This window comes from Eurosta solidaginis, chromosome 1 (assembly GCF_040869045.1).
Source record: "Eurosta solidaginis isolate ZX-2024a chromosome 1, ASM4086904v1, whole genome shotgun sequence".
Lineage (NCBI taxonomy): Eukaryota > Metazoa > Arthropoda > Insecta > Diptera > Tephritidae > Eurosta > Eurosta solidaginis.
In genome coordinates, this window is record NC_090319.1 from 210687882 (window position 1) to 210759970 (window position 72089).

The 72089-nt window shown below is 37.3% G+C and overlaps 1 pseudogene; it reads left to right on the forward strand.

Annotated features, from left to right (window-relative positions):
• Positions 1 to 39684: 39684 nt before the first annotated feature.
• LOC137239679 (piggyBac transposable element-derived protein 3-like) lies at positions 39685 to 50795 on the forward strand (annotated as a pseudogene).
• Positions 50796 to 72089: the final 21294 nt, after the last annotated feature.

Genomic DNA, 72089 nt, shown 5'->3' on the forward strand with positions numbered 1-72089 from the left:
TAGAAGAATGTGATATGTATATATCATATAATACAAATCCTAATTTTTGCCGCAATTAATTTTTTATACTAATATATATATATATTGTTTTTGTTAAGCAATCCTGCTTCGAGCTCTTTTTTGAAAGGCGAAGGGGTATTGCGGGATAATATTGGCAAGTATATACTTGCAATTATCGCGGTCTTTTAGATTTGCTATTGTGCTAGCACAAGAAAATAAGCATTAGCCTGTAGATTATATTATTTCGTTTTGAGAATTTTTCTTTTTCTTTTCTTTTTTCCACTAAGGCAATTCTATAACTGTTTAGATACAACTTACCGCAATATATTAGGGGGTTAGAGTGTTGTTGGTATTAGGTTTTAAGTAAGTTTTAGTGTAATTTTTTTTTTTAATTTTTGTTTGTGTTATAAATACACGCCCGGAATTATATTTAACTCTCAATTAAATTTTTTAAACGTTTAATAACAATTTTTTAAATATTCTGTTTTGCGGATTTTTAATAAAAATTTTTTGGTTTTTTTTTCACCCTAATGTGTATCCAGTTTCACTGTAGTTATATATATATGTATATATTTTATATGTTTTTGAGGTTTTCGCGCCAGTTCTGTTTGTTTTATTTTATGTGACTTTTTGTGTTTTAAGACCCGTATATGTCTTGTTGTTTTTGTAAATATTTATCGCGCCTGTATTATTTTTGATATATAAGTTTCTAGTTATATTGTATGTTGTATTTTTTGTTGTTTATGAATTTTAAAATGTTTTTCTTCACTTGGGCTTTTTATTTCTTTAATATCCTTTGTTTTGAAATATTTTTTGTTTGTGGACTGTATTGTCTCTTTTTGATAAATGGTTTTTTATTTATTTTTTTTTTGTTCACTGTACATAGGTGCCTTTCTATCCGGCTCGAAGGACCATAGATATTTTTAGCCCTTTTATTTGCACTATTCACTCCAATGCACTCACCTCGAACAATCGTAGCGAAAATAAAATCAAGAGAAAAAGGATTTCCAACTTTAATGAAGGTATAGAAATTAGGTTTTTAGATTAGAAATTATTTATTCAACAAATCGTAGCTGCGATGGCGCGAATCGACCGAGTCGTATAAAAGTTATACAAATTGTGATTTATATGTGAATGGGTTTGTGTGTTTTGACAATTTATGTGTGTATGTGTTAGTGTGGTGTGTGAAGTAGGTGGCAGGGTTGCACCTGCCAGTGTGCCGGTGTGGCCACGCTCGTTTAGCCACCTGTCATTGAGAAAATATTGGAGGAGGTTGTTGTCAAGAAATTGACAGCCTTCATTGAAAAGTATAAAATAATTGAGAAAAATCAATATGGATTTCAGAAACACAAAAATATAAACCAGCTTCTCGGTAATTTTGCTAATACAAAAACGAAAAACTTGGAAAAAGTATGCATAGTCTCGCGCTATTCATTGACTTTATCAAAGCATTCAATACTCTGACACATTCTAAACTCCTGGAAGCTTTGGAAAATACAGGAGGTAGAGGAAATTGTCTAAAATGGTTCAGAAGCTATCTGAATCTAAGGTTCTACAGGGTGTAGATCTGTAACGAATTCAGTGATGAGGTCTTTGTCTCTTACGGAGTTCCCCAAGGCTCTAAATTAGGACCACTGCTATACCTGATCTGTGCAAATAATATGATCAAACATCTGAAAGAGTGGGAGGTCTTTGCATATGCGGACGATACTACTATCGTCGTGTCACATAAAGATATAAATGAGGCAACAACTATTATGCAGCAAAAACTTGACATCGTCTCCAAATGGTCTCATGACAATGGGCTATCAATAAACGAAATAAAAACTAAAGTATTGCATATCAGACCACCGCACTTGCAAACTATTAACATACCTCTAAAATATGACTGCTTACACAAGTCCCAAGCACATTGTCCATGCGACACAACTATTGAAACCGTCCACACGTATAAATACCTAGGAGTCGTGGTTGATGAGCATTTCAAATGGAATGGACATGTTTTGTATTTAATTAATAAGCTGAGGAAAACTTCGTATTTCCTGAAGCATCTGAGCTATTGCAGCGACTACGCAGTTTTGCGATAGGCATACATGGCTTTGTCTGAATCGTGTATCACATACGGCATCACGGCATGGAGTACGCCTACGAGCTGCAATAAAATACAATCGAGTCAGAATTATACCCTGAAAATGTTAGCTAAGAAGAAAAACATATAAACGCGCAATATACAGCTAAACAGGGAGCTAGGTATACTCGATGTCAGATCTATTTTTAAAATTGCGATACTTAATGAGTTCTACGACGAGAAGAAGTTCCAAACGCCTATAAATCATAACCTGGGGACAAGAATGCAAAAACAGAATAGGCTGAGGATACCCAAGTTTCTAAATAGTTTCTCGAAAAATACATTGTATGTTAGAGTACCAACCTTTCTCAATGAACTACCAATGAATCTGCTAAGCCTGCCGAACGGATCGCATAGGAAAAATTTAATTAAAGAGCATATACAAAGTTTATTGTGAGAATTTTCATGTATTTTATTTTATTTATTTTATCTAATTTATTTATTTTACTTATTCAAAAGTTAAAGCGTATATAATCACTGTTTCCAACATAATGATTAATTCAATTTTTGAGTCTTAATTGATCTCAAAAACTGCTTCTTCTAAAAAAGAGTAGATTTCTTCTATCAAATAATGTATTCTCAAAAAACTTGTTATTTAGTACATATTTATTTTACCCGCAGACAAGCTCCTAGCTTCGCGGGTTAAGTGTAATCCTGTTGTAAATCATGTGAATAATAATAAATAAATAAATGAATGAATGAATGAATGATACTCCTCACCTCACTCGCCATTTGTACAACCAAGTCGTGTTGTTGCGCCATCATTGCCATCATTCGGCTCAGCTGTTCGACATTGGTTGTGGCTTCAGTGGGAAGGGTATTTGGACGCGCCTTTGGTGGCGCGTGTATCGCCTGAACCCCGCCCCCTGGGCACCCACGTCCTCGCTGTCAGACATTTGGCACACCAAATCAATCTTTTGGGAAAAGTTTAAACTATCCCCTTTCTCGTTGAAAGATATCCCGCTCGAAAAGGAGACCCTAATCGGACGCTCAGGCCCAAAAGATCCGAAGATCCCCGAAACTCACCTATTAAAATTGTCCGTGGGTACAAAGTCAACGGACCTCGGTATACCTGTGTCAATTTGATTGAAAACAGAACTAGCGATCTGGTTCTCTAGTGCGCGAGTACGGCTCCTGGTTAAGCGTCTATTGGAATCTAGGATTCCTAATCCAACAGGTTCGCGATTCTTAACCTGCTTGTCCTTATCAGACATTCACTGTCCGAGAAGAGGAATAAATACCCCCAAAAACTAAAATTGATCTGATAACCCGTCCAGCTATTTGCTGCGGTACACCCTAATGTGCCCACCTTATGAATTACTGAAAGAAAAAACTCGACCAAGGTAAAACCCAAACGCCACGAAAATAAAAAGTATTAATATAAATATCGATGCAAAAGTAGTAAGTATATTCAATCCACGATCAGTTAGTTTTATACCGTGCGGCATATATCTTAACGATACCAGAAAATACAATTATTAAACAGTTTTCCAAAACCAAATAGAAAAATTAATGAAATCTTGAATACTATATGAAAAATCAATTAAAAGATAAATGTATGTATATCAAAATAATTCCGATAATATGTTTGTATATAGGTGTGTATGTGGGTAACTTCTATGTGTATGTAGGAGTATGACAAAAAAAAATTTTTTAGGACCAAAATAAAAATAAAAAAATAAATATGCTAATATATATAACCTAAAAAAATTAAAAATCAATACTAAAAATTCTTAAAACTAGAATAAAATTAAAATACGTAGCTTGTGCGGATGCGTGTGTGTGTGAAACAAAACTTCAAAAATTCAATTCCGGTTGTATGTGCTTACAACTAAAATTAGATGTCAATCTTAGTTTTGTGGTAGTGTTATCCTAAGTATGGATGGTTATCAAAAGAAAGAGAAAGAAAATATGAAACAAAGAAACTATTGACTGCGAATGAAAAAAAATCCAAAACTTTAAAAAGCAAAAAATGCTTGGAAACTATTCTAATAAGAAAACTATCAACAATCGAAATTGTTACTGAGAGCTAAAATTTAAAAAAATTAAATTTGAAATTTGCACACGAAAAGAAATCACTACTGAAGCTGAGTGCGGTTAGGTTTATCTTGGTGTGTGTGGTGCTGCCTTGGCGAAGGTTCGGCAGAGGTGATTATTCCGTTTTTAAGCACCTAGTGTTAAGTCCGTCGTCATGCTGTCCATGGAAGTGTGGCACTTCACGTTCAAGAACTTATTCCTAAGTGTGGATGCCACACCTCCTACTCCTAAATATCGTGGCGACGACTGTAAACCTCACTTACCGGCAGTGCTGGACGTCCGGTAAGGTAGCTTAAACACCTTGCCACGACCTCCTACCAACGTCCACCTTCTAGCTGAGTATCATACCAAGAACCACTTAATCAAGTTGCAGGAACACGAGGAAGGAACCCTGGCATAAATACTCAGCCACTCCCCATACCTTTGTCATGATGACACTTGTCGAACAGACGAGCCCAATCGGCGTTGCCATCATGACGGCCCATGTCCTGTCAAAAGACGGAAATACGGATTGGGTTTGGATGGAACATGGGATACAAAAAAAGAAGGAAATCTAGAAGAAACGTGGGAAGATTAAAGAATAGTGAAAAAGAGAGGTTACTTGAAAAATGTGGAAAATAAAAGAGGATCGGGCTATTAAACATTGTTACGTGGCTGACTGTTTGGGTGGTGAGGAGCGGCGGCAAGCAGGTATGCTTGCGGGCCCAGGCTATCTCGTTGTCTTGGGCGGGGTATTGCACCACCGACCTCACCCACAGCCACATAAACAAAAAGGGTATATAAAAGAGAGAAAAGCTGAAACAAAAGAAATAAACGTGAGGGGTATAGTTAGAAGGGAAAGCATAAGGGGAGAAAAAGGTGAAGGCCTGTCCTGTCAGGTGGAGTCTAATCTCCCTCTTCAGCACAACTTGCGCTGAACCATGGGCGCTGTGCTGACTCCTATTTCCTTACAGCGCCCCCAATACTGGCACTGGTCGGTCCCCTGTTACTCGGTCATTTTCCCTAAACACTCAATTTCACCTTACCTTGCCACGCATAAGCGCGGCACCAACACAAAACCTAAAACTTTAGCCATACATTATTCATTTATTAAAACAAACTCAAAAAGGGAAGGTAAACTAAAAACTACGATTTCAATAAAATCCCAAGTTTTAAATTAAACTACGCCGTAATACTAATTACACGTTTTCAATTCAAACGAAATTATTATTCGCAAAAAAATTTAACAAAAGTAAAATTAAATGTTGCCCTAAAAATATACCAAATTAATCAATTCACAACAATTTTTTTCTTCAACTTACGGCCTACCCTAATGTCTTACTAGGTAATCGAAAAACTTATGGATACAATTTAAACGTAATAAAATAAATTCCTTGCGCTACAAAAAAAAAACAATAAAGTTAAAGCCCTAATCCTTGACCAATCTCAATAACTGATGCAATTAAGAACGATGAAAAAGAAAGAACGATAAAAAAACCAGTTTGGTATAAGACAAAAATATGCTTGCATGTAGATACGTATGCGCATAAAATTGTGTATGCAAATATATTATTGCTCTTTGTCAATTCCTATTCTTTTCAAATTTTTTAGTATAATTTAGGAAGTGCAAGTTAATATATGTGCATACTAGCATATACACTCAAATAAAATAATATAAGTTTTACTCACTCACCATGTCACTCAATGTGTTGGAGGCGCCTTCAAGCTGTAGAGCAGAGCCGGCCACACAAATACTAAAACAATTGCATAAGTGTGTGTAAAAATTGAGTGACAACTCCCACAGTGTGCTAAAAGAAAATGTGGACTGTGAAGTTCGAAATTAAAAAGGACTCTGTTTATTTGATTTCTAGCTAATCCTAGCAATATTTACTTCTATTCATAGGGAGGTCGAGCTAGCCAGATAAAACTTTTTTATAAAAGAAGGTATGGTGTTTCTTCAATGCAAAATTTACTTAAAAAAATCACCTTTTCATTAAGAAAGAACTATAAGACAAAGTAAATGTAAAGATAAAAATATATATTTTCAAAACATAAAGTTATTCAATAAAAAAAAATGTATAAAAATTAATAAAACTAAGCAGAACGTATAAAAATTTACTTATATCAAACTGTCAATATTTATTAATAATTAATTAATTATTATAAATTATTAATATTTAAATCGTCAATATTAATATATATGTTCAAAGGAACTTAATAATACTAACTAAAACGTAATAAAAGTCACTTTAACCTTGCAGCATATTGTTTTTATTATGTGCCCAAAAAGTAGCATGGACTTTTCCTTGTGCATTCACTGTTGATTTTAGTGAGTGACAAGCGAAAGCAAACGATCGTGATCGCACATCGTTAGTGTCTGTGTGAAAACACGAACTCAAATTGCACAATGTGCAACTTTTGGCCGGCTCTGCTGTAGAGTAGCTATGCTGGAAAGGGGAAAAGCTCAGAGCATACATGCTAGATACATACTTCTATTCAGCTCTTGATAGCTCACTCGGTTTTGAAGTTCTGCAACAAGTGGGTTTGTAGTAACGAATCTACCACCGTGGTGTTCATATGACAAAAAAATTTTATGTTTTAAAAAAAATAAACTATCCAAAAAAATGCCGGTATCTAACCAAGTGAACCGCGATATGTAGCGGCGTTATTCCAAAGGACGATCCTGCAAGGAATATTGCCGCCAATCCTTAGGTCAACCAAAAAACCAAAACAAAAAACTATAATTCTAAATTTTTACAATTTTGAGTTAGTCCCTCGTCGACTAACAAAAAAAGGGAAATAAAAAAAATGCCAAAAGGTAAAAATCCGAATAGTGAGATACGATGGAAGCGCGGTTAAATAGGGGATAAAGTAGACAACTGAAAGCCGAAGCGAAATGAAATAAAGTGAATTAAAAGCAAAAAGGAAATAAAAATTTAATGTAAGAAAAAAATTTGAAAAAAGTAATAGAAAATATTATTTCACCAAAAAAGGAGGGGCAAACTCCCCGCTGTCCCCTCTTACAGCTTTCTACCAAAAAAGTTCACCTAATTCAAAGTATACTACAAGGGTCTTAACTTCAAACAATCTAAAATAAAACTTATAAATAGAATAACAATAAAATTTTTAAATCCGCTCCTTCCGCTAATGTTGTTGTTGTAGCCTTTAGTTGATGCCATCGTTCTTTCAGACTTGAATGCTGTGAAGTTCTGTTGTTGTTGTTCTGTGCGCAATTTATATTACCAGACTTTCCTTTGCTTATGAACAGGTTCATTCGCTGTTGCGAGCGATACCAAATAAATATGTTGAGCGTTGTATATGTTGTGTGGTGTTGCTCATAGGTTTAGATATAAGTTGAATTGTGCTTGTTGTTCTTGCCGTGTGTTGCCCGAGAATATGCGTGAGTGCGTTGCCAGCCAAAATGAGGTTGTGTTTGTTGTAAACGTTGTGTGCCGTATGTCGCCTATATAAAAGTGGCGTAATGGTTGTTGTTATGATGTGCGCCACCAAATTAAAAATATAGTGTATTGCTTGTAGATGCGTGGTAGTTGTTGCCGAGCGGTATGTCGGCAAGTTAGCCTTTAGGCCGGAAACCGAGACTTTCAATTCTCTGTGCCCAGTGGTTCTTTCCAGCAGGGTGTGTCCTGTTAATATACAAAAAACGTTAGTTTTGAAAAATTTATAGGCTTAAAAGACTGGTGAGGGTGATAATGTTTATTGTCTGCATGATTGTGTACTCAGCGACATCCATATGTCTGTATGTAGGCGTGCATACATGCATGCAAGTTTGCTATTGGCTTACTTGGAAGATTGGCTATATAGAAGCCAGCTTCCCAGTGGGCATGCCAAGTTTGAGAAAGATAAAAAAAATTACGGGCAAAGAAAAATATTAAACTCACCTGGAACTTCTGCTGCTTTCGTGCGTCGGAAACCGCTTTGTGGTTGGCCGGAGATCTCTGGCCTTTATTATTTTCCGCCTTTCACGTTTTGCGAAAACTGTTCGGCGCGCACCGTACTTAATATCACTTTGAAGGGATTTTGTTTTATTTTTTTCTCACTCGATTAAAAGCGCGCACAACAAACTTATAATTTTGGATAGTTCTCGGGGAGCAAGCCTTTTATTAAACCGCACTCACTCACACTGGGCACTGATAAAGTAACACTTTGTCCGTTGCCTAACGTTGTCATTCAAGCCAGTATGGAGACAGGCTGTCGTTATAATGCATAAGTCTGGTAACTTGTCTTTGTTCTCGGTCACCATATGTTTTAAATCCGTATACTCCTCCGACTCCAAGCACGGTGACTCGAGACACACGTCTATGGCTCTATCGTTCGTCAGTATTTCGTCCATTTGCATTCGTGATAGTGTGTCGGGAACCACGGTTTGAGCACCTTTTCGATGTTGGATATCGAAATCATAACCCTGGAGCTTCAAACTCCACCTTACGGACCTCCCGAAAGATCTTTCTGATTCATGAGCCATTTGAGGATGGCGTGATCAGTTATGATGGTGAACGGGGTTCCCTCCACGTAAGGTCGGAATCTCTTGACACTCACGATGGCGGCTTATCATTCAAGTTCTGTGATGCTATAGTGTTTCTGCGCCTTGTTAAGTTTTGCCGAAACGTAGGCAATCGGTCTTTCGTTCTGGTCATCGTCCAACTGAAACAAAACTCCTCCCACTCCGTCAGTTGATGCATCACATTGAATATAAAAACGAAGATTAAAGTCAGGATGTGTGAGCACCGGTGCAGAAACCAAACTCTGCTTTAAAATTTCAAATGATTTGATTACTTCGTCCGTCATAGTAAATTTCTTTATTTTGTCTTTCTAGAGGCAGTCGTGCAGCAGAGCTGCAATAGTGGCGTAATCCTGTATGAAACGTCGGTACCAGCCCGACATGCCCAGGAACCGTCGTAGTTGCTTCGGTGTTTTCGGAACTGGAAAGTCGCTCACAGACACAACTTTATTGGCGTCTGTTCTAATACAACCATCCCCGACTACGTACCCTAAGTAGCGAATCTCTTTCAAACAAAACTTGTTTTTTCGACATTAGTCGTTAATTTGGTCTCGCGAAGACACCGAGCGACCTTTTCTAATAAACACGTATGAGACGAGAAATCTTCAGAACACACTAATAAATCATCTAAGTAAACAAATACACATTCACGTAAAGCGGACGGAATGACCTTGCCTATGAGACGACACATTCGTTGTGCTGCATTGCACAACCTGAAAGGCATAATACTAATTTAGTATAGGGGTCGGCCAGGGACAGTAAAAGCAGTATTTTCTCTTTACTTCTTCTTCAGAGGAATCTGCAAGAAAGCGTCCTTCAAATCGATCGCGGAAGTAAATCTTGTATTTTGTAGCCGGCTGTGGATTCCATCAATGTGGGGTAAGGAGTAGGCATCCTTAATTGTTCGTTCGTTGAGTTTGCGAGCGTCAAGGCACATGCGGTTTTTCTTCCCTTTTATTATCAGTGATACCGGCGAATTCCAGCTGCTGTTGGATTCCTCGATCACTCCCAAGCTTATCATACGATCCAACTCGGCATAAATTAGTTTTTGAATAGCTGGTGAAATCGGGTAATGGCGCTGCTTTACTAGAAGATTCTCGTCGACCACCTCGATGACGTGTTCCTCCTTATCTGTTTGGCCTAACCCTAATACGGCGAAGGACGAGAATTGGGCTTTTACATGCTCCAACCTATCATTTTGCTCAGGCGTTAAAACGTGCTGCACAGCGCTGAAAGACAAGTACTCTCGGCGGGTACGATCTCCGCCACACTGGCAACATTCACACTATCATTCACTCCCTTACTGATCACACTCATACCAAATTCCTGCCAAAAATCTATGCCGAGGAAACCTGTTGCTGCAAGCCTGGTACTATCAAAATTCCAAATCTTTTGTGGCATTATCCCAAACCACAGGTAACTTTAATACCCCTACCACTGCGGTTTTCTCCCTGTTCGCGGTCCGGATATTTTGGCCCTTGATTGGCATAATCAAGGCTTCCTTTCCCCGAAGGAGTGCAGCTGAGTCCTTTATTAAGCAGTTGGCGCTCGCCCCTGAGTCCAAGAGAGCCAGGACCTCAAGACTTCCTATAGTAGTTTTCGCAAAAAATCTATTATCACTTTTCACGGTGACAATGGTGGCAATTATTTAATTTTTCAGCCGCTTAAAATATCTCCTCTTCTCACGCATTTTTTATATTTTCTTAAAATTTCATTTCTTCATATTACTACTTATTGTTTCACAAAAAATCCTTCTCCTATCTTCTTCATATTCTACCTTTCTCTGATGTAAGCTTTTTACCTCGCGGTTTTTCAACTTTCCCCCTATCTTTTAAACTCTCCTATCTACCTCTTCCCTACTCAAGACCTTTACAGTTGTGCTGCCGGGTTGCCTGTCTTCTGGTTGGAGTCCCCGGTCAACTCCTCTAGCCTGGGGTTTCCCTGTTTCGGTTTAAAAACACAAAAGGACGAATCACTACCACAAGCAAAACAGACCTTATTGTGGAACGAGGACGAACATTTATTTGGTTTTTGTGCTTCTTCCGGGTTTTTCACAAAGTGATCCACCGGCATACCGCACGAAAAACACAACACTAAGTGGAAGGGAGAAGAACAAAAGGAGTTGACAGTGGACTTGGACGCGGACGTATTGACAGACGGACGAACACTATTGCGGTTGGCTGTGGGTTGGTGTTGGGGTGAGGATTGGCATTGTGCTTTTTGTTGGGACTGGGATTGGGGTTGATATTGGGATTGAGGTTGGGGTTGAGGTTGGGGTTTCCTACTGAAAGCTTCAATCATCTGAGCTCCTAATTCCTCTGGCTGTTTAAAATCAATTTCATTAAAGACCCTCGACATACTTTTATTTTCTTTAATAAGCTTTTCGGCTCTCTTGCATTCCGACTTGAGCTCCGCCAACGAGTCCATTTTTATGGCGAAGCTCAAGTTAGCCAGGTACGGTTTAAGGTTGCCCCTGATTATGCCAACCAACTCCTCTTAAGGGATCCTCTTCCGCAAACGGAATGTCATATTGTGGACTTTGGAATAAAAGTCGTCGAAAGCTTCCGCGGGCAGCTGTTTCCTCTCCATGATTTCACGGATGATTTCATAGTCGGACTCAGCGGATTTGAAGTGACTTTGCATTTCGGCTTTCAGCTCGATGTATCCGCAGTCGGGTTCGTCTGCGTGGTCCTCAAGGACCTGCCAATACCACTTCAAAGCACCGCCGGAAACCAGACTATGAAAGTCTGTGAAAAGCTGGAAGTAGGAATTATTATGCTGCTCGCGCATCCTTTCCACCCGAAAGAAGAAGCTTTCGATGCTTATAACTTTACTGGTCGCATCGAATTTGATGTGCCACTTTTCAAGATCGAGCTTCTTCCACCTGGGAGGATCGCTGGCATCTCGCCCGGTACAGTAACTGACCGTTGGCTCATTGACGCGCTCTGGGTTTCCCCCTCCGACTCTGAGGCTCGGGCGTGGATGCCAAGGTGGACCGAAGTACAGGCGCTTGCGCAGACGTTTCTATGTCTACTACGCGGCCACCAAGGTTATCGACACTGGTCTTAATGCTCATCACCTCATTCGCCATTTGCGCCACCAAGTCGTTTTGTTGCGCCATCATCGCCACCATTCGGCTCAGCTGTTCGATATTGCTTTCATTTTGGACGATGTGGTTTTGGGGAGCATTAAGGCTGGTGCCGACATTCGTGGATGGCGCTTTCTGCGCCGGAACATTACCGCCCTGGGCACCTACGTTTTCTCTATCGACCATTTGGCACACCAAATCGAGTTTTTGGGAGAAATTCAAGCTACTCTCTAGCTCGTTAATGACACCCCGTTCGCGACAGAGACCCTCAGCGGGCGATCAGGGCCAAAAGATGCAAAGATCCGCGACGCGCACCTATTAAAGTACTCCGTAGGGACAAATTCAACAGGTCTCGGTATACCCGTGTCAATTTGGTTAAAAACCGAATCAACTATTTGGTTTTGTAGGGCTCGCGCACGGCTCATAGTTAGACCCCTATGGGAGTCGAGGATACTTAATCCCCCAACGACTCTATTTTCGACTTCCTTCTCTTTCTCCGACATTCATTGTCGGAACTCAGAAAAATTTTACCGAACAAAAACATCTATTTTTCGCACACCCTAATGTACCCCGGGTTACTATCTCAGAAAAAGGGATATCCACCGAAACACAACCCCGCAAAGTAAAAAAAATTATAAAGGCCGCAAATCAAACAAAAGGAAAGTTCTCTAAGAAAATATGAATGTGAATATGGATGCAAAAAATAAAAAAATCAAGCAAACAAGGATATGACGAATGTAGGGCAAACTGAAAATCTCAATAAGCAAAAGAATAAATAAAATATCATATGCTAGTCTATATACAAAAAAAAATTTAAGTATTGAACTTAATTAAAACTAACATTAATTTCAACCCCTATATTTGCGTGTAAAAATTGCAGAAAAAAAAAAATAAAAGTAATATGCGGTACTGTATGGATGTAAAGACAAAAAAAAACCAAAGAAAAGGTAGAAAATCAAAAAAAAATGCAACTAAAAAACAAAAAAGCAAATAGAATATTAAAAAATTTAAAAATTCCAAACTTTCAAAAAAGGAAAGAAAAATTTTTTTTTTAATTATCTTAATGAGTAAGAAATAACCAACAGCAGAAAAAATATAACTAAAAATAAAAAACCAAAAATTTTAAAATTTCTAACTTAAGGTTTGAAAATAAGTTAACTGAACTTGAAAATATATATAGGATAGGATAGGTTAGGTGGTAGCTGCCCTGATAAGGATAGCTCACTTGGACAACACGAAGGGCCGTTGTGATACCACATACACCAAAAATAACGGTGACCTAGATCCAGCTACTTAGAGAATCGTTGGGTAGCAACGATAAAGCTCCGAATGATACCGATCTCAACTTTGGATATATCCTCGGGAGATCCAAGTGAGTCGCGACCGAAGTACTTTCGCCTAATTCTGGCAAAAGCTGGACAATCAAGCATAAAGTGATTTGGTGATTCCACCTCATCATCCCCCATACAGCTGCAGCAGGATGGAGTTTCCAGTATATTGAGACGTACCGCATAGATACCCATGGGACAGTGCCCTGTCAAAACCCCAATGACCATTGATAGGTGAGCCTTAGTGAACCCAATTATTTCAGCAGACCTCCTGCCATCCACTTTCGGCCAGAAAGATCTTGCTACCCTGCAAGACGTGGTATCCGCCCAACGCTTGCTGAGCTGATTCGAGGCCCAGCTATGGAGGAGCAATCCACAGGTGGCCAGCGGGATCCCGAAATCCATACAGCCATCTTCATCCGGTTCAGTTGTACCGATGCGGGCTAACAGTTACCCGGGATATCACTATGGCCCGGGACCCAGATAATCTTAATTGTAAAATAATTCGATGCAATCGCAAGCGAGGTCAGGCACTCCCAGACCACCCTCGATCGCACTGTAGTTGAGCTCAAGGCCTTGATAGCCGCTTGGCTATCAGAGTAGATGTTAAATTCCCTAACCGTGGTAGCACTGGATAGCATTCCACCCACCGCATCCTTGATCGCAGCAATTTCCGCTTGGAATACACTGCAGTGATCAGCCAACTTAAACTTGCGGCTTAAATTTAGCTCTTGACAAAAGACCCCCCACCAACCTTTCCGTCCAGCTTTGACCCATCCGTGAACAAGTTAACCGGTCCCATGTCCCAGATAATTCCTCTTCCCCAATCCTCTCTCTCTGGAATAACTGGGGTGAAGGTTGTATAGGGAGCAGTTATCGGCATACAGTAGTCCGTTCTGTCCGGGATGAAGTCGAAACTGGTAAGAAGGCTAGAGTGTCCGCGGTCAGAAAGTCTATATCCCATATCACGAAGCCTGACCAACGACCTTGCCGCGGCCGCCTTTCCCGCAATATCTACTGGGTATATGTTCAGCATGACGTTCAGTGCCAAGGTAGGTGTTGTTCTGAGAGCGCCACTGATACCGATCAGCGCCGTCCGTTGCACTGACACTAACATTTTGGAGGTGCTCGCCGTGTCCAGTGCTTTCCACCAGACCTCGCTACTCATCGACCAGTCCCCACCATCATCTCTCAGATACCCCAGAGGAGCGGGGTTCCTAGAGAGTATTTTTCTAAATCTCGCGGATTCATTGCAGCCTTCTACGTTTTCGCAGAAGCTTCGCCATGCATCTCGCTTGGCTAACCTTATCTCATATTTATAAATCCCCAGACTCACCTTATAGAGCTCCCAGTCCGAGAGTAATTTACTCCTCCTGCCTCTGTTGAAGAGCCGCCGACTGGACGTTCTTAGGTCGTCAAGAGAATCCGACCACCAGGGCGGTTTGCCCTTCCCCCTGTAAGTTTTCAATGGCCAGGACAGCTGAAAGGCGCTATTGCTTGCCGAGGTGAAGTTTTCCACCAGAACGTCTATCTCAGATTCGGACAGGCCCCAACTAATGATAGGCACCGCAGGCAGTAGCTCTCCCAGCTTCCTACAATACAAGTCCCAGTTAGTACTTTTAGGGTTCCTAAAAGATATTTTACCGGGACGTTCTTCGTTCACTGAGAAGTGAATATATCGGTGATCAGAGAAGGAGTGCTCGTTGAGAACCCTCCATCCAGATATCCGACCTTCCAGTTCTCTACTAACCAGGGTGAGGTCCAGGACCTCCTCCCTTACCGCAGTCATAAAAGTCGGGTCATTCCCCCTATTACATATACAAAGTCCCTCATCTACAATAAAAGTAAATAAAGACTCACCTCTAGTGTTGGTATCCGAGCTTCCCCAGATGCTATGATGGGCATTAGCATCGGCACCGATGATCACGCCAACACCTCTCCGCCTTGCTTCAGCGGTGATTTCACCCAGTATTGCAGGTGGTGGTCCCTCTACGTCCCCGTGGGGCATGTACGCTGAGACCACCCACATTTCATTACTTCCTCGCTCGAGGCAGACCGTGGTTTCGTCAGCATTGCTGAAATTAGAGAGAATAAAAGTTTTAATCTCTTTTTTAACAAGCACACAGGATCTAGGCCTACTTGCCTCCCCATGCACCAAGGTGTTGAATTTTCCAGTCCTTAATCCAGAAATCTTACTGCCGTTACTATTCAGCCACGGCTCCTGGACAAGGACTATATGCACTCCGCCTTTTTCAAGGCAGATCAACAAATTTGCGGAAGCCGCCTTAGAGTGCTGAAGATTGATTTGACGGATTTCCATCAAAAGCGCTTTTCTTCCGCACCCCATCCTTGGCGGATTCGTATTAGTCTTGTCCATTCTAAAAAAGTCCCCCCTCAAGGCCGCTATCCGGAGCCAATTGTGTAGTCGCCCTTTAATGGTCTCGTGGTTATCTATGCTACGCAGGGAGGCCACGCGAGGGTTGACGCATTACCTTATGAGTAATGCGTTCAGAGCCAGACCGGACGCGAAGCGGGAAAATCTTCAACCGCACCTACACCACCAACTTAACGGCGACGGAGCCGGAACGTACCTTGAGGGCCACCACGGATTTAACGGGACGTGGGCAGGTGCAGCATTAGCCTACCAGCCATTTCGGTAGGGTTTCACCCCGACCTACTAAAGTGGCAGAATACCGCACCTACCAGCCCAAAGTCATCAAGTCCAAATTTAATGTCAAATCAAATCCCTAAAACAGTCCATTTCGTCACCGTTGTGTACCGATCTTGACTCTTAAAGAGTCCTCCCTCCCCTGAGCTCGGCACAATGACTCAGGGGGTGCGGGTTTTATCGAGTTGTCCTCTCTAGATCCGCCATTATCAGTAGAAGCAGGGGCACCTCGTGCAGGACGTGAAGACTAATCACGCGTGACATTCGTCACTATGGCTGATCCAGAGCCTGAAACCACTTATGATATCCAAGCCAAGTATCTGAGCCCCCTGAATATATATATGCTTTGGTGTGTTTTGTGCTGCCTTGCGAAGGTACAGCAGAGGTGATTAGCCCGTTTCTAAGCATTTAGTGTCAAGTCCGTCGTCATGCTGTCCGTGGAAGTGTGGCACTTCACGTTCAAGAACTTATTCCTGTTTGGATGCCACACCTCCTACTCCTAAATATCGTGGCGACGACCCTAAACCTCACTTACCGGGAATGCTGGATTTCCGGTAAGGTAGCTTAAACAGATCGCCACGATCTCCTACCTAAGTCCGTCACTAGCTAAGTGTCATACCAGGTACCACTTAGTCCAGTTGTAGAAACCAAGGAACCCTGGCATGAACACTCAGCCACTCCCTATCCTATTGTTATGATGACACTTGTCGACCAGGCGAGCCGAATCGGCGTTGCCATCATGATGGTCCCTGTCCTTAGTCGGAAGACGGAAATAAGGATTTGGTTGGGAAGGCTACGAAGGATTAAAAAAATATAAGGAAGGAAAGTAAAAAAAGGATTAAGAAATTTAAAATTAACAAATGGGAATTAAGTAATCAAAAGAAAAATTGCAGTTTGGAATTTAAAACACGAAATAATGAACTAACTGAATGAAATTAAAATTTGATAGGGCTATTGTCGTTGGGCGCCATTGTTACGTGGCTGACTGTTTGGGTGGTGAGGAGCGGCGGCAAGCAGGTATGCTTGCGGGCCCAGGCTAGCTCGTCGTCTTGGGCGGAGTACTGCACCACCGAACTCACCCGCAGCCACATGAACAAGAAGGTTTAATACCTGCATGTGTTGTAAAAGAAGGGAAAGCTGAATAAGATGGAAATATAAGTGAGGGGCAAAGTTAAGAGGGGGAAAAAGATGAAGGCTTGTCATGTCAGGTGGAGTATACCCTCCCTCTGCAGTGCAACTTGCACCGCACCGTGGGCACTGTGCTGACTCCTATCTACTTACAATGCCCCCAAACCTGACTTTGGTCTGTCCCCTGTCACTCTGTCATTTCACTAATACCCACTTCCACGTAACCTTACCACGCGCAAGTGCAGCACCTACACCAAAGGTTATGTTTAGCCCTACATAATTCAAAACAAAATTTTTATCCAAACATTTTTATTTACAATTCTTCAAAAATAAAAAAAGGGCTCTGCTAGGAACACCCTAGTATTTATCTCACTATTCAATCTGCTTGCAAATTATACAAACTTATAACTTCATCGAAGCAATTACAAAGTTAGTTACAAATATATAGATATTCACCCTTAGGGAAATGCACGCAATACCCAAAAAAAATCAAAAAAACGAAGGTTAAATAGTATTAATACATATATGCTACGAATGTTGGCGAACGCCAGTTATAATTTTCCCTTCCACCCTAAAGCTATCTAATCTATCGAATGTAACCCAAAGCTATAAATAAAAAAACCGCTTAAAATTAATTTTTAAAATAAACAAAATAAAATAATAATATACGATTTCAATTCAATTTGATGCAATACAATTATTTGTAAAAGGAGAAAAAAAACATCAGTAAAACAGGAAGGCTCCGCCTTGCTTATTTCTGAAAAAAAAAAAAATAAATCAATTTTATGAGCCACCCTAATGCGCTATCCTACAAGCCCATATCTTAAAGTCTAACGATTTAGAATTCAAATAAAGTATAATGTAGGTGTAAACAAAGAAACAAATTCAAAAACCCTAATCCCTGACCTACCACAACCGCTCAAGTAAATATAAGATCAATGTTGTACAAAGCAAAAGTGGGTTATCAAAGTAAAGCAAAAACCAGTTTGGCATATAATAAATAAAATGTGTGTATGTTTGTAGCTATGTATGTACATATATTCCTTATGTTTAGGTTTCCTTCTTCTATTTTCTCAAGAAGATCAGTCATATGCTAATATATGTACATTAGGGCGGATCAATTTAAAAATCGCTCATTGTTCTGTGAGGGTTCCAGGGGGTGTCTGTAGAGAATAACCAATGACGGACAGCAAGAGAAATTGTCAAGCTGGTGGTAGGTAACTCACCTCATTACCTACTTGAATATTAGCAGAAAACGCGGTATTTTCGTTGAAATTTCACAAAAAAAGTTACTGAAAACCTTAAAAAATAGTTAAATTGTGTTTATTATATCAAAATAATAATTTCCTAGCGTTGGAATTGACGAATATCATGTCAAATTTCCCCAATTGTGAATTACCTACCCGCGATTTTATGGTTTACTGTTTCCCACTATTCATTCTGTTCGCGGTTCTCTGTAGTTATATGCTCTCTGGTTGGAATGACGGATATGAAAAAAAAAATTCACCACAGTCAAAAGTTGTCTCACCATAACACTTTGCTACTGTTTGGCACATACCCTAAAAACAGTTTAGTATTGTTTTGAGTTTGGGCAGCGTCAATCAGTAGTAATTTACCATGTTGAGAAATCATTGTACTATGTATGTTAAGAGTTTTCCCAATTGCCAATCTGTAAGTACATGAACTTATTACTCACCTCATATTTATCAAAATTTTAAGTCCGCGATACATTTATGTCGATTGGCACATGTGCTTTGAAAAATTTCTTGTAGTTTAGTACTTCACATGAATTCTTTTTGAAGCGCGTCCTAAGGCCGCCAGTGCAGAAAGGTGTTCTCCGCAAAAATATCACGGATGCCGGTTTGGGATGGATCCGTAGTTATTTTCTGAATATATTTTGACAGAAGCAATATTTTGAATTCCCGCTTTGGTATTATTGATACCGAGGTCAAAACGTGTATTTCGATACCGACATTTTACCCAAGCCAATTTTTTGGTCGATTTGATGACGTTCAAACATCAATTGCTTTTTTACTTTGATTGAATCAAAGGGAAACGTAAAACGTAAAAAATCTACCAAAAAATGTATTCGGGTGAAATGGCCATTACCTGGATGTCAAACCCGGTTACTTTTAAAGACTCTTGTTTTACACGTATCTAAGTAAGAATTGTCATCACTAATTTATATTGTGAAAATCTTTAAAAATTATCAGCAGCAAATAGTGTGGACCAACAAAAAATTCGAGAAAAACAACTCGGAAGTGGAGAAAACAGGCAAGTAAACTTAAAAATTTAATATTTGAGTGATTAAAAAGTGTATTTAGTGCCAAAATAAAAATGCGGTCATTTCGAAACGCCTTATTGACGGAAAAAAAATTTTGAGGTTAGTGCGGAAAAATATTCGAGGATAGGGGAATTTGCACGCGCAGGTGATGTAATTCCCGACGTTAGAAATGCGGAAAGTGTTGAAGTACCCAGCAAAAAAAGAAGTAATCCAAGGAGTAATTGGAGGAGCAATATTTTGAATAACAGGATTACTCCATATTGCTCCGATGCTCATGGAAATTTTACTCCATTTTAACATTGCGTGTCATTGGAGAGGAGCACTCCTTAAAATTGTTAATAGAGTACTCCATGGAAAATTGAAGACAGCACTCCTCGGAGCATTGAATGAAGTACTCCATGGAGCATTGTTGGGAGCGCTCCTCGGAGTGTTGAACGGAGTACTTCTTGAGATACATATTCATACATAAGATTACATATTCACGAAAAAGTATAAAACAATGGGGCGTTCCATGGCTGGAGAACTTTTGAATCTCAGATTTTGTTTATACAAGTACAAGTAATAAGATTAATAATTTCTTTGACCAAGTCTAATATTAACAAATAACAGTAAAATGAAGTAATTTCATTGTTTTAAAAGATTCATTGTTGAACAGATTAAACTTTCAAATTGTCATTGTATTTTGTACGGTATGAGGCTGCCTTTGCTTTATGGAAGGCTTTTTTAATTTTTTTCTGGAATTTGGGATATGACGCATGGTTCTCCTTCAGGGCTTCTGTAAAAAAAAAAGATTTGAAAACAATTTTTTTAAACTGCCAAAAGAATAAAAAATAAGTACGTATATGAATACAAAAAGTATTTTGAATCTTATTTGTAAAAAGTTAAATTCTAATTCCTAAAGAATTTAAATCACATACACTAAATAAAATAGTTGAATAGCTTGAAGTTTTGTATTGCTTCCTTGCCTTTTTTCCATCCCAATTAATTGTATCTAGGAGTGTATCTGCAAAAATTTCCTGCAACGTTTTGTATAACTCGATTCCTCCAATTTTTTTTTAATGTAAGATACCTAAACAAATAAATAGGTTATTAAAATTTTATCAATTTCTGTTACCACCAGGGGTAAGATACTTACTATTTCCACATGAGTGTAATTTTCACAGTTTTCTTCGAACTCCTGCAGCTGCGACAAGGAATTTATAGGGAAAAGTTTTAGGTCGCTTGGCTTCGCATTCATAGTTTTTAAAACTGAATCTAATGCTACAGTATGTTGGCAAGCAATTTCTTTAAGTTTTTTTACATCAGCCGAGATTGAATAAATTTTGTCCTCCATTCTTTTTAAAATTATAGTTACATCACTTTGAGCTGGAAATTTAAAAGGATTTAGTTAATTACAGAGATGTATGATATACGAGCTATTTCACAATTTGCATCTGCAGCGAAGGGAGAATTTGCAAATGGCGGCTCCTCAAGCGGTACACTCGTCAAAGTGTCACCTTCATTATGCCTATTAATTTCTTTCTTTACAAGGCGCTTAAAATGACGCTTTTAATATAAAGTATACATTACTTAACTTACCTTTATTAATTTTCGTTAATTTTATATTAGTTTCTTTTGAGTTTTAATACTTTTTAGTGTTTTCTTTGTTTTAAGACAATAAGACGTAAGCGTACGCTGTTACTTCACCAAAAACCGAACACATAATGACACCGCGAGCGCAATCAGCAGTTTGGCGGCACAACGGAATGACACGAAAAGTATCCAACGGTAACGAACATACAATCGTTTTTTCTTGCTCCTAATGGAGCAACAGATGAGTGCTCCTTTTTACAATTACTCCAAGCATTTTTGCTGGGTAGTGTCTTTGTGCTCAGAGCGGAGTCGGGAAAGTGTTAGTTTGTGCAGTGAAAGAGAACAGCTTAATATAAGTGCGCCTTCAAACATAAATGCTACCTCTGTTGCGATTAAGCAGTGGGCAATAAGGAACAACGTTTCACAGAGCACTGTGACTGATTTGTTGAAATCCTTGACAGGCACTGGCATTAAGGACTTATCTCTTTGTGCCAAAACGCTTCTCGGAACAGGAAAAGAAAAAGTTAACATTCAGTCCATTCCAAGTGGTGAATTCATTTATGTTGGGATACAAACGCACTTTAATAAAAAGAATTTAAATTTTCTTGAGTCTGATAGTGAAGTTGAAATAGATGTAGGCATTGAATAGGTGTAGGCTTAGACTATATAAAGGTTCCAATAAAGTTTTGTGGCCAATTTTAGGCGAAATAGTCGGATATCCCCAAGAAAGTCCTTTTATAATTGCGAGTTTTTGTGGGACTGAGAAGCCATGGAACATCAATGACTTCATGAAGGATTTTTGCGAGGAAGTGACTTTATTGCGAGAAGTAGGACTCAAAGTCGGTACAACTCAATTCGTAAAAAACGTCAAAGTACGTTTATTCACTTGTGATTCGCCTGCTCGGTCTTTCGTAACTAGCACTCAAGGTCATAATGGTTATAGAGGCTGCCCAAGTGTGTACAAGTAGGAAAACGTGACAAACGTCGAATGAGTTATTCAAAAGAAGTTCATGAGTTGCGAACAAATTCCTCTTTTAAAGATAGACTTGATGTAGATCGTCACAGCTTATCCTTTAGAGAACAACCAAATATTTTAGAAATACACGATTTCGGGATGGTGTTACAATTCCCTCTTGACCCAATGCACCTTATTGACTTGGGTGTAGCGGAAAAACTGTTGTCATTATTTGTTCAGAAGGGAAATGTGACAAAAATGAATGAAAAAATTAATTTCGTCTCCACTTTTATTCCTTCAGAGTTTGGTAGATCTTGCTGAAGTTTAGATGACCTCGGTAAATGGAAGTCGACTGAATTCATACAGTTCCTGTTATACTCAGGAATATTTGTTTTGAAGGATTGTATAGGCCACGATTCGTATTACCTTTTCCTCCTTTTACACACAGGAATAAGACTGCTGTTATGTGAAAAGTCCTATAAAGTTGAGGGAGCTGTTGCTCAAGAAATATTGATTGAATTTGTCAACTTGTTTCTTTATATGGTGAGCATTTAATTAGCTTCAATATACATGGGTTGCTACATTTATCGGAATGCACGAATCAATAAGGACCCCTGGAAAACTTTTCTGCATATAAATTTGAAAATTTCATGCAATATTTAAAAAAAATAATTAAGAAACCCAATAAAGTCCTACAGTAGTTACATTTAAGGCTTAAAGAAAGTGCAGATCTTCCTCTAAAGAAAAATTTGAAAATTGGTAGTTACGACATAAATGCTAAAAAAGAAAAAGATTTATTTTGTTTCAGTGAGAAAACTGGTCCGATTAAAGTAGTATGTATTGAATAGGAATCAGGACAGGATATTGTGCTGGGAAATACTTTTCAACAAACTGAAAACTATTTCCAAGCGCCACTGGGATCTTTATTTGGATTGGGAATTTAAATACTTCTGAATTCCAAATGAACACAAATTTCTATTAATTCCCATTTCACATAATCTTTTCCATGATTTTGCCGTTTAAAGCTCAAAACAAGTGTGAAGAAAGAAGTTCAGCGTGCATCTAATTTTGCTGCTGCTCTTTTGCTTGGTAGACACATATCGTCCCCTTTATTAGTTAACCGCGTAACTACACTTTTTGAGAAAATCGGTTTTTTTTTATATGAAAACACTTATAATGTGAATAAATTCTGCACTAATAATTTGTATTTTTAAAGAATAATGGATCAAGAAATTGTAATTGAATCTTTCGAAACAACGCAGCAAAGTGAAATATCCAGAAGTAAACAATTAATAAGTTCGATGAATTGCCATTTAACTAATTTCACCTTATTTACATTCAGCTCAAACAAATTTAGCTCCGAAAAGGAAAGTTTTCGAAGTGAGCACACCATATAACGACCGAGAGGAAGACTACAATAAACGTATTGTAAATTCATTACTGTTTTCCTTAATATTTTGATTTACAGAAAATCGAGACATCCTCCAAGAAATTTTAGCCAATCAGCGGACGATCTTGGAAAGGCTTGATGTGCTGGAGAAAGCAGCTAAACGTAAAACCATTTAATTCTAGTTCAAAAACGGTTTTGAAAATCTTCATACAAATTCAAAAAAATTTCTTTGAAATTTTCACAAACTTTTTGAATATGTAGTTTTTTAGTCCCATCAATTTTGGAACAACAAAGTACTTGCTTAAAGTACCGAAATTCGCATTGATTTTTTTGCGAAGGGTGCTTTATATTTTCTTCCATTAAATATGTAAAATTTAGTTCTTTACTTCGTTAGATTAAACTTAATTGGACAACAAAACTGCTTTCACAAAAAAATTTATAGAATTCTGGGAATCAATTTGGAAATTTGAATGAAGATTTTTGAACCTTTTTATATTTTTCGAACATGTTTTTTAAAATAGTTTAAATGTATATCAGTATGTATACTGCGTTTCATATTTATAACCCCATCAGAATTTGCATGTTTATGTGTGTACTTAAAACTTCTAGATTGAAAAACTTTCAAACCTCTCAAATAAAAATCTGGAAATTGGGGTTTGCAGCCCATCCAATTCTATTATAACAAGGTGCAAGTTTCAAGTGGTTCAATAATCTCCATGAATTTTTACAATTTTTTTTTTCAGAAATCATGCATTTTTTATATATAAATATAAATGCTGATCTTGCGTTTTATGGCGGAAATGTCACAAAAAAATTCAAGGAGATTATTAAACTACTTGAAACTTGCTCCTTGTTATAATAGAAGAATTTTCAGATTTTTTATTTGAGAGGTTTGAAAGTTTTTCAAAAATGTTTACAAATTTTCCAGAAGTTTTAAAATATACACAAAAAACTTAGAACATAGATTTATACCGATTTCAAATAAGATTTCTATGAGAAAAATATTGTAGTTAAAAGGAAATTATATAAATGTTTAGAACATGGATATTCTGGCGCGGTTATAAAAATGAAACAGAGTATATATGCACATTTCATACTTCATACTCACATTTTTGCATTAGATCCATGATAGATCTGCCATAATGGCACAAAGTCAATCACTGCGGGAATGCAAAGTGATTTTGGCGAAGCTACGACATTCTGTGGGCCGTTTGGTGGGAGAAGTCGAAAATACCATTCAAATCGAGATAGCGGCTCTATTGCCTATTTCCACTATAGACGCGTTACTTGATTTCGAAGACAAATTGAAGTCAAAAGAATATGCAAACGAAACGGTAGCTTTAGTAGACCTTTGTTGAATAAAATATTTAAAATTTTCAAAATTCACAGAAAATATATTTATATAAAGTTAAAGGAGAAAATTCAACAATCGACCAGGTGTTCCGAAAAATAATTTCAGACGATGTCATAATTTTCTTTAACCTAGACGGCAGAAAGCAAAAAAGAGCGGTTAATAAGTTGATGCTTGTTAACGAAATTTTATTTGGTATTTTTGTATGTTAAGATTCATATCGTCGGTTTTTAATGTAAGGCAGCTAAATTCGTTATTTTTTGTAATCATTCCTTTAATTATTGTTGCCACTTGAAGGCACTGTGTCCTGGAAGTAGTAACATAACTTCATCACATTTTGTGTAACTAACTTAATATTTAGTTTACTCTCAATATCATTTGTTTTTACACTCTAAGACGACGATATGTGCCTTATATGTTATCCTTTTTATCACAATTCCATTCTCATATTTTTTCTGTCAGAAGTATCCAGTACCGGGCATAAGTATTGGCACAGAATTTTCGCAGTTTTCATCAAGTTTTGCTTTCGTGAAAAATTATAATTAATATTAAGATATTACGTGTATATTGGCACATTTTTTTATAAACAAGGGCGAAAGTAATTTGGAAAAGCAAAACCTGGTGAATAGTGCAAAAAGTTCATCTTCCAGTACTTATGTGTGGCACTGTATTTTATTATGAATCTACTCTATTTCTTTCTTTATATATTTCTGTAGACGTAGGAAAAGGAAGGACGCCCTGCCTTTGACAAAGCCTTGAGAAAATGCATAGAACTTCGAGAAAATTCTTCGCCGAGCTGCTGCCAACGAGTGAGAACGTTTCTTTCGTAAAGGCTTTAGACTAATTTATCATTAATTAATTACCGGTTTAACTTTATTATTTGTTTTCGTACTTGGCTTTAAAATGTTTGTTTATTGAATGAATTACTGTTTACTTAAATAATAAATTTCTTCATAATTCTAACGTAATTAATAAATTTTGACTTTCAAACCTTTTTAATACAAATTGCTATATATTCAAAACATAATGTAAATAATTTAATAGATTATTTATTAACTTTAATAATTTATTTATTAACTTTGAAAAAGTAAACTTCATTTTACTATAATATTAAATATTGTTAATTTCATAAAAAATAGCTTAATCAATTAATCATCTTATCTCTGAAACTTTTTAAAAACCAGAGGGTAATAAATTATATTAACATTGAACGGTAGCTTATAATTTGATTTTCATAATTAATCCACTAATTATATTAATTTTGAAGCTCAACTAAAATCTGTACTTACAAACTATATATAAAAATTTAATTAGATGAGTTTCATACTTGAATATTTTTAAAAATTCTTATTGAAAACTATTTTTAAAAATTCTTATTGAAAACTAATAAATTCACACAAAGATAAGATAATTAATTTAACTGGCTTATAACTTCTAAAATATAAAATTTTTGAAACGATGTCATAATTAATTACTTTTTATTACTATGACTTAATTAATTAACTTGACTTGCACTTAATTATTAATTAATTTACGTTACCATTGGAAAGATAATTTAAATACTTGTATATCATAACTTATTTTAAATTTTTTTAATTTTATTTATAACAACCCAATTAATTAAATCTATTTTACCTTACTCTAATATATCGTATTTAGGTTAGGTTAGAGTGGCTGCCTCCGCTGTCCGAGCGGAGGCTCACGTAGGCCGTTGTGGCCCGTTGTGCTACCACGCGGAGGGCCCCTATTTCCTATTACCCTACTTTCGAAGAAGAGGAGAGTTTAGACCCCAGTGAGGCTAAACCAGCGCGTTTGCCTAATGAAACGCAAGATATCGTTTGGGTTTATAGATTCAAGCTCCGCAAGGCACCCAAAAGAGTGTCTGTGGAGGCATTGGTACCTGGTTTTTGACAGTGCGGGACAGTGGCACAGATAGTGCTCAACGCTTTCTATCTCCTCCTCGTCCCTACAGCTGCGGCAGAAGTCATTTGTCTGCAGGCCCTTATAGGCACCGTGAGTGCCCATGAGACAGTGACCTGCAAGAAGGCCCACTAGTGGGCTTATAGAGATACGGTTTAACAATATCACCGATCGAGATCTCTTTTCATACAGCTTTGGCCAGATTTGCTTGCATATACTACACGTAGGTTCCCTCGCCCATCTGGCGTTTGCCTGATCCATGAAAAGAGATCGCAGGTGGTATTTGCAAGTGTTTAGTGGAGGGCTGGCCCAACCAGCGGAGGTTGTTGTTTGCTAGTTGGTGCCTTTCCTAGCTAGCTCATCCGCAGCGCAGTTTCCTGAGATGTCACAGTAGCCAGGAACCCATATTATGCTTAGGTTGCAATTTTCAGCTAGTTTGTTGAGGGTTTCTCTGCACTTCAATGCCACTAGTGAAGAGGTGTTACTGGATTGCAGGGATTTTATGGCAGCTTGGCTGTCAGAGAAAATTGAAATAGAATTGGTTACCTGCAGGTTATCAAGATAGCGGGATGCTTCCCAGATAGCTATGAGTTCAGCCTGAAAAACACTGCAGTGATCAGGTAGGCGAAAGCTCTCGCTTAGATTGAGCTTCTCCGAGAATATCCCGCTGCCGACTCTGTTGTTTAGTTTTGAGCCATCTGTAAAAACGGAGATTTCGTGTGATCCCGGCTCCACGCCGTTTGCCCACTCGTTCCTCTCTGGGATTCTTGTGGAAAATTTGTTGTCCCAGCAAGGGGGCGATGTTGTATGGTCCAATTTCAAGAAGGTTTCGGGACTTGCTTCAGGATCCGGGTGTGACCAAACCTGCAATCCTTCCATGGTTCGATAGCGTTGAGCCTTGCCGCGTTGCAGGAGGCACAGTATCTACGATATAGATCAGTTGGGAGAAGGAATAATATGGTTTCAAGGGCTTTGGTGGGAGTGGAGGGAAGGGCACCACTGGTGAGCATTGCCGCCATCCTCTGCACTCTCGTTACTTTACTCTTGTTAGATTCGATATCGAGTGCCGTCCACCATACGGTGACGGCGTAGAAGAGTATGGGTCTCACCACTGCCGTTAAGATCCAATGGACTATGCGTGGCTGGAGACCCCACCTTTTTCCGATTGCCGACTTACAAGCGTAGAGAGCCATTGTGGCTTTCCTGGATCGTTCCTCCACATTTCGCTTCCAGTCAAGCTTCCTGTCTAGAATAACTCCGAGATATTTAACCTCGGTAGAGAGTTTGATTTCCTTCCCGTTTAGGGACGGGAGGGTAAATTCCGGTATACTGCGTTTGCGGGTAAAAAGCACCATCTCAGTTTTTTCACTGCTGATGCTGAGTCCGAATTCCATAGACCATGTGTTTGTTAGATTAAGAGCATTTTTCAAGAGTTTGCCAAGCACCGGAAGGTGTTTGCCGGTAACTGTCAAGGCTACGTCGTCGGCATATGCAATGACTTGGCATACGGTGGGCTGTAGTATAGATAACAGAGCGTTCACTGTCAGGTTCCATAGTAGAGGAGAAAGAACGCTCCCCTGGGGAGTTCCTCTGTTGGTATACCTTATTAGCGATGAGCTGCCCAGCTCAGAGATAATGATACTCTTATTTAGAAGGAGCTCGACGAATTTTACAAGAGGCTCTTCCACCCCTAAAGAACGTGGAGATTTTGTGACCGCTGCTGGGAGAACGTTGTTGAAGGCTCCTTCTATGTCGAGAAAGATACCCAGCGTAAATTCTTTAAAGGCAAGACCCTTCTCTATCTTAGTAGTGGTAGCCGTAGCTGTCTCTACGAATTTGCCCTTAGAGTAGGCGTGTTGGTTGTTGGAGATTATTGCCTTATTTGCCGATCGTCTAATGTAGGCGTCCAGCAATCGTTCTAGAACTTTTAGGAGGAAGGAGGTCAGACTTGTTGGTCTGAAATCCTTTGGACTGTTGCCCGATATCCTGCCTCCTTTGGGTATGAAGACTACCTTTGCCTTGGTCCATTCCGTGGGGTTATAGGCCAGGTTGAGGCAAGCCTTGTAGATTTTAGCTAGCAGCGGGCTTATAAGATCGCTTCAGCGGGAAATATTCCATCCTTTCCCGGAGATTTGAAGGGTTTAAAGGAATTGATTGCCCAGATAACTCCTTTTTCGCTTACAATGTGGTCCAGGGGTTGAAATGGCCCTAGGGTAGATTGCGTGTTTAAGATGTATGGTTGAGATCTGCAGCCCGGAAAGTGAGTGCTGATCAGGGTTTCGAGAATTTTCGTACTAGAAGTGGCCCATTCTCCGCTCGTTGTGCGAATGCAGCTTTGAGGTATGGGGTTTTTGGAAAGGACCTTTCGTAGTCGATTGGCCTCTGAGACTTCTTCGATGTCATTAGTGAAGTTCTTCCAGGAGTCCCTTTTGGCCTTCTGGATTAACTTCTTAAAAGATTTTAAGGTTTCCCTATAATGGGACCAGATTCCCGTACGCTTGGCTTCGTTAAAAAGTTTTCTGCTGTTTTTCCTCTGCTCGGAGATTTCTTGGTTCCACCAATAGGGTTTCTTTTTACCCCTCACCTTAATCTCCGGGCAGGCTACTGTGATGGCAGCGATACAAGATTTGGTGATAAGATCTACTGCTTCTTCTATTTTTGACGATGAGTCTAGCTCACCGAGAGAAGCAAATGTTGTGTCTAAAGGAGGTGCTTCATAAGTTGTTAGCGGTAGGCTCGGCCTACCGTGAGAAGCGCTCTTTAAGAGAGTAGAGGATAGGACTTTTTTATAAAGGTTCCAGTCCGTACGTCTCCTATTCCTGTAAGCCACCCTAGGCGGTGTACGCAAGAGCAGAGTGAAAATGATATACATATGATCAGAGTAGGAGTTTTCGTTGGAAACTCTCCAATTTTTGACAAGGTCAGAGAATGCCCCAGAAATTAGAGTAACATCTAGAACCTCCTTCCTGTTTGAGGTGATGAAAGTTGGTTTGTCTCCAGAGTTGCATATACTTAGATTATTACTTATAATGGAATCAAAAAGAGACTCACCCCTACTGTTAATGTCGGTAGAGGCCCAAGCAGTGTGATGTGCATTGGCATCGGCCCCAATTATTATCGGGAACCCTTTACTTTGGGCCTACCGTACCGCTTTGCAGAGCCGGTCCTGCACAGAAGTTGGGCGATCGTGCGATAGATATACGGACATCAGCCAGATTTTTTGCCCCTGTAGCTCGAGGCTAATACAGGTAAAGTCCTCTTCGCTAAAAAGAGATAGTAAAATAAATACTAGATTTTTCTTTACTAGAATACAAGATCTGATTCTACCTGTCACGGGCGGTGCCACCAGCCGGTAGTCCTTAGAAAAGAGTCCACAAACCTTGCTGCCAACGACCCAAGGCTCCTGGACTAGAACGACGTCCTCATAGGTAGTGCTGAGGCGTAAGATTAGGGCAGCCGAGACTGCCTTCGAATGGTGCAGGTTTATCTGCAGTACCTGCGCGCCCGTTACGGTTGGTTTGCGGCATCGACGTCCATCCTCTGCTGATCCGCATCGTCGAATGCCTCCTCTACGATAGTATCGTCGAATTCGGCATCCGCCGGGTCGGATTCCAGCAGAAGCTGCTCGTCCATGCCCGTAAAGAACTGGCCCGCAAACTCAGATACCGAGAGTGTATCGCTCTCGGCATCCGGAGTGCTGCGTGCCTCGTATTTAATGCCTCGTATGTAATACTACGTTAAGTACCAAGGATTAGACTTGTTAATAAACTAAGTAATGCTAACCGCATGTAAAAAAAAATTCCTATAAATATTAAATCTTAATAACTACTAAACTATGAATGTAATAAAGTACTGTGCTATTTAAAATTTTCCTCCCTAATTTCCACTTTCATCCAATTAACTTCATTTTTTTAATGTACTAAATATATAGAAATGCAAAAATTTATCAAAATATTGCTTTTATAATATAATAAAATAAAATATTCCTTTTTATATTTAATAAATTAAATACTAATCTTGTATTAAACGAAACAACAATTAATGATTTTAGTTATTACTTACTTTTCTTTATTATAACATTATAACCTAATATAATAAAGAACAGAAATATATTACAAAATAAAATAGTAATGTATTCCAAATTTTTAAATAAATATTCATTTTAATAAAAATTGTATAGGTATAAAAAATTTAAGTGATATTTTTTTCGTTATAGATGCGTTAGGACTATGGGATAAGTATAACAGCTAGATAATTTGTTATTTCCTTCATTATATATGCATTAGAAATATCAGATAAATACAACAGCTAGATAATATGTTATTTATGCCATAACGCTAACGCATAGCTTTATGACATTCGTTGCTGTATAAATCGTGTTATATATGGCATATGAATAGCATATTGAAAGGAGAAAAATATATGAACGCTTAATAGCAAAATTTAGTGAACATAAAAGAGAAGGTTGCTCATATGTATAGAAAAATATACGTGAGGATTTGTCACTCTACCTTAACAAACTGATGTAAACTTTTTGAATTTCTCACGCATAGTTTTTGTAGCACTACGGATAGTTTAATGCATTATATAACAAGTAGCGTTCTAACTGGGCACTGATGCATTCACACGCTCATAGCCTTTTACCAATACACATCCACATACATAATACAGACCAAAACAAACACATAGGTGCATGGCATTCTTCAATGTTGCTAGGCTGTTAGCAGCATGGTGATATTTTATTTATTGTAACAATATGATGCCAAGCACAACATCTTATTTCCGCTGCAACATTGTGTTCACTATAGGTACAATGTTGTCAATATGTGATGTCATTAGATTAGTGGCAACATTGCGGACCTGGACACAAAACACATAAAACATGGATACATATACACGCTGCCACTCATTCAAGCCAGTATGGAGACAGGCTGTCTTTACAATATGTGCACTTATGTGCATTTTAGAAATTTGACTTTAATCATCATAAAAAATTGTGGTTCTTATACGCGGAACCTTATTAGAAAATGTTTACGCAAATTTGTTGTAAACTTTTACGCCATCTGGACTATCTGTGTCATTATCGTTGTACTGTACGTCTGTGTCGCTTTTTCGTCTGCGTTCTAGTTTGTACTGCAAGAACGTGCTTTGTAGATTGTTTAATTTCCTCAAATGAGATACGTGAGAGTGCGTCAGCACCAAAATTAAACTTTCCTTTGATGTATTCTATTGTAAAGTTATATTCGGCTAGTTCGAGTCGTATTCTCGCTAGTTTAGGGAATGGATCCTTCATATTAAACAGGTAAACAAGTGGCTTATGATCAGATTTAACAAGGAAATTAGTTCCGTAAATATATGGGCGAAATTGTTTTATGGGCAAAGTAAATCGCTAATAGTTCTAACTCGATGATCGGTTTTTTCTGTTCTGCATTGTTAAATGACTTCGACGCAAAACATATGGGTAAATCGTTACCTTCATGGATTTTTGTGAGTTAAACGCATTTTCACAAGCACTCTCCCATATAAATTCAACTTTCTTCCTATTTAAACGATTCAAAGGCGCCGCCAGTTAAGCAAAGTTAGGTATGAACTTCCTGTAATAGTTTGCAAGGCGACAAATCGTCGCACCGCATCTTTGTCAGTCGGCTTACTATATATTCTAATAGCTTCTATTTTTGAGGGATCTGGTTACAAACCCTTAGACGAAGACTTCTGTCCTAAAAACGTTACTTCTGGTCTAGGAAAATTACATCTGTTCGAGTTTAGTTTGAGAATAAATTTTCGACAAGTGCTCAAACTTAAGCTGAATTCTTTGTATGATGCGTTTCACTACACCCTATGACGATGATGTCGTCAACGTACAAAAATGCTACGTTGGGTGGAATACCAGAAAAAGCCAGAGTCACCATTCTCGAGAAAGAATTTGGTGCTACATTCAATCCAAAAGGTAAAACTTTCCATCTAAATGATCCACGATCAGTAGTAAAAGATGTTATATTTCGTGAGTCGGGATGTAACGGTATTTGATGGAAACCGGAAAATAAATCTAGCTTTGAAAAATACTTTGCTCTGCCACGGTTATCAAGAATATCATCCACTCTAGCGAGAGAGAATTTATCGGCGATGAGCTTTTTGTTTACAGCTCGAAAATCTACACACATCCTATATGCCTTTTGTCCGTTTGTATCTTTTTTTGGATATATAATAAGTGGACTATTATAATTTGAATAGCTTTCCTCAATCAAGTCGTTTTCTAATAATTTGTTAACCTGCTTGTTTATCTCTTTATCGGTTTTATTTAGGTTGACTTGACAGGCTGCACGGCCGGCCGGCAGCGCGAATTTTGTAATTAAAATTTAAGTAACTTCCCGATAAGCTACAAGTTTGAGACTTGCAATATAGTTCAGAACCCGATGAGAATACGATAATAAGAAAAAAACGCCGCTAGGTGGCGCAAGGATCGATATATTCACAAGAATCGTATTTGTGGTCCGATTTCGCTTATATCTGGAACACATAATACATACGAGAATAGAAAGCGACTTATGAAAAAATCGCCGCTAGGTGGCGCAAGGATCGAGATATTCACAAAAATCATATTTGTGGTCCGATTTCGCTCATATTGGTGACATACAGAAATAGAAACCGCTTTAGTAAAAAAAATCACGCTAGGTGTCGCAAAAATTGAGATATTCAAAAAACTCGTACTTGTCTCCCCGATTTGGCTATTTGAACAAATATTATATACAGTCCGGTAGAAGTGACATCAAAATACTTTGGAACACATAAGTTCAAATTTTGTTAGTGAAATTTCATTCCAAAAATTCATTTCCCGGTAGAAGTGACATCAGAATACTTTGGAGCACATAAGTTCAAATTTTGTTAGTGAAATTTCATTACAAAAATGCATTTCCCGGTAGAAGTGACGTCAGAATACTTTGGAGCACAAAAATTCAAATTTTGCTAGTGAAATTTCATTACAAAAATTCATTTCCCGGTAGAAGTGACGTCAGAATACTTTGGAGCACATAAATTCAAATTTTGCTAGTGAAATTTCAGTATAAAAATTCTACTCCCGTTAGAAGAGACGTCAAAATACTTTGGAGCACATAAGTTCAAATTTTGTTAGTGAAATTTCATTGCAAAAATTCATTTCTCGGTAGAAGTGACGTCAAAATACTTTGGAGCACATAAGTTCAAATTTTGTTAGTGAAATTTCAGTATAAAAATTCTACTCCCGTTAGAATAGACGTCAAAACACTTTGGAGCACATAAGTTCAAATTTTGTTAGTGAAATTTCATTAGAAAAATTCATTTCGCGGTAGAAGTGACATCAGAATACTTTGGAGCACATAAATTAAAATTTTGCTATTGTAATTTCAGTATAATAAAATAAATCAAAAAAATGTTGAGTTAAACGGTTTTATTGAAAGCAGTACTTACATTAAGTAATAATAATACTAAAAGATAGAAAATAAAATAATTAAAAAAAATGTTTAAGTTAAACGGTTTTATTGAAAAAAATACTTACATTAAGTAGTAATAATACTAAAAGATAGAAAATAAAATAATTTAAAAAAAAATTTTTAATTAAACGGTTTTATTGAAAAGAATACTTACATTAAGTAGCAATAATATTAAAAGATAGAAAATAATTAGGTAGGTCCTAGGTACTAGTCATCACACTCCTCATCAATCTAGGGCGTTGATCAGACAATTAAATAAAAGCGTTGGGCGGGTGAAATTTCTGAAAATGTGAGGCGTAGCATAACCTGATTAATATTCAGTTGGTCTTACTTACGACTATCAATAGAAATTTAACACGTCCAACGCTTTTATTTAATTGTCTGATCAACGCCCTAGATTGATGAGGATTGTGATAACTAGTACCTAGGACCTACCTAGTTATTTTCTATCTTTTAGTATTATTACTACTTAATGTAAGTATTGTTTTCAATAAAACCGTTTAACTAAAATTTTTTTTTTTTAATTATTTTATTTAAAATTTTCCTTAACTCGACAATACGCTTATCTTCTTTTACTACTTTGTTGATTTTATAAACGTTATAATTAGAAATTGGTTCAATCCGAATGTTACAATTTTTAATGTATTTTACGCTGTTTGTGGTATTTATTACTTTTATGATAGGGTTACTTGTATCGACGATACATCTTGCCGTAAAAACTCCGTTAGCAATTTCTTGTGAGTCCACGAATAGTGGTTCTGTTCATTTGTTTAAATCAAAAATTCGAAAAACTTCGCATCGCGGTGGAATAACACAAGTATCCCCTTCCGTTCCGTGCAGGATTGGAAATTATACTTTCTCGTTTCCTATCCAAAAAGAAATACAGTTTGAGTCATAGCTGATATAACATTTGTTTGTTTTTAAGAAATATTTTCCTAGTATTCCGTCTGTCGGAATATTAAAATCATTATTTACCACGTGTTTATGATCTTTTTATTATTTACCACGTGTAGTGTATGTTTGATGAAAAAAGTAGAAAAATTTAGCTTGGTTGTAAAAGTGCCTAGCGTAGAAACCGTATCGGAAGTAACTCCAGTGATATTAATTGTATCAATGTGATTGATGAAATATTGTTAATGTAAGAAATTTTTATTAACGCGAGATGTTGGCTTGTATGTCGACAAGAAATGTGCAAAATTTGTTAGAACCAGTAATGTTTAACTGTATAAAGTCGGAATAATTTCAATTTAAGCAATAAATACTTTTAGACGGAAAAAATTTGTATGAAGAATCCGTTAGTTGTCTGTCTCGTCCTCCCTCAGTGTTCGCTCCTGAGGGGCGTTCGCGTTTAAAGTTCGTACATTTGCAGTCCTATTTCTAGTGTTTGATGTCCGCGTGTTGTTTGTATTGCCAGTATTGTTGCTGCCGTTGTTATTGTTATTGTTCCTATTTCCCTGTAATCGGTTTCCGTTTCCTGAACGGGAATATTGCCGATGATTGCCTCGATTTAAATTATTGTTATTATTATTGTAAAAATTTGGTCTGTGTTGTCTATAATTGTTTGGGATTGGTTTGAAAAGTTACGACATAGACCATTATTTTGAAAATTTCTGAAGTTTTTATCGCTACGACCCTTAATGCTAATACTTGACGCTCTTTTACTTCGTTTGACTGTTCTAGTATTAGCTTGGCAACGACGTCTTTTGAATCTGTAAATATAGTTAAAGCGAGAATTGATTTCACTAAACTTGACCTAGCGTTCAATCGACAAACATTTACTGTTTGCTCGATTGCCATTACGTGAGCATTCGCTTGTGTGATGCCTTCTATAATGAGCGAGCGTTCCAGTTAGTCGGCTAGCTCCTCAACACGTCTAGAAAAGTCTGTATAGTTGTTATTATTTACTTGTAAAGCAGCGGACCATATGGAACGTGTGCTTTTATTAGACTAAAACCAAGCGATCTTTATAGATTGTTATATTGGTTGAACTCTAGATAAACATGCAGATCGTATGGTCATCTACAACTAAAAACTTTAAATGGGTAAGAACCTCACCTTTTTTGATATGAAGGTTGAAGTTATATGATATAATGCGCCCAGTGGGCGACTTTTGGTAAGCAGAACTGGCGCTGTGGGATGAACCGAACGTAATGTTACGGTGTCCAAATTAAAGTAAGCGCGGGTAAACGGTGGCGGGATTAATTATGACTCCCTTAAGATCGCCAAATGCCTCGTTATCTTACTTTTAAAATGTGTTGCGACTAACGAAGTGCAAACTAGCATTGCACTGAGGCCGCGCACATATAAAAATGTATGAAAATTATATATAAAGAGGCGTTTGTTAGGTGCGACAAATCCTCTATAAAAACTAAGAACAAAAGTTAGAGCTAGCGATTGGGTGTAGCTACGGCTCTCTCAGTCGCTTCCCGGGAAACCAAAGCTTTTGGACACCGGGGGAAGTATGGTTGCAAAGCTGAAACTTAAAGGAATTGACGGAAGGGCACTATCAGGAGTGGAGCCTGCGGCATAATTTGACTCAACACAAGAAAACTTAACAGGTCCGAACATAACATATATATATGAAAGTATATATATGAAAGTTTTAAAAGTTTCAAAATACTTTTATAATGTGTTGCGACTAACGAAGTGCAAACTAGCATTGCACTGCGGCCGCGCACATATAAAAATGTATGAAAATTATATTATAAATACAAGTACTTGTATGAAACTTTTTTCTACTTGTATGAAACTTTGTACTTGTATGGAAGTTTGTACTTGTATGAAACTTTTTTCTACTTGTATGAAACTTTGTACTTGTATGGAAGTTTGTAGTTGTATGAAACTTTTTTCTACTTATATGAAACTTTGTACTTGTATGGAAGTTTGTACTTGTATGAAACTTTTTTCTACTTGTATGAAACTTTGTACTTATATGGAAGTTTGTACTTGTATGAAACTTTTTTCTACTTGTGTGAAACTTTGTACTTGTATGAAACTTTTTTCTACTTGTATGAAACTTTGTACTTGTATGGAAATTTGTACTTGTATGAAACTTTTTTCTACTTGTATGAAACTTTGTACTTGTATGAAAGTTTGTACTTGTATGAAACTTTTTAATACGTTGTTGTTGTTGTTGTTGTTGTTGTTGGTGTTGTTGTTGGTTTTGGTGTTGTTGTTGTTGTTATATTGAACATTTTTATTCAATTCATTATATTCCAGCCACAACCTTCGAGTTGTCTGGTTTTATACAATTTCGCAGTGCGGTTTTTGACCATTAACAGAAAGAATTCGGGTAGGTATCGCCTCGGGGGCTTTACCCTTGAGTTTAGATTTTATAAAAGAAGTAAAAGTATCTGTTCAAGTTTCGTCACTTAAACCTTCAATCAAATCAATTTTGTTTAGAAATGATCCTAAAGCAATTTTCGCGTATGGTTGAAGCGCAAAGGACAACGAAACTTTTCTTTTGTTCTAAAGTAGCCATTTCAAAAAGATGTTTAAAATCGAAAAAAATATTAGGTGAATTACTTTGTGCTGATTGATTTTCTAAAGGCAATAATAAACTTGGTTTTGACCTAAAACTTTCTGAATTTTGAGAATTGAAATCGAAAAATTCTTCGTCTGACTCGTCTTCACTAATAATAGCTAATGATTCTGTAGGGATTTTTGTTTGGCACTTTAAACGATCAAAGCCTTTAATTAATTGTTCTGCGTTTTGCGTGATAATTTTGCTTGTGATTATTTGAGATTAGAGTATGAACTTTTATCAGTAATATATAACACTATGTTATTATCTATATATTAATACGCTAACAAAATTTCCATATAATCAATTGACAGGTTGTTTCGCATAGTTACCGTACGTAAAATCATATAAATGTTATATGAATCGATTCGTATGGATCAGCCGCAGTGCATAGGCCTATTTTTGTTAACAAATATTACTCCATTTGTTTATAATTAATAGAAAAAAATTTTTGTAAATTCGAAAATCTGTGCAAATATCGAAATTGCCATCTGTAATACCCATTATGTGCACAAACCCCGCTGAATCCGAAACTCCAAAAGCTGCGTTGTCGCGTTGCTCAAATGTTTCATCTCTGCATATGTATATATTCGTAAGCGCTCGGTGAGAGAACCACTGCCTTACTCATTTTCAGTTCAAATAAAATATTGTTTCCCATTGTTGCCACTTACCTATATTGGTCTGTACCAAAATCCTTAAAAGATTGTTCTGAAATAATTGTTAGCGCACAAAAAACTTTAAAGAGAAGTAATAACTTAGCCGGCCTTTTTTTGGACAAATTTTACTTACACGTAAATGCATAGGTTTTTATTTAACAAATTCTTTGTTTTTTTATTTTAGTTGCATTCAAAAAAACATCAAATCACAAATAATGAGTCAACTTTTGTTCAAACTCACTAAATTTATTTATTTATAACAATTAGTTGCAAATTTGACCCAAATGTTTTTTGCATCTCCATTAGATATAGCACGTCTTATACTGAACAAAAAATAAATAAATTTGCTACAAAGATATTACATTAAAATTTGTATATTGTCTTTTATGTTAATTTATTTTGATATTTCTTATTTTATTTTATTATATTATCTTATATTTCAACTTAATTTATTATTATTTAAATGCATTTTGATTGCATCGGAAAATTTCACGTTGTATATTAAACGAAAAAAACGACCCAAAAATGTCTTCGATTTTAGATCGAAATATTGCATAGGCAGTATATTACCCACTATATTTATTATTAGGCTAACTTTGTTTGATTATATACCCATTAATCGGATGCTTAGATCCCATAATCCCAATTTGTTTATGTCGCTTAAAGTTATGAAATCAGTTTTATCTTAGTAAATATGTTTGCGTGAATAATTTCAATGTTTTTGTTTGTCTTTTTTTTCTTTCTAATTTATTCTGCTTTGTTATATCTTAGTATTATATCGTTCACAGACGATATTTTAGGGTAGATATGGTCATATATATTCATGAAATGGAGTGTTTACAAATTTAATACAAATTAATTACGTACATAGATCGCAATGGGAATCCCAACATTAAATATCCAAATATTAGAATCTTCATATTTCCGCAATGATAACATTAAAACCCGGAAAGAGTCTAAGTGCACTTATTGCGTTTTTATGTGGAACTGTTTATTCACATCACTTATGGTGATTTCTTTTCTACACGAAAATGTTGCCACTTTCAGCCGCAAACATTTTTAAGATTCTCTCTTCGCCTTGTGAAATTAAGGCGGTGACACAATGACATTTTTCATATAGAAGCGTTTAACACAAGCTTATGCATTCCAATAACATTGCCACAATCAACCAAGATGTTGTGTTTGTAAATATGAAGGAACTTCAGACTTGGCAATTGAAGTTTATTACGCCTTGCCCATTCGCATACAAAATTTCGCGAAGCTCTGTTGTAAACATTCTCCCTATACAACAAAAATATTTGCTAACATATTTTGTGTCGTATTCGATTGTTATATTGCAGTTTTTAATTGTGAAAAATGTTAGAAAATTTACCAACCAGTGGGAAAAATAATTTCACTTGCAAAGTGTGCCAACACCCTTAGCCAAAACAAATGTCAAATTCTTCTTCTTATTATTTGCTTGGAACAAAATTGGGGAGTTGGCTACTTTTCAATATCAGATGGCACTAGTGTCGCTCATTCTACCATTCTCTATAAAAATACATGCAATCGACTCATAATTCATAAGCATGTGTTAAACTCATCTATATGAACAACTGCTTATGTGTCGGAGCTGTTATAGCCACTTAAGATGTTCAGTGCCACCATGCATGACTTGAAAAGGACAAAAATTGTAACCATTTTTAAACAAAAATGCAGTTCGTGTGGTTGTTCGCTGTCAACTGTGATCGCAAATTGCTTTTGTGAGTGAGGCATGATGCGACATATATAGTATTCGCTTCAGCTTCGTGTGATTCATCAGCTAATTGACAGGGCTGTTTTCTGCACCGTCAATGGCAGCGAGGGCAAGTAATGTTGCATTTTTGGCCATTTTTAGGGGTAGGTTGTTGAGAAAAGATAATGATGCCCTCTATTGAGGCTAAGCTGATTTTACAACAGAACACAACTTTTTGAACGGTTGGCGTGGAGGCGGCATTCTCGTGTGGAAAAGAAAACACCATTAATTTTTTCGCACTTTAAGTACTTTATTTATTATTTTTCTTTCATTTAAATTTTTTTAGTAAACTCTGCCTTCCTTCTCATTACATAATTTTTTATATTTTTATTTTTTATGAAGATATCCTCTATTCTATTCGAAATTTTCGTTTTGTGTCACACCTATGTACATACTACATATGTATTTATACAAAATTAAACTCGGTAAAGCGCCAATTGCATACCTAACGGGTGGCGTGAAATAGGCTAAATTCCTTTAGCACATTTCTTCGTTTTTAACTAAGAGTTCGTGAAGTAAATGGGCGATATATGTATATGGGTGATATAGGCCTACTGGGGAACCGAGCACACAAAACTAACTTCTGTAGCGCCCCAACGGGGACCTCCGGGAGGTGTGGAAAAAGCTATTTTTCAATTTAATCCCAAGTAATTTCACCATAATTCTGTCAATTTCTTTTGATTTTACATATTTTTTATATTTTTGTTTAAGGAGCTCCATATCAAAACGTTATAACTACATTTGAAAATTTTGTAGAAAATTTAAGGAAATACTATAAAAATTACAACGTCTTAAAAAAAATTTAAGTCAATTAGACCATTTTGATATATTTCACTCACTACTTAACTATTAACGCATTATTGCACTATCCCCAACACAGGATGCATAGACTGAGTTGAAAAAAATACAAATTGGTCGAATTTCGACCACAGGCGATACTAGTATGATTTAATGAGTGAGAGCCTATACTCTATTAATTTATTTGCATTCGTCGACAATGGTCGTTTTTGTAAAATTCGCTTCGTTATATTTTAAGTTCAGTTTCGAAATCTGACATAGCCTTTTAAACTCAAACACAAGTTATTTAAAGAATTTAAAAAAATTATTGTAGTAGCGCACGTATATAGTTAAAGTAGCGTAGTAAAGTAGACGTAATTTATTTTAGTACAAGCCAATTATCGTAAAAGTTTATAAAAAAATCAAACCCAAAGTCAAAATAGAAAAAGAAAATTTCAAATCCGAGGATCATTAAACCCTTATTAAATTTTATGTGGTTTAATAAAAAGAATAATTAATTTCAGTCATAAAATGTTTGATTAATTTGGAAGAATATAAAGGAGACATTTTATTAATTGATGGTCTAATGACTTCCAGGGCGGATACCGATTGCAAAAAAACTTACATAAACTCTGAATATTCAAAATTTATTTTATTGACATAACCATGTAAAATGAGTGAAAGGCAGTATGAGGAATTAAATTGAATAAATGAAGCTGTATTGTAAACTAAGAAAATTGCTACTGAATTTGTAAGGAACACGTGTTCGCAAGAAAGAAATCTCAAAGGAAGCAGCAAAATTGGAATGAAAAAAAAAGTTTATGTAATATAAGTTAAAACGCACTAAATTGATAGGGTGTCCCGATTTGGCAATTATACTTATATGCAAAAACCGAAATAATATTTAAAATATTTTATATATTGGAATTACCAAATTCCGCAAAGTACCGTTTGCAAAATCACCTGTAAAAAATGTATTGAGGTAGCATGCAAGAGGATGTCCACATGCAATTTAAAACACATGAATGCTCTGAAATGTGTATTGTTTGTATAACAAATTTAGAGTATATACCTTTTTTACCTTTATCCTATCGCCCCATATAGGGTGCGTTTATACTTCGCAATGCCCTACTCACGGTTGACCAATTAGGCTTAGATTTTAAAATATATAATAAAATATTCGTGGTGCCGTATAATCAGTTTGTAATTTAAGAAGGCCCCGCATGCGTATTTTTTTGTGAGAAGTTTGTGGAATTATTGAATTTTGCCCGAAATGACCTAAGTAAAAATTGGCCTAGACTTTAAGCTATAATTATTGGAGTTATTATTTTGTTTTCTTCATGAACTGATCATATATTTAGCAACTTGAAGAAAATGACATTTCGTCTTCTTACGATGGCTTTGATACTTTTTATTCAGTGCCCCATTTAAGGTGCGCTGGCCATAGAAGAGTGCGTGAAATATCATATAAAGGCAAGAAAAAGAATCAGTTCCACCCGAATTTGTGTTCGATAAAAGTAATCCATTAGAGTTTTTCGGTATGTTTTTTGACGATAAGGTTTACGAACTTTTACGTTCTAGTACAGAAAGGAAAGCAATTGCAAAACCTTCAGAGTTACAACTGAAGCAGATAAGAATTTTATCGGTATTTACTCCTATCTGATTTTAATAGTGCTTCCTGATACAGATTATACTGAAACCAAAGTATAGATACTCATCATCCAGGTGTGGCCTCGAGCATGTCTCGTAGTGGGTTCGAAGAACTACTACGATGGCCATATTTCTCCTGATGAAAAATTTGGGAAAGTAAGGCCTTTATGGTATATGATGAACGGAAGATGGCCAAGGTCTTTATATTTTCCCGGAGACAAACATTTATCTATAGATGAATCGATGATACCTTATTTTCGAAAACTTGGAACCAAGCAGCACATTCACGGCAAGCCAATTCGTTTTGGGTATGAAATATGGTCAACCTGCACAAGATTGGGTTATCTCATTTTTGGAGAACCATATCGATGAAGTCAGAAAAATTGGCCACGATGTTACTGGAACTTTTAGAGCTCCAATCAAAGATGCAAAAAGTATAAAAAAAAAAAAACTGGGCTCCCACTATCAAGTAAACAATATAAATTCCAACATAACTTTAATATGTTACAACGACAACAATATCGTAACCGTCACCTCAACGAAAGCGAGGTTCGTCCAGTCCGCAAGGTATAGAGATGGGTCAATAATAAACGTGTAGATGTTAATCAGCCGCATTACTACCAAATGTACTGCAAGTTTATGGGTGGAGTAGATAGACTCGATCAAAATGTCGGAAAATACATAATCGGAATAAGGCTGAAAAGATGGTATTGTCGAAAGTTCCTGATTCTACAAGACTGGATGGAAACGCACATTATATCGTAGAAAATACAACTCATGTTCGATGCCGCCATTGCCACGAAATCACGAAATTTAAGTGCAGTAAATGTGGGGTTGGGCTGCATACTAGACACTGCTCCCAATCTTTTCATACAATAAAATAACTTCAACTGGTGTATATGTTCAGTTAACTTATCAATTTAACTTATTACTTTTTTAACGAGATGGATTGTTTTCTGAGTTTTTCTTTGTTTGGGCGTTAATAAAAGAATTATCATAAATTAATTGTGTTCTTTATTTGCGTGTCAAAACCCAGCGCCCATTTTAAGGTGCGTTCCTTAAGAATCTGCTGGGATGGTTAATGCAAAGGGATAAAGAATTTTTAACAACATTTACTGCTTGGGATAATACGGATTTAAGTCCCTTTCATGTTCGTCCCCTCATTTCCATATGAATTTTTGACCCACGGAAAAGTCTTTTTCGGTAACTTCCCGTTGAGCTAGACACTTGATACTTAGAGCATAGTTCAGATCTGGGAGACACTACAATGCATCCGGTAGGAGGCGCACGGATCGAGATATACAGAAAATTAATTTCAAAATGGAAAATTTGCGATCGACTTTTAACTAACTTCTAGGTAATCCAGAGACTTGAAACTTAGCACATAGTTTGCAAGTCGATGGCACTACAAAACAAAACGCCGCCAGGTGGTAGACGAATCGAGATAAACGAAAATCCCTGAAAAAACGCAGAGAATCTTGCGATCGATTTTTAAGTAACTTCCCGGTAAGCTAGAGACATGAAACTTGGGCCGTGAGTCAGAACCCGGTGACAATGCAATATTTGATCCAAAAAAATCCGCTAGGTGGACACTTGATACTTAGAGCATAGTTCAGATTTGGGAGACAATACAATGCAAGTGAAAAAAGCATCCAGTAGGAGGCGCATTGATCGAGATATTAGGAAAATTAATTTTAATTTGGGAATGTTTCAGTCCATTTGTAACTAACTTCCCGGTTACCTAGAGACTTGTAACTTAGCACACAGTTCAAGACCCAGTGACAATACAATTTATAGAAAACAAAGTTCCGGTAGGTGGCGTGCTAATTGAGATAACTATAAATCCCTGAAAAACGAGGGGGAGTCTTGCGATCGATTTTTGAGTAACTTGCCGGTGAGCAGAGACTTGAAACTTGGGCCGTGGGTCAGAACCCGGTGGCAATGCAACATTTGATCAACAAAAAAATTCGCAAGGTGGCACGCGGGTCGAGATAGTAAGAAAACAAATTTTAATTTGGGAATCTTTCAATCCATTTTTAACTAACTTCCCTGTTACCTAGAGACTTGAAACTTGGCACTTAGTTAGAGGCCTGGTGACAATATAACTTATAGAAAACAAAGTTCTGCTAGGTGGCGCGCTAGTCAAGATAACTGCAAATCCTTTAAAAACGGGGGGAATCTTGCGATCGATTTTCGAGTAACTTCCCGATGAGCTAGAGACATGAAATTTGAGCCGTAAGTCAGAACCCGATAACAGTGCAAATTTTATCAAAAAAATTCCGCTAGGTGGCGCATGGATCGAGACATTGAGAAAACTAGTTTTAAATTTGGAATCTTTCAAACGATATTTAACTAACTTTCTGGATATCTAGACACTTGAAACCTGAAATATAATTTAAACCTCGGTGACAGTGCAATGTTTGATAAAAAAATTTGAGCTACGTAACGCACAAGTCGAACTATTTAGAAGATTAGGCCATACCTTCATGGCTAGCCTCCTGAATTTTGCAGACGTTGTAGAATTCCACCTCGTTGAAGGCCCAACTCAATGCACGTCCTTGCATACTTTTAGGCGTACGCGACTTTCACCACGATTCTTTTAGACTCAGGCGTATACGAATTTCACCACGATTTTCAGCTGTGGAAATTAAGTAGCTGACAAACGAGGTGGAATTCTCTTGTTATGATGCGAGGTGGAACTCTCTTGTTTTCGCCAGTTTTGTCAGCGAAAACTCCACTAATTCCCTTAAATCTTGCTATTTTGAACAAATAAATAAAGACAAGAATTTTCACTTAGGAATTACTAAAACTACTAATCAAAATTGCAATTGCCTTTTTGTAGGCATTTTAAAGACTACCTTTATATAAATGGACCAAAAATTAGAAGGCATTTTTTGCTTTAATACAGACATAGTCTTGTTGAATTTTGTCTAAAAACTTTAACAGTAGCTTTTGTAAAAGAATTTTGGGATTTAAAATTATAAAGGTAGAGCGCGTGTTTAAATTTTAAATAATCAATTAGTTAATCCCAAGTACATGGTTTGAATTAAATTGAAAGATTTCGCTCCACCTTTATAGTTTTAAATCCCAAAAATCTTTTACAGGAGCTATTGGTAAAGTTTTTTAGTCAAAATTCAACAAGACTATGTCTGTAATAAAGGAAAAATTGCCTTCTATTTTTTGGTCCATTTATATAAAGGTAGTCCTTAACATTTTTTTATCATCTTTTTATTGTATCTAATAACCCTTCAAAAATCTAACTGCCAACTAACTGATATACGAATACTAACACATATGTACCAGTAAGGTAATTAAGTATTAAATAGATATATTTACTTGAATGCTTATAACTTTTGTATTAGTCCATCGAGTTTGTTGAATGAAAGCCTATTTTTTTTTGTAATAAAACAGAGCTTTGAGACGAAAAAAATCTGTAAAAAAAAAAAACGTTGTCGAGATCCTTCCTCGCAAAGTAAAAATTTTTATATTTTTACAAAAAAATTGAAAGCCTACTTCTTTTTGTAATAAAACAGAGCTTGGAGAGAAAAAAGTCAAAATTTTTTATATTTTTACAAAAAAAATTGAAAAAATCCGTAATGATTATTCGTTATCTTTGAATCTGCAGGGTCTAGCAAAAAATATTGTATGCAAAGTTTATATCAAATTGTATTACTTTTTAAAAGCTTCCAAGCGTTTTGGAATTGCTCAATCCGTTCTTGAGATATATATGGTTAAGTGGACCCAATTTTAAATATCTCAAAAACTTTACCATAGAATTAAAAATAATTGATTTTCGGAATTAGGGGGTGATTTTACATAGGAATTTCATAACGGCGTCTCTGGTGCAGAAAATAAATTGGAATTTGTGATCCAGTGTTATCTGGGTGGTCGGCAGGCATCGGTGCAATTTAGAAACGAAACATCAAAACCAAGAAGAATTAAACAAGGGGTGCCGCAGGGTTGTGTCCTATCCCCAATTTTGTTTAACTTCTACGTATCAAAGCTACCTTCGCCTCCAGAAGAAGTTACTATCGTTTCCTACACCGATGACTGCACATAACCATGTAAAATGAGTGAAAGGCTGTATGAGGAATTAAATTGAATAAATGAAGCTGTATTGTAAACTAAGAAAATTGCTACTGAATTCGTAAGGAACCCGTGTTCGCGAGAAAAAATCTCAAAGGAAGCAGCAAAATTGGAATAAAAAAAATTTTATTTTTTAATTTTATGTAGTTATGCTGGCTCGAGGTCAGGTTTTTCACAATAAAACGAAAAGTTGTTTTTTTGGATACTAATATATTTCGGTTACTCTACGGTAACCGTCTTCAGGGTTGAAACTAATAACAAACATAAAAACCAATTTACAATTAAATTCAAACATATAACATACAAAAACAGATCCTACAAAGTACATACATTTTATTTCACGTCTTTCCTGTGTGGCGTGCTGTTTGATACTGATTACTTGTTAACAGGTGTTTGTAAATGTGGGCGCAATCATCTGTATCACTCTTAAAATTAAGTCTAATGTTCGTCGGTATGTTTATTATATGCAGTGTCTCTAGTGTACATCGTTTCGTGTATTTTTGTTCTTGTATAAGAATTCTCGCATCGTCAAAGTTTGGTGAGTGGCCGGTAGCGGCACATTGGGCCATGAGTGCTGTTTTATGGTTTTCGACAGTGTTACATTTTTTAATACTGGACTTGTGATAATTTTGGCTTTAATTTTAGCTTTGTTGTACCCACATATACACTATTGCACGAATTTTCGACACTGCCTCCGCATTTAATTTCATATACAATATTACTCTTTTCGGTTAGTGATATTCTCGATTTTGTTTTATTGAACATATTTTTCAATGTGTTCGTAGGTTTGTGAGCAATTTTTACATATTCTTTATCGTAGCAGTCATATTTTGCAAACCGTTCGGACAACTGTGGTACATAGACTACTGATTTAAAAGTTGATGATTTTCCTGCTTTCTGTTGAATCTTGGCGGAACTTACTCTTCTTAATAGTGTTTTAATCGTACTCGTTGGGAAATCATTGGTTTTTAACATTGAAAATATATCTTTTTTGATTACCTTGTGGTAAATTTTGTCTGAAGTCTGTAATATCCGTCGTATGCAGCCCATTGCTGTATTCATAATCATTGACTTGGGGTGTTTGGAATAATAGTTTATAATTCGTCGAGTTGATGTTGGCTTCACATACTACTTTAATTTCAATTGATTTCCTCGTCTGTTTATTATAGAATCCAAATAAGGCAATTTTCCTTCACGTTCCACTTCTACTGTAAATTTTATGTTTTTGTCAAATTTGTTCAGGGCATCCAGTGTATTTTCAACTTCATTTTCGTGGACTATCGCGAATAAGTCATCGACATACTTCGTTAGTAGTCTTAGTTTGCGCTCCAATTTGTCCATAGTGTTGTCCAATAATTTTTCCATGAGTATGGCGGCAATCACTGGGGAAGTGGGTGATCCCATCGGCAGTCCTTTCAGCTGTGTGTATATGGTGTCATTAAACTTGAAATATCTGTTTTCTTGAAGGCAAAGTTTCACTATATCCATAAATAACTGTTTAGATATCACAGTAAATTCTCTTATTTTCGTCCATTTTCTAGTATTAAGTCAAGAGCTAATTGTATAGGTATACTCGGAAAGAGTGAAACCACCTCAAAGGAAATCAATTTTTCATCGTCGTAAATGTAGCTGTTGTTTATTCTTTCTTTAAAATCTGACGTGTTCCTTATGTTGTACTTTGAAGTCGATGTTACGTTTCTTAAAATGTCTGCGATATATTTGCATAATCCGTACGCAGGTGATCCAACCACTGAACAAATCGGTCTCAGCGGTGATCCTTCTTTATTTATCTTCGGTAGACCATAAATCCTTGGTGGTAGTGCCGTGTTTGAGGTTAGTTTGCTTCTCTCCGCTCTTATGATAATTTCCATTTTGAAAAGTTTTTCCACTAAACAGTTATTTCTGTTCTGTAATCGCGATGTCGGATCTTGTCTTGGACTCTGTAAGTCGTCAAGTCATTTAAAATACTTAGCATTTTGTTATTATATTCCTCTAGTTCCATTACAACCGTTTTGTTTCCTTTATCAGACGTCAATATTTTAATATTTTTATTGTTATTGAGAAATTGTCTGGTTTGTGCCACTGTATCTGTGATTGTTCTATCTATTGCACTTTGTTTGTTGGTTGCTGAGTGGGTTTTCACAAGTAACGGAAACTTTATGCGGGCTCTTTCTTTCTGTTCTTTGGCCTTAAAAGTTTGTATTAAGTCCTCTCCATCCGCTATGTATTGAAAGAGAGGGAAACTCTTGTTTTCTACAGGTAGTCCGAACTTCGGTCCCTTCGCCAACAATGCCATATACGACGATGAAAAATTGATTTCCTTTGACGTGGTTTCACTCTTTCCGAGTATACCTGTACAATTAGCACTTGACTTAATACTAGAAAAATGGACGAAAATAAGAGAACTTACTGTGATACCTAAACAGTTATTTATGGATATGGTGAAATTTTGCGTTCAAGAAAAAAAAAATTTCAAGTTTAATGACACCATATACACACAGCTGAAAGGAATGCCGATGGGATCACCCACTTCCCCAGTGATAGCCGACATACTCATGGAAAAATTATTGGACAACACTATGGACAAATTGGAGCGCAAACCATGACTACTAACGAAGTATGTCGATGACTTATTCGCGATAGTCCACGAAAATGAAGTTGAAAATACACTGGACGCCCTGAACAAATTTGACAAAAACATAAAATTTACAGTGAAGTGGAACGTGAAGGAAAATTGCCTTATTTGGATTCTATAATAAACAGACGAGGAAATCAATTGAAATTAAAGTGGTATGTGAAGCCAACATCATCTCGACGAATTATAAACTATTATTCCAAACACCCCAAGTCAATGATTATGAATACAGCAATGGGCTGTTTACGACGGATATTACAGACTTCAGACAAAATTTACCACAAGGTAATCAAAAAAGATATATTTTCAATGTTAAAAACCAATGATTTTCCAACGAGTACGATTAAAACACTATTAAGAAGAGTAAGTTCCGCCAAAATTCAACAGAAAGCAGGAAAATCATCAACTTTTAAATCAGTAGTCTATGTACCACAGTTTTTCGAACGGTTAGCAAAATCTGACTGCTACGATAAAGAAAACGTAAAAATTGCTCACAAACCTACGAACACATTGAAAAATATGTTCTATAAAATAAATTGAGAATACCACTAACCGAAAAGAGTAATATTGTGTATGAAATTAAATGCGGAGGCAGTGTCGAAAATTCGTGCAATAGTGTATATGTGGGTACAACAAAGGTAAAATTAAAGACAAGATTATCACAACATAAGTCCGATATTAAGAAATGTAACACTGTCGAAAACCATAAAACAGCACTCATGGCCCACTGTGCCGCTACCGGCCACTCACCAAACTCTGACGACGCGAGAATTCTTATACAAGAACAAAAATACAAGAAACGATTTACACTAGAGACACTGCATATAATAAACACACCGACGAACATTAGACTTAATTTTGAGAGTGATACAGATGATTGCGCGCATATTTACAAACACCTGTTAACAAGTAATCAGTATCGAACTCCACGCCATACAGGGAAGACGTGAAATAAAATGTATGTACTTTGTAGCATCTGTTTTTGTGTGTTATATGTTTGAATTTAATTGTAAATTGGTTTTTATGTTTGTTATTAGTTTCAACCCTGAAGACGGTTACCGTAGAGTAACCGAAATATATTGGTATCCAAAAAAACAACTTTTCGTTTTATTGTGAAAAACCTGACCTCGAGCCATCATAACTACATAAAATTAGAAATTTAAAGGTCGCTAAAAATCTCAAGTAAAGAAACGGAAGGCACGCCGTAGACATATACCAACAACCATGGAATATGCAAAAATTAAAAACAAATATGAAACATCTAAACAAGTAATCAACAAATTTCAATCAACATCAAAAAAATTGGTAAAGTTAAAATCTAGTATTAAGTTCCTATTAAAATGTAGAAAATCAAGAAACATTCCAAATTTTATAAAAAATGTAACTCAGTGTAAGAAATTATTTGTATCTGACTGCGACAAACACATAGCCATAGATAGATGTTTAGAAAGACACACACATTATTACCTTACAAAAATATTAAGCTTATTCATTAAACACAAACACAACATTTTGGGACGACTAACTGAACGAATGGAAGAAGCAAGAACAAATCTTAAGGAACAATTGGGTGAATTTGATTTTAATAAATTTATGCAAAAAGAAACTAAAGTTGCGAACAAACTAACAACGAAGCTGCGGACAAGGCAAGAGAAAAAACACGAGAAATTCCGATCAACGAGAAATATGATATTTACCAACAACAAAGAACAAGAGGGTTGGTGTATTAATACTACTGAGTGTGAATTTCCTAAAGAGGTTAAGGCATTGTTGGCGAAGGGAACGAAGTTCGGAATACCAGTAGAAAACAAGAGTTTCCCTCTCTTTCAATACATAGCGGATGGAGAGGACTTAATACAAACTTTTAAGGTCAAAGAATAGAAAGTAGAAGCCTGCATAAAGTTATCGTTACTTGTGAAAACCCACTCAGCAACCAACAAACAAAATGCAATAGATAGAGAAATCACAGATACAGTGGCACAAACCAGACAATTTCTCAATAACAATAAAAATATTCGAATCTTGACATCTGATAAAGGAAACAAAACGGTTGCAATGGAACTAGAGGAATATAATAACAAAATGCTAATTATTTTAAATGACTTGACGACTTACAGAGTCCAAAGACAAGATCCGACATCGCGATTACAGAACAGAAATAACTGTTTAGTGGAAAAACTTTTCAAAATGGAAATTATCACAAGAGCGGAGAGAAGCAAACTGACCTCAAACACGGCACTTCCACCAAAGATCTATGGTCTACCGAATATACATAAGGAAGGAACACCGCTGAGACCGATTTGTTCAGTGGTTGTATCACCTGCGTACGGATTATGCAAATATATCGCAGACATTTTAAGAGACGTAACATCGATTTCAAAATACAACATAAGAAGCACGTCAGATTTCAAAGAAAGAATAAACAACAGCTACATTTATGACGATGAAAAATTGATTTCCTTTGACGTGGTTTCACTCTTTCCGAGTATACCTATACAATTAGCACTTGACTTAATACTAGAAAAATGGACGAAAATAAGAGAATTTACTGTGATACCTAACAGTTATTTATGGATATAGTGAAATTTTGCGGTCAAGAAAACAGATAGTTCAAGTTTAATGACACCATATACACACAGCTGAAAGGAATGCCGATGGGATCACCCACTTCCCCAGTGATAGCCGACGTACTCATGGAAAAATTAATGGACAACACTATGGGCACATTGGAGCGCAAACCAAGACTACTAACGAAGTATGTCGATGACTTATTCGCGAGGGTCCACGAAAATGAATTTGGAAATACACTGGACGCCCTGAACAAATTTGACAAAAACATAAAATTTACAGTAGAAGTGGAACGTGAGGGAAAATTGCCTTATTTGGATTCTATAATAAACAGACGAGGAAATCAATTGAAATTAAAGTGGTATGTGAAGCCAAAATCATCTCGACGAATTATAACCTATTATTCCAAACACCCCAAGTCAATGATTATGAATACAGCAATGGGCTGTATACGACGGATGTTACAGACTTCAGACAAAATTTACCACAAGGAAATCAAAAAAGATATATTTTCAATGTTAAAAACCAATGATTTTCCAATGGGTACGATTAAAACACTATTAAGAAGAGTAAGTTCCGCTAAGATTCAACAGAAAGCAGGAAAATCATCAACTTTTAAATCAGTAGTCTATGTACCACAGTTGTCCGAACGGTTAGCAAAATCTGACTGCTACGATAAAGAAAACGTAAAAATTGCTCACAAACCTACGAACACATTGAAAAATATGTTCTATAAAATAAATTGAGAATACCACTAACCGAAAAGAGTAATATTGTGTATGACATTAAATGCGGAGGCAGTGTCGAAAATTCGTGCAATATTGTATGTGTGAGTACAACAAAGGTAAATTTAAAGACAAGATTATCACAACATAAGTCCGATATTAAAAAATTTAACACCGTCGAAAACCATAAAACAGCACTCATGGCCCACTGTGCCGCTACCGGCCACTCACCAAACTTTGACGATGCGAGAATTCTTATACAAGAACAAAAATACACGAAACTATTTACACTAGAGACACTGCATATAATAAACACACCGACGGACATTAGACTTAATTTTAGGAGTGATACAGATGATTGCGCGCATATTTACAAACACCTGTGAACAAGTAATCAGTATCAAACTCCACGCCACACAGGGAAGACGTGAAACAAAATATATGTACTTTGTAGGATCTGTTTTTGTATGTTATATTTTTAAATTTAATCGTTAATTGGTTTTTATGTTTGTTATTAGTTTCAACCCTGAAGACGGTTACCGTAGAGTAACCGAAATATATTGGTATCCAAAACAACAACTTTTCGTTTTATTGTGAAAAACCTGACCTCGAGCCAGCATAACTACATAAAATTAAAAAATAATTTTTTTTTTCATTCCAATTTTGGTGCTTCCTTTGAGATTTCTTTCTTGCGAACACGTGTTCCTTACAAATTCAGTAGCAATTTTCTTAGTTTACAATACAGCTTCATTTATTCAATTTAATTCCTCATACGACCTTTCACTCATTTTACATGGTTATGTGCAGTCATCGGTGTAGGAAACGATAGTAACTTCTTCTGGTGGCGAAGGTAGCTTTGATACGTAGAAGTTAAACAAAATTGGGGATAGGACACAACCCTGCGGCACCCCTTGTTTAATTCTTCTTGGTTTTGATGTTTCGTTTCTAAATTGCACCGATGCCTGCCGACCACCCAGATAACACTGCATCTCAAATTCCAATTTCTTTTCTGCACCAGAGATGCCGTTATGAAATTTCTATGGAAAATCAAGGTTATTTTTAGTTCTATGGTAACGTTTTTGAGATATTTAAAATTGGGTCCACTTAACCACATATATCTCAAGAACGGATTGAGCAACTCCAAAACGGTTGGAAGCTTTTAAAAGGTAATACAATTTGCTATAAACTTTGCATACAATACCTTTTGCTAAGCCCTGCAGATTCTTCTTGTTCTAGCTTACGAAAGACGTTTTTCAGAAGTTTTTCAAATTTTTTCATCCAACTCAAAAAAAGTTATGAATTTTTAAAAAAACACCGTATTTGTTTTCAAAATGCTATAACTTTTTCAGAAATTGACCGTTAGGGATCTTTTTTTTTAATTTGTTTTTAAATGTACTTTTCGGAAAAAATACAAAAAAATTTTTAAAGTTTTTCTTGTAATTTTTCAGTTTTTCGAGATTTTTCGAATTTCGCCCTTTTTTTTTGTCATAAAAAACTTCATTCAATTCTGCAATCATCCCCACTAATCCCGGAGTTGGCCGAGAATTTTTTTTATTTAATTGAAAAAAACACTTTAAATTTTTTTTTTTTGTATTTTTTCCGAAAAGTACATTTAAAAACATATTAAAAAAATGATTCCAAAAGGTCAATTTTTGAAAAAGTTATAGCATTTAAAAAAAAAACACCGTTTTTTTCAAAATATTTAAAACTTATTTTGAGTTGGAAAACGGTGTTTTTTTCAAAATGCTATAACTTTTTCAAAAATTGACCGTTTGGGATCATTTTTTTTTTTAATATGTTGTTAAATGTACTTTTCGGAAAAAATACAAAAAAAATTTTAAAGTTTTTTTTTTTCAATTAAATAAAAAAAAAAAATTCTCGGCCCATTCCGGGATTAGTGGGGATGATTGCAGAACTGATTGAAGTTTTTTATGAGAAAAAAAGGGCGAAATTCGAAAAACTGAAAAATTACAAAAAAAAACTTTAAACATTTTTTTGAATTTTTTCAGAAAAGTACATTTAAAAACAAATTTAAAACAAAAAAAAAAGATCCCAAACGGGCAATTTTTGAAAAAATTATAGCATTTTGAAAACAGAAACGGTGTTTTTTTAAAAATTCATAACTTTTTTTGAGTTGGATGAAACAATTTTAAAAACTTCTGAAAAATACCTTTCGTAAGCTAGAAAAAGAAGAAAAACTTTCAGCCAATTATAAAGGGGTCGGGTTCAAAATTGGTCGAAATGGGATGGAATACCCCATATACATACAGCAATAACCCCATATTGCAAAACTCAGTACGGTATATGTGCAAAACATAATAAGAAAAATTAAGCTAGATACAGTGGGCACGCATATCGATTTTACCTCCCAAATAATTTTTTTCGGCATTACATTTGTATATCGCTCTAAAATTATTTAATCCCTCTTAAATCGGTACAGTGTCTTCCCTTGCTGTTTATCATAGCAAACACCTCTAAAGTTGTCTTATTTATCCCTATTTAAATTAATACAAAACGCAAAGAATATTTTTAAATCTCCATATTTGTGTATACATACATTCGGATATACAAAAGAAAGAAAACGACATAAACAGTGAAATAAAATCTCGTGCACAGTGGTACAAGGGTGGTGCAGTGCGTGTAATAGCACTTTTCTCGTATTAAATTTGCACGCTATAAATTCTCAACCCCCATTAAGAATTTCGAGAAGCTACTAATTTCTCTCTTCAAAGCCTCTACAGTCCAACAAATCGAAGTTAAATAAGACTCCTCTAAGTCACACCGAAAACACAAAAAAAAATTTTTTTCAGATAATCTCATACGAATTAATTTCCCGTATCAAAATTATACTAATTTACCCCTAGATACTTGTTAATACGTATATATATATATATGTTATAATTTTCCCACGTATATTTAAACTACCCTCATATACATATTAAATATATTAAATATAGTGCAAACGCAGCACAGTGGTCAAATTTGCTCAGTCCCCCCTCAAATAAATTTAACTTAAAAACTTTTTTTGGTTTTGAAACTTTTTGCTCTCTTGCTATTTAACGTAAATATTTAAACGTAACCCCCTCACACATAGTTAAACGAAAATACTCTCTCTTCAAAAAAAAAAAAAAAGTTTTTCGCTCTAAGTTAAATTTTATCAATTCTCAACTCTAAGCGTCATAAAACTAAGCTCAAAAAGAGCGACGAGGAAACCAGACAAAGTAAAACGGTTAAAAGATTAAAATTCTCGTCTGCCCCCAAAAAATTTATATCCGAAACGGACACTTTCATGGATTATTGTCCTCGGTTTAGGTCGATGTCCCTCCAAGACAACACTGAGTCTTCCCGCAATATAAAAAATTCGAACATCGAAAAATTCTGGAATAGAGTCCAACACGCTTTCGATAAAATTGTCGAAACTCAGACCAGGACCTGCCCGAAGATTTTTCAACATCTAGTAATAGCAAATACAGGTCCTGTTTCATAGCGTATAAAGACACAAAAGTACAGATCGAAGACCATCTTCAGTTGCTTAAACAAGCAAATGCACCCGCGCTCCCTACCGTCACACCAGGTCCATCTGAGAACTCCGGTATTTCGCTAAAAATCCCTCCCTGCGATACCGAAATATTTTATGGTTGTTATGAAAAATGGCCCTTATTTCGTAACATGTTCACAGCTGTTTACATTAACCATCCAAACTCTCCCAAGCGCAAAAATTGTATCACCTCAGATACAAAACGCAAGGAAAGGCAGTTCAAATAGTCAACCAATTTCCCTTGACTGATGACAACTTTGCCTTAGCGTGGGAAGCCCTAAAGTCTCGATACGAGAACAGACGAGTTACGGGCTTTGACGAATTTAAAAACGCTCACCACGAAAACAGGGAAGACATTCAAAAGTTGCAATCGTCGGTAAATAATTGCATTCAAATTCTCGCCACGCAACAAGTCTCCACAGATAACTGGGACCACATACTTATTTATCTCGTGACCTCTAAACTTCCGGAAAATACAGTCACTTTATGGGAGCAGTCTCTGACTTCAAGAAGAGAACTTCCTAACTAGTCCCAAATGGACCAGTTCCTCACAACTCGATATGAAGTCGTAGAGCGAGCCGATCAATGGCGACCAAATAAATTTAAAGCCACCCCCCAAGCTAGGCTATCATTTAAACCCCAGCAGTCGCATCCCTTTCAAAATAGATCGACCTGCCATACCCAGTCTCATATGACAGAGCAGCGGACGATGTACAAGTGCGCTATGTGTAAAACCTCATCTCACCCCTTATAAGTTGCTTCAAATTTAAGAAGGTGTCTACCTCAGATCGCAGAAGTTTTGTGAGAGAAAACAATATGTGTTTCAATTGCCTCTCTCAGTCACACATATTGAAAGAATGTTCCAGTACCCAAACATGCAATCAATGTCAAGATCGGCACAACTCAGCTCTTCACGAAGACACATCTCAAGTGCCGAAAAGACAACCCTCCCAATTGCAAAAGACAGCCTCACAAGCTACAACCACGAACTCCAAAACCGCCTCCGGTAACACTCCCGATCAAGCCAATGCCCTGGATGAAAGCCCTTCATGCTCGCAGAAAAGCTAAGTCCAATCGTTTTATTCCGAAAACGATTGTGAAATAATTTTACCCACGGCTATCGTACCCGTAGAGCATAAAGGAGAAATGTTTAAACTAAGAGCTCTTGTAGATGAGGGATCTGAACGAACCTTTATCTCTACCAGAGCCTAAGATATACTCAAACTCCCATTCAAACCCTCTAGATTTGAAATATCACGGATGGGCGGCAAGGTAGTTCAGACCTCAAACAAATTTTTCTCTCTGACTTTGGTATCCCCCGATTTTAAAACCAGAATAAGTGCAGAGGCAATAGTATTACCCCGGCTAACAAAAATGCTCCCCTCGCTTAAGCTCACTAGCGTGCTCCAAGCAAAATGGGCACACCTCAGCCTCGCAGACACGAACTGTCACTCACCTTGCAAATAGATCTCGTTCTAGGCAGTGATGTAATACCGCAAATCATCCAAAATGGCGTTGAGAAACTTTCCCCCCATTTTCTAGCGCAGAAAACCATTTTTGGATGGATTCTGAGCGGTAGAGCCCCTGTGATGGTCAACTTTTTCTGCATGCAAGTATCAGAAGTGACGAGCGAAGATCTTAACTCTCTATTGCGAAAATTTTGGGAATTGGAGGAAGTTCCCACCATACCCCAAATAACCCCAGAAGACGAGTTTTGCGAGAATTTCTACGCAGCCACAACCTCACGCGATGATAAAGGTCGTTACATCGTCAGGGTGCCGTTTAAACCCAGCTTCCCGGAGTCAATCTCACTATCCCACTCTCGGTCTTCAGCTCTAAGCCAGTTTCTTGGAATGGAGAGAAGCCTGCAGAAGAAAGGGGATCTAAAGGCTCAATATGTTAGTGTCCTAGAAGAATACCTCACCCTCGATCAAATGGAGGAAACCAGCTCCTTTGAAAAATTTGACGGAGGTAAATGCGTCTCATTTTATCTTCCCCACCACGCAGTTATTAAGCCCGAGAAAAAGACATCGAAGGTGCGGGTCGTGTTTAACGTCTCAAAGAAGTCGGCATCTGGACATGTGCTCAACGACGTTCTTTATACCGGCCCTACCCTCCAACCCGATCTGATGCTTTTGATTCTCAAGTGGCGTACATACCAATATGTTTTCAACGGAGACATAGAGAAAATGTACCGTCAAATTCTCATGCACGAGGGCGACAGAGACTACCAGCGGATCGTCTTTCGGTCATCTGCACGCGATACCATAAAGACTACCTTTAGCGTAAACTGTGCCCCCTACCTCGCCATACGCACAATTTACCAACTAGCCAAAGATGTGGAAGAAACCTTCCCTAAAGCCACCCCTGTATTGACGAAAGAAACATATGTAGAAGACATTCTCTCTGGCAGCCATGAAATTCTCTCGGCTGAAAAGTCTCTCTCCCAACTCATCCAAGTGTTAGCGTCAGCAGGATTTCCATTACGGAAAATAACGGCCAATCACCAAAGTATTAAAAAAACATCAAAGAAGAGGACTTGCTAGATACCAATCTCTTGGAATTCGAGAAAGCAAGCAACACCAAAACTCTCTACATACAGTGGAACGCTCTGACCGACACGTTTTCGTGTGGATTCAATACCCCTCTCGTCCGCGAGTACAAAACGACAAATTCTCTCCGCGGTCGCAAAACTTTTTGAACCCGCAGGGTGGCTCACGCCGATAATGATTCAGGCCAAAATTTTACTCCAAGGGTTACGGATAGACGGAACTGGCTGGGACGAACCAGTGAAACACCTCCGCTTCATTAAATGGACGCAATTCGCAAAAAATTTACCCAACATCTCAGATATAAAGATACCTCAATGGGTTGACTACATCCCGAACCAGCAGGTTGAACTGCATGGTTTCTGAGATGCGTCAGAAAAGGCATATTGCGCCACTATATATCTGCGAACAACTCACGGGCCACCACGTCGTCCCACCTTCTGGTCGCTAAAGGCAAGTTTGCCCCTCTTCGCACTACCAGTCTTCCAAGATTATAACTATGTGCAGCTCTACTCCTTGCCCGACTAATCGCCGTCGTACAGTCCCATATCGAACTCTCCCTTAAAAATCTCTACCTGCGGTCTGACTCGGAAATTGTGTTAGCATGGCTCGAAAAGCCTCCCCACGTTTGGAAAACTTTCGTATCCAATCGAACAGCTAAAATTCTGGATTGTCGTCGGAAGCGCCTATTGGAAGCATGTTGGCAGTCGCGACAATCCAGCCGATATGGGCACAAGAGGATGCAAACCCATGGACTTGGCAAATTCTTCGCTTTGGTGGAATGGCCCTGCGTGGCTGACCCAGCCCCTCGAAGCCTGGCCAAAACAATCTACCCGCAGCATCAACCCGCCTGAAATGCGAAGCACTACACTCAGTTGAAGACGACCCCGATGTTTTGGATCGATTTTCCCCTTTTCCTCGCGCCCTCAGGGTCATGGTATATGCCTTTAGGTTCCTTAATAATCTCAAGGACCGAATTCGAGCTATTAAACCCGTTTACACTGCCTTTCTGTCTCATGAAGATGGCCGCAAAACGAAAAATAAACTTGTGGCGTTAACGCAAACCCGATATTTTCCTCGCGAAAGAGCATGCTTGGAAAATGCAAAACAAATTGATAAACGAAGCTCTCTGCTAACCCTCAACCCATACCTCGATGAACACGAGCTCCTCAGGGTTCATGGTAGATTAGTTCATTCGACGTTAACTTACAATGAAAAACAATCTGTTATTATCCCAGAAAAATCTAGATTCGCTGTCCTATATATACAGTACCTCCACGAACTTCTCCTTCACGCCGAAATACGTCTCATGCAGCAATGCCTCAGACAGGATCTCTATATCCCACGACTTAAACCCCTCATAAAGAGATGTATATATCAGTGCAAAACTTGCACCCTCCACAAGCAGCAAATGCGATCGCAAATCATGGTGACTTTGCCCCGGAACGATGAACATACGCTCCGCCTTTTACCACTACCGGTGTCGACTTTGCGGGGCCTTTTCAAGTAAAAGCCTCTTTGCTAAGGTCTCACACCTTAATGAAAGGCTACGTGGCCGTTTTTGTCTGTTTTGTGACAAAAGTTATCCATCTTGAGCTGTGCTCGGACTTAACTACTAATGCCTTTCTCACAGCATTTGCTCACTTCGTCGGACGTCGTGGATATCCTGCCACAAAGATGAGTGACAACGACAAGACGTTTATTGGAGCTAAACGAGCGACCGCAAAGGAGTTCGTTGACTTCATGAAAACTGCCTCTCAAGAAGTAATCGCAAAATACTCTCCCGTGGGCATCAATTGGAAATTCATTCCGCCCGGAGCTCCCCACATGGGCAGCTTGTGGGAGTCTGCAGTGAAGAGTTTCAAACTGCACTTCAAGAGGACTGCAGGATCTCACAAGTTCACGTTTGAAGAATTTACCACCCTCTTGGTAAGAATAGAAGCCGTATTGAACTCTCGTCCTATCTCACCTTTATCCCAAAATCCCACCGAGTTTACCGCGCTGACCCCCAGTCACTTTCTCAGAGGTGGCCCCCTCCTCGCTATCCCTGAAGTGGATCACGCGGAATTATCCCTTATAAACCGATGGGACAGGGTAAAAAGCTTACATCATCAATTCAGCAAAAGGTGGAAGGATCTCCAGAAAAGGCAAAACTGGAAAAATCCACAACCCGAACCCAAGGTCGGTAAGTGTGTTTGCATTCACCACGACTCACTTCCTCCGACCGAATGGCGCCTTGGACGCATTGAAAAAATTCTTCCAGGACCGGACGGCCATATACGTGTTGTTGACGTTCGTACTCAAACCGGCACCCTCACACGACCACTTGTTAAGCTCTGTTTCCTCCCACACACTGAAAGCCCACCATCTCGGGCAAACCCTGAGAATTCGTAGCTACCCTCAAACCACCTCCGCCCACTCTTACGACATCACCGTCACTAATATGTCGTATTTCGCAACACAATGCAAGCTGAAATCCCCTGTATCATTTCTCTCCACTAAAATACTTTTACAACTGTAATTACAGATAGCTATGGATCGTGCAAATCGATCGTCATCACGAAGACCAGTGCGGTCGGAGATCGTTGCGCGCCAATTATTCACGCTGCTCGACACTACTAACTGAGTACCGACGGTGCGGCATCTGCACACGTCAGCACTCTCTTCGAAATTGTATCATCTTCAAAAAAATTAAGCCACCCCAGAGGTGGATGCTTGCACGAGCCCATAAGTTCTGCCTAAATTGCTTGGCATTATCCCACGTCACCAGCGAGTGCAGCTCGTACGACAGATGCCGGATATGCGGAGCGCGTCATCATTTCCTACTCCATACGCAGGATGCTACCCCAAGCGCCCAACGCGCCATCCAGGCACCTCGGCCTGGCAGATCCGCCGTACCAATTCCGCCACCCGCACCAGTCGCCAAGGCACACCGGCCTGGTCGATCAGCCGTACCGGGACCCCCAACCGCCACCGGGCGACACCGTTCTCGCCCAGGAAACAACATTCCCTCAGAAGCACATAGCATCGCCCGACGCACCATTCGCAGCACCGTATGAGGGCAGTCCCAGCATAACTCATACAAATAGACAACATTGGTTAATTCTTTGTGGTTCTATGACTAGAACAAAAAGCAAAAATACCAGTGTCATTGAAACCGCCTACAAAAAGCATAACTTTAACACATGATTACATACAAAGATGTACTTTGCAAAAAGAATAAAATATGCAACGAAGGCAATTGGGATAAAGTTTACAACCCCTAAGGCATGACGTGGCTGAATGCGTTTGTAATACTTCAACAATCGTAATTCCTGCTCCATTTCAAGGCAAATTTGCCATTAGCCTCTCATCAGCATGGCTTTAAACTACTTAAAACTACACAGCACTACCACCGCGCTAAATTTCATTAGCACCCAGATAAATTGCGGTTTAAATCAAAACCCCCACCATAGACCAGTACTCGTTGCGCTAGACCTATCAAAAGCTTTTGAAGGGTCTTCCCGTCCCTCAAGTCTTAAAAGGTGGACGCAAATTATCTGGGGGACGGCAGGCATCGGGGCAATTTCAAAACGAAACATCTAAACCAAGCAGAGTTGTGTCCTATCCCCACTTTTGTTTAACTTCTACATATCAAAGCTACCTTCGCCACCAGAAGGAGTTACTATCGTTTCCTACGCCGATGACTGCATAATAGGATGGAGAAAATTTTATCATCAGATTTCCAAAGTCTCAACCCCTAATATCCCGATTGGAGATGGTTTAGGAAGGGGGGGGGGGAGGGGGGGTCAAAGTTGAAATTGCTCTATGGAGACTCCAAAAATAAAAGTGATTTTTCTTTTTATCTAATACTCGAAATCGGTATAGCAGAAAATATCAGATGCAAATTCTGGTCCCGATTGGAAACGCCTAAGAGTTGTCGCAGGGGGGTTGAAGTTCAGACTACCGTATGGATACTCGAAAAATAAAAGTGATATTTCTTTTTATCTAATACCCGAAATAGATAGCACTATGGTCGGAGATATCACATACAAAATTTGGTTATGATTGGGAAAGCCTAAGGTGTGTCGCTGGGGCGTAAAATTTCAGACTACCCTATGGAGACTCGCAAAATAAAAGAGAAAGAGAAAAGAGAGGAATGGTCTATGTATAGTAACTTATAAGTTTTTTGTCAATGTTATAAGCAAATTAATTGGATAAAATAAATTACGTTTTCAAGTGATCAAGAACTGAAGTTGATATTTCGTTTCAATATGGTATCGCGACAAAAAATCAATATTTATTTAGTGGGCTTTATCGAAAACAAAATTACGGGTGCCAAGTTGCCTTCTAATTGGCAAGTGTTACGGGATTTTTTCTACAGTATTAGAAAAATAAAATTAAGTGTTCGCGAGAGTGCATATCTTGTGATAAAAGAGACGGAAGTGTTTTGGCAAATGCATTGAACATGTTCAACAACCAAACTGATAAGTAGTTTCTTATCAATCAGAGGAAGAAAGGACGTTTAACGCATTTTCAAGAATAAATTGTACCGGAAATAATAAAGAAGTACTTAAAAAAAGCTGCGATGTAGACTCGCCTGGAGGTAATAAACATTCTTTGTTACTTTTTACAATTATTTAATTCCAAATATCATTTCAATACTGCGTTAGAAGAAGCAGTTGAAGAAAGCGAAAATGAAGATTTTGATCGGGGAAGCAATTGCTCACTAAAAATATCAAGTCGAAATGAAACAAAAAACAAAACAGGGCAGAAAAGTTTAATTACACTCAAACAAGTATCAGTTCGTGATAAGTGTAAAGTAAGTTGCTCACTAGAACGATCAAGTCGAAAAGAGGCAAAAAAGAAACGAGGGCACACAAATTTTATTACACCCAAACTAGTACCAGTTCTTGACAGTTGTAAAGTCAGCGATCGAAATGCAGTCAGAATACTAATAGCAGTATCCGAAGTCCTTGGTGCAAATGTAAAAACTCTAACCGTAAATCGGAGTAGTATCCGACGATGTCATCTACAAAAGCGCCGATACATAATGAAGCAGCTAAAACGATCGTTTGAATCCAAAGCAATTAGGTCAGTTACCGTTCTCTGGGATGGGAAGTTGTTGCCTGCAACAGAAGGAACAGGGAAGTAGACAGGCTTCCAACAATTATTTCCTAGGAAGATGGAGAACAACTACTCGGTGCTCCAGCAATTTCGAACGGAAGTGGAAAAGCAAAAGCTTCTGTGTAGTATACGACTTACTTGTTAGGTGGAAAGTACACGACAAAGTTGAAGCGGTATGTTGTTATACAACGGCGTCGAAAACGGGCAGGTTATAGCTTGTGTTTTCTTGGAACAAAAACTTGGTAAAAGCTTGTTGCATTTGCCGTGTCATCACCAAATATACGAAATAGTGTTACGCAGCGCTTGCGAAGCAAAATTACCCTTATCAAAAGGACCTAATGTTGAGATTTTTAAAAACTTTAGAGACGCCTGGTCCAATTTAGACAAACGTAATTTCAAAGCTGGAATTGAGGACGGCTTCGTCAGAACAGCAATACATAATAAAGAAGAGCTTGTAGATAGCTTCCATCACATTTTAGTATCAAGACAACCCCGTGAAGACTTTGTAGAACTAGCACTTGTTTGTCACGGTTGTTCTCCAAAGAGCTATACATTTTCAGCACCAGACGCCTTCCACCACGCTCGGTGGATGGCAAAGGGTATTTATTAGGGCGGGTCGATTTAAAAATCGCTCATTGCTCTGTGAAAATCGTATTCTAGGGATCAAAATAAGAAACTTTGCCGAAGGAACCATACCTCTAAAACGAATTCTGATGTCCCCCCCTTTGGGTCGAACTTTTGGGTAGGGGCAATTTCAATTCTACCTGCTGTGTCTTGTGGTGGCTTAAAAAAACAACACAAGCAATGTTACGATCTGCAATTGTGCCACAGTGATATCTTCATTTTTTAAAACGGTTGAATAAAAAACCCACACAACTATGTTTACGACATGCAAATGCATCACAGTGACGCCTTGGTTTTAAAAGGGGGTTGTAAAAACGCTAATTTCTAATAATTTTTTAAATTTTTTTTCTATTACTAAGTTAAATTAATTTTTTCATTTACATTTGTTCTCACTAAATAAATTTCTAAAGAGAAAAATAAACTCCAAAAAGAAACAACATAGGCATTTCAAAGTGGGATTTTTCAAAATTTGCCCCTACGACCCAAAGGGGGGACATCAGAATTCGTTTGAGAGGTATGGTTCCTTCGGCAAAGTTTCTTATTTTGATCCCAAGAATATGATTTTCACAGAGCAATGGGCGAATTTTTTGCCTCCCCACAAATCGACCCAGCCTAGTATTTATACTCTAAAATTATATATCTTTCGAGAAGAGTACATATTGGAAAAAAATTTAGAAATAGCACTTCGGGATTTATGCATTTTTATATTTAAAATTTATTTAGAGAATTGGATGCCCGCCTCTAAATCCATAGCTGCCCAGGTGCTGACTTCTTTTTTGTTAATGAGTTATACCAATAGAAAAACTTTGACAAGGTGATAGGTGAAGCCACGTTCTCGAAGTTCAAAAATCATTTATGGTATCTCTCACCGGAAACAGTTTGTTTGGCACTAGTTGATGAAAAATTTTTAAAAGAAACAAAGCAAAAAATGGTTGCGGCTCTAGGAAAAGACAATTACTTTGTAGGAAAAAAGTATGACTTTGTAATGGGAAGTGAAGAAAGAGTATTTGCCACTGATCTAGATCAGTTTTTAAGTAAAAGCAGCTTAGATTTTTTCAATAGGTTTTGCATAAATAAAGAGTTTCTTCATTCAGACCCAAATTGTTGGGCAACTAACGAAAATTATATTAAAGATGTTGATAGATTAAAAAATTTGAAAGTCGTAAACGATACGGCAGAGAGAGGAGTTAAACTTGTAGAAGAGTACAACAAAATCTTATCCAAAAACGAGGAGGACAAACAATACATATCACAGGTAGTCAAATACTATAAAGAAAAGTACCCAAACGCTACAAAGCAATCTTTATCACAACCTTTGGTTATTTAGAAATTTATTGTTTAATTATGATGTAAAATGAACGAACATGAATTTATTGTTATTTTATTTATAACTTGAAAACCCAATAAAATCAAATTATTCACATTTTTTGAGCATCCATCGGTTAATCTGGACTTTCACCCCCCTGCGACACGCCTTAGCCTTTTTCAATCATAACCAAATTTTGTATGTGATATCTCCGACCATAGTTATATCTATTTCGGGTATTAGATAAAAAGAAAAATCACTTTTATTTTTCGAGTCTCCATAGGGTAGTCTGAACTTCAAACCCCCTGCGACACCCCTTAGTCGTTTCCAATCGGGACCAGAATTTGCATATGATATTTTCCACCATAGGGCTACCGATTTCGAGTATTAGATAGAAAGAAAAATCACTTTTATTTTTTGAGTCTCCATAGAGCAATTTCAACTTTGACCTCCCTGCGAAACGCCTAAACCATCTCCAATCGGGATAAACATTTTTGTGCGATATAGTTGGCCGTGGTGCAACCGATCTAGGGGGTAAGACTGGAAAAAATACTACATTCGATTATAAGGATCACCCTACCCACAGACCGATGCGCTATGCAACAAAATAAACAGCTACCTCCCGGATCTCTCCAGTTTCTTCACCTCGCGAAACCTGACATTATCACCGAATAAGTCATCGGCGACCTTAATTACAATATGGACGTCCCAAATGTCGACCATTTTGAACGTCCACGTCAATGGCACTACGCTACCGACTGTCTTACACCCCAAAATCTTGGGTGTGACGTTCGATCAGGATCTACATTTTGGTGAGCATGCAGCCGCAATTGTACCTAAAATCCATAGCCGTAATAAAATCCTAAAATCGCTTGCTGGCAATACTTGAGGAAATGACAAAGAAACGCTCATTAACACCCAGAAACCTTGGCATCCCAACAGAAATCTGATTGATGAGCCAACACCGCCCAGGGGCTTAAGGAGTAAGCACTATGAGGAAATACGGCCCCTGAGAATACAGCCGTACGAAGCCAAAAAACATAAGCAGGTCCTTGGTGAAATCCATAAACAGGCATCGGACTTCTATGTCAGGAACTGCCCGGTGAATCCAGTACTCACAGAACAATACCCTAAACTTGCGGAAGAGGAACGCACACTCCCTAGGAAAACGCGAGTCACTCTAGCCCAACTTCGATCTGGATACTGTAAGAGGTTAAACTCTTACCTATCCAGAATCAACCCCGACATACAAAATGTATGCCCTGCTTGCAATGTGTCCCCACATGACACCAACCATCTCTTCAATTGTAATGTAGGACCAACGCCTCTAACACCTCTCTCATTATGGTCCACCCCTGTTGAAACCGCAAGTTTCCTCGGACTCCCATTAGAGGACATTGACGACAATTTGTGATCGGTCAGACCTATTGGATGGCGCGAAGCACTGCTACAACAACAACAACAGAGGGGTTTCAAATCCCACTCCCGGGAGAAAAGGCTTTGAAAAGATTTACAAGGTATAATCGAAACAGCTGTCGCTTTGCCCCGCTTTATTTCACGCTGTTTAAGTTTTTCTCAAATTATTATATAATAAATATTTTAATTATTCACTTAAAAATAATATACAATACAATATTTTATTTTAAATCATATATACATATATGTTACGAATAGCCAGGCAGCATCACCATCAAGAGCTTTTCATTCCGACAAATATAGCACATTAAGTGTCGATCGCCGATTGGTTGTTAAATAAGACAAGCGACAAAGGGGAGAAGTCCTTAATTCTTCATGACGCGTGGCTAGCAACTTTTAAAAGGGAGTATGAAAAATCATTATGAAAACATCGCTTGAAACGGGCAGCAGCAAAACTAAAAATTTTTTAACCTGCAGCAAAGTTTGTTAAATAGTAGAACTAAATTTAAAGTTTTTTTTCAATTGAAGAGTTTTATTTATGTGCTAACGCCGGGTTCAAGAAATTTAGTTAATTTTTTACAAAATTTAAAAAATATTTATTATAATTTTCTCCCGTGTCCTTAACTATGTCGAAAACATCGGGAATCGCAAAATCATACTGATGAAAATACCGATGCCAATTTTGCAGCTTTGAATGATACATGTGGACGTCTGGAAATACACCAGAACAATGAAGGTAATCTATTTGCGGAGAAAATATCACTGCCAATCTTGCAGATCCGCAGAATACGTTGTCAAGGCTACTTCAAACAGAGTTTCCAAGGGGCGCAAACACAATTGTTCCAACATCGCTGGCATTTGCTATGGCCACCAACAACTGGTTTGGAGAGGCTACCGGAGAGCAATGACGGCCATCTACTTTCATATCGAGTAAAGTGAGCGCCTTCAATTCGTGTGCACCACTGTTACCCATATATCGTCATGCCAGCCGTAGTGACTCAGTATCTTCCACTAGTCGGGAATCGGTGCACCTTAAAGCACAGGAATATCGGCGCTGAGCTGAACTGCTTCAAGAACAGGGGGAGATACTCAAGCAGAGGGAAGCTCTGGTAGTACAAGAACGTGAACTATTGGATCGCATCGAAACAATATGCTGGGATGATCACACTAATGAAACCCTTTAAGTCGCATGTATCGAATTCAGCATGTGCATCGAACGTAGGTCACCTCAGTACAGGTAATGGTGTTTTACCTGAAATTCGGAGAAGCCAACCGGGAGTTATCAACCCACCGGCGACTGATATAGAGACATTACTAAATAGAATATCGTGTTTGGAAAAACAGCTCCGAATATCATCTGCAACGAATGAGGTTTGCTTTTCTCTGCAAACTCATCAGTACCTCCTTTTGATCTACCATTCACTACGTCATGTTCCATGGTTTCTCCTCATAGATTAACCAGAGAGCAAATCGCCGCTCGAAGTATCATAGCTAAAGAGATACTAAAGTTCGATGGCGAGCCATTAGAGGGCCACTCTTTCAAGCCACTTTCAACCAAAAAACTGAGATATGTGAGCTAATAATGAACTCCAAAATCAGATCAAGGAGTTGCCACTGAAGGTCAGCTTGAAACTATAGCAGGTTTCGCCATCGTTGTGCAAAATATATGTGCAACTATGAAAGCATCAGGGCGAGATAACCAATGACCAATCCAGATCTCGAGCAAAAGCTAGTATCGAAGTTACCCGGACTATTACCGGCGTGCTGGGGCATGCACAAACAAGGCCTAACGAATTGCAATATTCAGATTTTCAGTGATTGGCTCTTTCAACTGGCACAAGAAGCCAACTATGTGCTCGTGCCAACTGAGCAAACAAAGATACGGAAAGTTCTATTAATCACCACACAAAATCTATACAGTTTGTAGCGGAAATTGTAGTTCTTTGTCTAATTGTATATGACGCGACCTCAAATGTGGGACACTGTACGTAGAAAAAAATTATGGTACAATTGCTTGAGGAAACATACAGTTAATGATTGTACATCTAATAACACATGTGGGGTAAATGGCTGCACACGTGACCACCACCCACTATTGCACAGCGAGTCTGCACCAGTTAATGGCAATCATTCGTCTAACGCCACAAAGAAAACACAAACGGCTAATATCAACTCTCATAACTTAAGTGAGGGGAATACGTTTTTCCGTACATTGCCTGCAGTTTTGCATGCAGGCGTTAACACCACGGTTGCCTCACCATGTTTTCATTTGGGACCCACATTCATCGAAAAAAAGGACCAAATCCCAAAGGAATGGACCAAATTCTTGTAGTTTTAATAGGCGTACAAACAATTCTCCAATTCACGAATGTGTCGAATTCTTTGTAAAATCTTCGATTTCAGGTTGTGGTAAAGTACAAAGTCACATACACTTTCATTCTAACAAAAAGCCTTATACAGATAATTGTTTTAACGCAAAACCTTACAGCAAATACGTGCCGCAATCCAAACTAGTTCTGTTTTATTATTTCCATGTAATTTGTGTTAGAGAAAAATGCACATTTCAAAACTCACATTAATTTAATCTAGCCACAGTCATCAGATTTACTATTGAAAAGTCTTAAAAGTTTGAACTGTGTAGTAATGGTCGACTTTCCATTTGATAATTTGGCACAAAGCGTATATCAGATCTACGTTCAGCATTTGTTAAGTTATCGCAGGTTTTTTGGACCAGACAAATTTCCGTTAGCTTAACAAAGCATATGGGTTAGAATTTGTTGTTATGAATGCATAAACAAAAGAAAGTAAAAGTGCTATAATTAAGAGTGCGTTTAAACGAATATGTATCACTGTATTTAAATATTCAATTCGGGGGGAAGCGCAAGCTCAGCACAAATAAAATTAGTTGTGGGAAATAAGAAAACCGGAACAGAACAAGCTAAGTCTACACGAGTCATGGGAATAAATTGTGTGCAGGCAAAGGTTTGTGGTGAGCAATTAATCAGCTTTAAACTGAAACCGAATAGGTCTCAAGTTACGAGACGTAGACTATCGTAGCGAGTATCGGAAAATGTATATACAAATGAATGGATATGTATGTAAGAGTCAATGCATCTCAAGACATACCAAAACGAGGGAAAATATATGTTTGTACAAGTGAATGAATGAATGAGTGAATGCATGAATGCTACACCATCTGCCTTTGAAAGAGTAGTCATTCATAACTTGTGCACTAATAATGGATGGCTACTCTAATGGCACAATTAAATTTTGAATCCGTATGTGCTTACATTGTCATTTTGTTTATTTATGACGTAACTCTATTTGTTTATGTACTCTTTATGTTCTTTTTGATTTGTTTACAATTGTTTGTTTTTGTTTTTTTTTTTACATATTATGTTATGAGTACTTAATGGATATTACGAGTAAAGTGGAATGCTTCTATTTATTTAAGTGTGTGCTAGTGTATTTAGTTTTTCTATTTAAATTTTTTTACTATTTTAAATTTATAGTTAAACTACTATTTTTATGAATTATAATTTTCTTATTTTCATTTATATTTTCTACGTTATAGGGAAATAAAATGTAATTTATTTAATAATTTGGGAAAAATGTAAACAACGTGACATCAGGACGGACAAGGCGACAGCTGTTTCGATTATACCTTGTAAATCTCTTCAAAGCCTTTTCTCCCGGGAGTGGGAGTCGAACCCGCACTTCTACTATAGTTGAAATGGTTATAAACGCATTCAGCTACGTCATGCCTTATTTGTTGTCCGTCCTGATGTCACGTTGTTTAAATTTTTCCCAAATTATTAAATAAATTAAAAATTGCTTGAAATAAATGTTTTCATACATTTAAAGCGATACGGGCAATCCCCGGCAAACTCATAAAATGTAATTATTTTTACAATCTGTATTTTCTACTCTGCAGGGTATTAATGAAAAATTATTTTTCCTATCAATATTTTCTATCCAAAGGTTTACATTGTTATTTTCTAGTCTGAAGGATATTAATGTAAAATAATTTTTCTTATCAATGCTTTCTACACCTTATTTTCTAGTCTAAAGGGAATTAATGTAAAATTATTTGTCCTATCAATACTTTCTATTCTACAAGGAATTAATGTAAACATATTTTTTCTATCGATATTTACTACTTTCCTGGGAATTACACCAATATAGTTTCTCCTGTCGGTGTTGTCTACTTTGCGGGGCCCCATATATACTATCTAACTTAACTGGATACAAAGAATCCTATTATCTAAAAATGACCTATCTAAACATAGGACATTTAGATTTCCTTACCTTAACTCTTTCTATCAAATAAAGCATCTGCATTTTTTTTTCTTTTTTCATTTTAGCCTAACTAAAATTAAGAGTTATAATAGAATGTCCGTAACCAATTGATTGGGAATTAACACTTCATAATAAATTGTAATAAATTGACACTACTCTAAAAAGCGAGCGAGAGTTTCGGAGCATATTACATAAAAAAAATTTTATAGCTGCAATTGTTGCAAGGGCAAGGTAGTTGTGTAATAGAAAAATTTTTCATATCTTTTCTTATACCATTTTTCATATTTTCCAGCAATGATATTTATGAAGAATTACTTTTAATTTTTCCGAGATTTGTCACAGTCATAACACCTGGGGTTAATTTAGTTATTAGATCTTTGAAAACTTGGGTCCCTATTTTCTTTTCATTTTTAAATTTGCCTACTCGAGTATTCATTATTATTCACCAATTTGTCTCCAAAGGGATAACTGTCTTTTTCTTTTACAAGTCCTAGATTGTCGGCATTTGTACAGCACGTGTACAGCCTGGCCAAGTATTGTCCTAAGTCTAACTCTTCCTCAACAATCAGGTTGCTTGTATTTATTATGCTACGAATTTTCTATCCTTTGAAATGAAAACGAGCGCGCCATATCTAATTGCAAATTTATTTAGCGCTTTATTTATATAATAAGGTTCTCCTTGTGACTTTTTTATTTTCTTCATTCTTGTTGGTAATATTGTTATTGGCTGGTTAATGTATGCTTCCACTTTCTTTTCCTGCTATGTACTTTTTGAAGTATTAGTCGTGATATCACTATCGAATTGTATCTGCTCCTGTACTTATCAAGAGGGAAATATTTTGTACATATGTTTTAAACACGCTCTTGAATGCTTTTTAGTTGTCTAAGTTTAATTTTGACATAATTTTTGAGCATCAAAGCTATTGCAATGATCAATAGTATGAATGCGAAAAATAAAACGACTAACCAAACGTCGGGGATATTTTGAATGTTGTTGGTTTCTTCTTCAACTGGTGGCTAATATTTAAGTATTCGGTTCTCTGA